This window comes from Simochromis diagramma, unplaced genomic scaffold (genome assembly GCF_900408965.1).
Source record: "Simochromis diagramma unplaced genomic scaffold, fSimDia1.1 OVJJ01000684.1, whole genome shotgun sequence".
In the NCBI taxonomy this organism is placed as follows: domain Eukaryota; kingdom Metazoa; phylum Chordata; class Actinopteri; order Cichliformes; family Cichlidae; genus Simochromis; species Simochromis diagramma.
In genome coordinates, this window is record NW_024387475.1 from 25,404 (window position 1) to 97,492 (window position 72,089).

A 72,089-nucleotide genomic window follows, 5' to 3' on the forward strand; every position below is an offset into this window, starting at 1 on the left:
CTTCTGCACTGTAACGGTTTATTTTGTCTAATCTTAATCCAATAACTTACTCCCAGCCAACACCTGATTACTCAGGAACAAAGACATACACTGAAAAAAGTCAAACATAAACATTTGTTAGGTTGTAATGTCCTTATATATTACGTTTCAACCTGAGTAGCAAAGACCGCGGTTGATCTGAAATGATAGTGCGGGAGTTGCTGGTTCTCGCGGCTCTAGTGACCCTTGAGCTCCCAGTCTAGCTATCGAGTGAGGGGTAACGACGTCTCAGAAATTCGGAGCATTTTTGCAAATCTTGCGCTATCTTGATAAACTGAGGCGATATTAAAGTGACAAGCTACAATTCTCGCCTGCAATATGTTAAACGTTTATTTTGTGACCCACAAAGAGTAATAAGAGTAATATTAAAAGCCTTAGTAGAGCACCGCATTGCTGGAAGTGGAATTGGCCTGGGCCCGCTATGAATTCTGGGATCATATTTGGTGGCCACGAAAGGGACACACCCGACCCATCCTTTAAATTCGGGGAAAAGGAGGACGCATGGTCGGCTGCATTCGAGGAGTCCATGAATTTGGACAGCACCATCGTGTCGCTGTGACGTACTCGTTCTACAAATGCGTCCCTCAGGAGGATGCGCCATGAATTTGGACCCTCCCTCTGTTATACTGCATAGACCCTTGAATTCCAACACAAGGGAAAACACACTTTTTGGACAATGTTCACCACCCAGCGAGGAGATTACAAAGCCCCCACCCGCCCACTTTGGTGCCCTGAATCACATCTCTGTTCTGCTACTTGCCAGCCTACGGCCCTGAGTTCAAAGTTCACTAAACCAGTTCGTCTAAGCGGTACGTGTGTGGCCAGAAGGACCTGCAATACCGCTTTTCCACCACCAGGACTGGGAGATCCTTAACATGCTCGCCACAATGACAACACCACAGACCTGCGGAATTATACAGAAACTGCATTGGCTCTTTACATCTCAAAAGGACCTCGATGCTGTCATAGCGACCACTGTCCGGGCCAATCAGAAACCATGGCTCCAGGTGCGGTCTCCAGGCTCTTAGGTGATAAAATGCAGCCTTGAAAGCTGGAGATGAGGTCGCTTAAACACAACAGCAAGGGGCACAACCTGTCATGTGCATCAGAGCGGTGGGAATTGCAGTGCTCCAGGAGGCTTTTGCAAAGCTTCAGTGACCGCAGAGACTCAGCGGCTGTGGCACTGGATACAGACCATCACAGACTACAGCCCACTCCGAGACGCTGTCGGGTCACCACTTACCTCTTAGAGTAAGTGAAATTTTCTCTTCGCTTTGAGACCAGAACGACTCCCCCAGCCACCGCGACCCACCCCACCCCCACCCACCTCCCAAACGACGGGTGGTGACAATATTCCCCTAGACAGTGTGTGGCGGTCCTTCGCAGGCTTCAACACAGGGCCAAAGCCCCAGGGTCCGAAACTTGCTTGTCGGGACCTGCTGCCATCAGGGAGGAGACTGAAGGAGCCATCCGGGCCAGAACCCGGCGACTGAGAGACAGCTTCATCCAGGCTGTAGGATTGCTTGACATTCACTCCCTGCTCTCACACCACATCAACTCCAGACCTGCGCCATTATCTTTTCCCTCTGGAACTCCTCAAACATACAAACCCTGAGCCACCACCATTGCCTTTTCACTGACTGCCCCATCCACCATTTGCCCCTTAGAACTGACGAGCTCTCTCATAGAGGGCGAACACATCTTAAAGGAACTTAAAGAAGTCCAGACGCTTTTCTTCAAGCTCCTTAGCCTACGTGTGACCTGGATGTCTGAGAACTTACAGTACTGTATTTTACATAGATCAACTTGTGTCAACAAATTCCCTGGCCAGTTGCCTCTCTGTCACACACACAATATCACTACAGTTACAAATTTAATAACTTAAAAATTTCCATCCAGAAAAACAGAAACTGAGCAAAACAACATCAACCCAATCAACACACAAACACACAAACCAGAGGAACAGGTAAGAACATTGTTGAGGTTTAAATTTATATCTTAAATACTTATATGCTGATTCTATTGCTTATAAGAAGGCCCAACTCTGAGTATTCCCTCTGTGCCGACCAGGACTGACAGGAAAGATTACTGCTTTTGAGGTGTAAAAGTGAAATAAGCAGAGTGTCTTGCGTCCAAACTTAAAGTGTGGTGACGTCCTAGGCTCGGCTCCCTGTTTGTGCTTCGAACTTGGGGGTTGTGTGTTGTTGTTCCGGTTTCCATATCCGGATAGTAAAATAAAGACTCACGTTTTTAAAGTAAAAAGACCACCTTTGAGCCGTGTCCTTTTTGGCGATAAGACTACCAAAGAGAACCCGCAATTTAATAAATTAAAACTAAACAATAAATGAGCAAGTAGTAATATAATAACAATGGCTTGGATTTATATAGTGCTTTTACAGGCACCAAAGCGCCTTTACAATGCCACTATTCTTCACTCTCGATTCAGCACACACACTGTTGGGAGGCAAACTACGGTTGTAGCCAACAGCCTGCCCCTGGGCGACTGCCAGAGTCGCGGCTTGCCAATCGCGCCATGGGCCCCTCTGGTCACCACACAGTAGGTGCAGGGGATACAAGTGTCTTGCCAATGGACACAACGACCAGGACAGAGAGAGCCCAGGGATCGAACCGGCAACCTTCCGGTTACAGATACGCTTCCCAACCCCCTGAGCCACAGTCACCCCAATTTCTGACCCAATTTCCCTACCAAACTACCTGAACCAGTATCTGTTTCCTCCAGAACAGTAGTGCATGATAAATATAGATGACAAATACAAAGTGCAATATAGAAACACTGGGTAAAAAGAAATGAACAATTAAAAAGGAGGACAAAAGATGTGAGCAGTAGTTAAACAGTAGAAATACATATATAATAAACAAATAAAATAGATAATAAATGAAAGGCCAGGTCAGAAAGGTGAGTTTGGCTTTAAAAAGCATGAAAACACACTGCTGTCTTCAGGAAGGCTGTTCCAGTAAACAGCAAATCATCTACATGGTGAGTTTTTTCTGACTCTTCGGGACAAGTTAAAAAAAAATAAATAAATAAAAACATCTGTCCAGACAACTTGACAGTCAAAAATATAAACTCAGGAACTTGAAAGGAACATTGTGCTGACTTTGAACGTCCTCATCAAGATAAACTTACAGATTTAAGAGTCAAAAAAGTGTCAAAAAGTCTGTATCCTTACCTGAGAGTTTCACGTTACAGTCAGGAACTCTTTAGTCCAACACACAGCAAATCCAATCCTGAATCCTGAAGCTTGTTCGAGCTTAGGTCCAGCTCTCTCAGATGATTGGATGGGGAGCTGAGAATTTCAGACAAAGCTTCAAAGCTTCTTTTTGAGAGTTTACAATCTCTCAGCCTGAGGAAGAATAACAATGGAGACATATTCTTTTTATTTCATCTAGCATTATTAAACATATTGTTCATAGATTCACTTACAGCACTTTCTTGGAGGCTTTGACCACTGGCAGCAGCTTCAAAAATGCCTTCTCTGAACGGGAGTATTCTTCCAGGTCGAACTCATCCAGATCTGATGACAGTAAGATGAAGACCAGAGCCGACCACTGAGCAGGAGACAGTTGATCTGTGGAGAGACGTCCTGAACTCAGGGACTGTCGGATCTCCTCCACTAGAGAACGATCATCCAGTTCATTCAGACAGTGGAACAGGTTGATGCTTTCCTCTGCAGACAGTTTACCACTGAGCTTCTTCTTGATGTATTGAACTGTTTCCTGATTGGTCTGTGAGCTACTTAATGTCTGTGTCAGCATGCATAGGAGATCCTGATTGGTCTGCAGTGAAAGACCCAGGAGGAGGCGAGGAACACGGTCAAGTGTCCATTGGACTCTTAAGGCTTGTTCACAGCACTCTGGTTAGAAGTCTTTACCGTAAGTGTTTTCTGAGATTTTAAAGAGAGGAGATGTTTCCTAAGTCAGGTTGACTCCAGAGTTGATGAAGTCAGATAGACATGTAAGCGCAAAGAACTCCTGATGCTCAGATGGATGAACACGTAAACAACGTTGTTGAACATGTGCCACTCTCAAGCTTTAAAGATCTTTGTGACACTCCTCGAGTATTGAGGCTGCTCTGATATCGATGCCACACTCTGTCAGTCTCGATTCAGAAGATCAGGTTTCCTTTTCTGCAGCTGATCAAGGCCGTTTTCCCGAGATCATGGTCTTCCTGCATGCTCTCTGTCTCAGCTCCTCATCCTACTTGATTGTCCTTCGTTTTTAGGTGAAATAGTACAAGGCGTATGTAGAGCTCTGTGAGAGTCTTAGGCAGATCTTCGCTCTCTTTGTTCTTCATGACAAACTGCAGAACTGTAGCAGTGATCCAGCAGAAGACTGGGATGTGGCACATGATGTGGAGGCTTCGTGATGTCTTGATGTGGGAGATGATGCTGCTGGCCTGCTCCTCATCTCTGAATCTCTTCCTGAAGTACTCCTCCTTCTGTGGGTCAGTGAACCCTCTGACCTCTGTCACCACGCCAACACAGTCAGGAGGGATCTGATTGGCTGCTGCAGGTCGTGTGGTTATCCAGAGGCGAGAAGAGGGAAGCAGTTTCCCCCTGATGAGGTTTATCAGCAGCACATCCACTGAGGTGGACTTTCTAGGGTCAGTCAGGATTGTAGTTTTGTGGAAGTCCAGAGGAGGTCGACACTCATCCAGACCATCAAAGATGAACACAACCTGGAAGTCTTCAAAGCTGCAGATTCCTGCTTCTTTGGTTTCAGTAAAGAAGTGATGAACAAGTTCCACCAAGCTGAACTTTTCCTCTTTCAGCAGATTCAGCTCTCTGAAAGTGAATGGAAACATGAACTGGATGTCCTGGTTGGCTTTGTCTTCAGCCCAGTCCAGAGTGAACTTCTGTGTTAGGACTGTTTTTCCCCAATGCCAGCCACTCCCATTGTCAGCACTGTTCTGATTGGTTTATCTCTTCCAGGTGGGAGTTTAAAGATGTCTTCTTGTCTGATGGTTGTTTCTGGTCTGTCTGGTTTCCTGGATGCTGTTTCAATCTGTCTGACCTCATGTTCATCATTGACCTCTGCAGTCCCTCCCCCTGTGATGTAGAGCTCTGTGTAGATCTGACTCAGGAGGGTCGGGTTTCCTGTTGTAGAAATCCCCTCGAGCACACACTGGAACTTCTGCTTCAGGTCTGACTTGAGTTTGAGCTGACACTCAGTGAGAATCTCTGCATGAATAAACAGCAAATGACACAAATGAGAAAACTGCATTCTGGTTACTGTGGTTATGTGTTCAGTTCACTGGACTCTTGGTGTCATGATCCGGGTGAGTCTGAGTAACTTTCCACAGCATCAGCTCTCCTCCCCTGGGTGGAGCCCTCCTCACTCCTCCCTGCTCCTCACCTGTTGCCAATTACTCCGGCAGTATCTATGAGCAGCACTCACAATGAACCTTCTCCAGATTGTCTGCTTACCACAGTCAGTTCTCTGCCTCACATTTTGTCTTGTGCTTCTCAGCCTGTTTCGCGTAACCCTCTTTTCCTGTTCCCTAGTCGGCACCTGGATACATCCTCCAACTCTCACCATAAGTCACGCCTCAGGATTCTGGCCTGCCGCTGCTGGTAAAACTCACTCTTGCAAACTGCCCTCCTCACCTGCCTGCCTCTCTGTGCACCCACATCTCACTCTGTACCCAGATTTAATTCATCTCCTCCTCCAGCTGATCTCCACCTGCAGCCACGTAACACCTCTTAGTTTTTAAATCTTGGACTCATTCACTACACTGTGGACCACTCTGATTATTATCTCCTTTGTTCCAGTGATCCTGGATAGTTTCTATTCGCCCGTTTCTGCCCCTGTTGTTCCTTTGACCTGCCTCAGCTTATGTTCTGGCCTCAGCTCTGCTCTTCTCATAATACCTCGCTTGCTGTTGAATTTAGCCGTGATTCAGCTTTCTCCGTCGAGAAATCTAGTAAAATACATTTCTGTTAAAAGTCACTCAGCCTCCGTTTTTTGGTTCTGTGCTGGACTCCATTCCTTTTCATGAGCCATTGAGCCCTGACACTTGGGTTATAACTGAGGGCAGGTTTTATAGAGACACATTCGATTTAATTATGTTTATTTATACAGCACCAAATCAATACTAGCAACATTTCACATATTACATAAACAACACTATGGAGCCAGTAATGAATAAATATGTAGAATAAATGAAAGAATTTCAAGTAAAAAAGTTTTTTTTTAATTCCTCCAAATAACAACAACAGTCACCCCAATGTGCTTTATATTGTAAGATAAAGAACCTACAATAATACAACAGAAAAAAACCCAACTATCTTTTTGGGTCCTGAAAACTGAAGGCTCTGCCTCCCATTCTACTTTTAAATACTCTGTGAACAACAAGTAGGCCTGCAGAGCGAGAGCGAAGCGCTCTAATAGGGTGATATGGTACTACAAGGTCATTAAGATAAGATGGGGCCTGATTATTTAAGACCTTGTATGTGAGGAGCAGGATTTTGAATTCTGGATTTAACAGGAAGCCAATGAAGGGAAGCCGATACAGGAGAAATCTGCTCTCTCTTTCTAGTCCCTGTCAGGACTCTTGCTGCAGCATTTTGGATTAGCTGAAGGCTTTTCAGCGACTTTTTAGGACTTCCTGATAATAATGAATTACAGTCGTCCAGCCTGGAAGTAATAAATGCATGAACTAGTTTTTCAGAGTCTCTCTGAGACAGGATATTTCTAACTTTAGAGATGTTGCACAAATGGAAGAACGCAGTCTTACATGTTTGTTTAATATGTGCGTTGAAGGACATGTCCTGGTCAAAAATGACTCCAAGGTTCCTCACAGTGTTACTGGAGGCCAAGGTAATGTCATCCAGAGTAAGAATCTGGTCAGATACCATATTTCTAAGATTTTCAGGGCCGAGTACAATAACCTCAGTTTGATCTGAATTAAGAAGCAGAAAGTTAGCGGCCATCCAGGTCTTTATGTCTTTAAGACATTCCTGCAGTTTAATTGGTGTGTGTTATCTGGCTTCATGGACAGATAGAGCTGGGTGTCAGCTGCATAGCAGTGTAAATGTATGCTATGTCTTCTAATGATACTGCCTAAGGCATGGCTATTCAACTACAAAGTTAGTTGGGCCAGATTTTCAAACCGAGGAATTTATCTGGGCCAGATATTTTTTTTGAAGCCAGTAAGCAGCAGATCATGATCAATTTCAAACCCACACAACTGTACTGAAAAACAAGTAATTTTTTTATTCCTTTTCCCCTGTAAATCTGGTGACCTCTCACAAATGCACACCAAAAGGTCCATTTAAAAAAAGGGAGCTATAACTAAACTATTTCGTGCACATTTGAAATAATAATAATAACAAAAAAACATTTTGATAATTCCCTTTCAAATTAAAATAAATATTTCGCTGACCACTCGCTTTTCCTGCCATGGATGGAGCCCCATCCGTCACAAGTATACAGACACGCTTCATATCCAGACCATTTTCCTCAAAAAGAGCTGAAATCTTCTCAAACATTATTTCGCCAGCTGTGTGTCCCTCTAACGGTAGTAAGCCGAGCAATTTCCCATCCAAAAAACGGACATATACGCATAACTGTGCATTATCAGTTCTGTCAGTGACCTCCTGCTATAGACATTACATCAGTTTTCTTCAGGTCATCTAACAGCATTTCAAACTTCTCTGACGCCAGAACTTCAACTCTACGAATATTTGAACTGTCCTACAGGGGTACGTTTTTAATAGCAGATGTCACACTCACTTTTCACCGCATCCACCACGGCCAGCATGCAGTATTTCATTGTTTCAGAATCTGTGAAAAGCCTTTTCTTCTTCGTCAAGAAGCAAACACGAAGGGAAGATGCTGCAGCTCTCTCTTGGGCTGTACAGGACCCTCACCATGGTAGTACAACTCCGGTTGTAAGATTATTAAACTCGGTAAAATGAATAAGTATTTGTCAGTCTGTTTAACCGACAGTTTTCATTGTCAATTTTGCGCTTTTGGAGTGAGAAAGGCATGCTGTTGTCGCATCATATATTACGATGATTGTTTAATATGTTTACATCACGGTGCATTGTGGGTTAAATATTGCTAGGCTACTATGAGTGTTGCATTCACAGTCTACACTACGCTGTAGGAATTTTAAATTTTTTTAAAAATTAATTAATGAATTAATTTTTTGCGTTTTCTCTGTGTTTCTGCCAGGACCACAGGCAGGACCACTCGCAGGTTGCTTCTGGGCCGCATTTGGCCCGCGGGCCGCCATTTGAATAGGCTTGGCCTAAAGGAAGCATGGTAACGGGAGCGTTGCCAGCAGAAGGCTGAAGTGGAATCTCCAAGAAAGCTGCAGAAGAAAAAACCTGAGCTGAAATGGTGGATTTCAGTCAAATAAGGAGAACTGTGGCTTTCCTCCAACTTTTGACCAATCACCTTAGTGTCCTGTTTATCAACCATAATAAAAAGCATTTACTGTCTGGGCATTTTTTTGTTTGGGTCTCCAAGCAGCAGAAAGAAATGGCAGCCATTTTTTAAACTTTACCTTCAACTGGTAAATAGATTTAAGAAAAAGCACTTTGATCATATTTGTGACGTGTCCCAAACTGTTGTTGTCGCCTCATTTATGTTGATAAAACAGCTCTAAAACCAATCTGACAATATAAATCTGTAAAATGGGCAGAAAACCTGCTGCTGGTCCCATTTTAATCAAACCAACCCAAAGAGCAGATATTCATGTGTACACAGGAGGTTATTTGTGCAGATGCATAAAACACAAACTGTAGGCTTTCTGCAGTCTCTCACTCCTGAAAGTGTTGGCAAGTGTTTTGGATTTATTATTTATATGGATGCTTATGGCACCTGTGTAATGTTAACTAATGTTTTTATTGTTTAAGTGTTTTTTGTTTAGTCATTCCCTGACTTACCTTTGGGTTCTGGGATGGTTTTATTTAAATTCTCCAACAGATCATTCCTATTTATCCTCCCCAAAAGATTTTTAGCAACTTCAAAAGTGTTGATAGAGTAGGTATCAAACATCAGATCCACTATGTTCGTCCTCTGTGCATTCTCCAGTTCACTCTCTGGGATTGCTGGTAAACCTTCTACAGACCCGTTCTTCAGATGCCACTTAAATTCTTCAAAGTCATCACGTCCCAAATCCTTCAAAGTCCCCAGAAGGATTTCTTTAGGCGTCGTCATCTTTCACCCTGTAAGGATCCGATAAACAAAGACTGTAACAACAGCTGGAGAGGTAATTGTCTGATTTATCGGAATTTAACTTTATTCTAACAGCAGTTCATCACTACCACCAATAAATTTCTAAGGCTCAGAATGCAACAAAATTGCATATAAAGAAGCACATATAAGTATCCAAGTAACACTTTGCTACAATATAAAACAAACTTTTATAAATAAAGAAAATATATAAACTAAATATATACACTACCCGTCAAACGTTTTAGAACAGCCCAATTTTTCCAGTGTTTTTGTCACAGTTTGCGAGCCGTGTGTAAATTATTAAAGGACCCTTTATGCAGGCAGCTCAGATGCAAGTGAGTTTATTCATCACATGGTGATACAAACAGAAATGGAGAAGGTGAGCATGGAAACTAAGCAAAAACCTAAAAACTAATAGTACACGAATATGAAGAATTACACGAAGGGAAGACGAAAACACGGAACACAAGGGGTGGGAGCAAAGCACCACAACACATCACTATATAGACAGTTACACAGAGGGAGACACAGAAGGCAACAACACAGGGACAGAACAAATGGACAGAGAAGACTAAACACAGAACAGAGTGCACAGAGAAACAAGGGGGGCAGGGAATCAAAACTCACAAACTAAACTGACATAATACAAACATCACAAAGACCTGAAACCACTAGATCAGGCGACCCAGGACCCTGACAGATACGCAGACGAACCAGCAACTAACAGAGGCAAACACAAGGCTTAAATACACAGAGGGATAACGAGGGGAATGAGACACAGAAGGAGGACACAGCTGGGAGTGATTGACAAGACGAGACAGAGGAAACGCAAACTAAACACACTGACATGAGACACGGACCTTCACAACAAAGCAGGAAATACATAGACTGAACTTAGAGGTACAATAAAACACAGAACCAAAACGTAAGCATAAACAAAGATACATCATGAAATCAAGATTAACAATACAAAACAGAAAACACTGAGTCACAGACCCAGGATTGTGACAGTTTTATTGAAAATATCCTTTTTATTTCTCATTGCACTCTGAAATGAAAGCATCGTACAAATAAGCAGTTGGAGTTAAAAATAAATCATGAAACACATTTATAGACCAAAGTTTATTCTAAACCTTTGACTGAACACACCCGTGGCTTCTGTCTACAATAGAAATCAAATATTCTCCCATATCTGTAGCAGATGTTCCCGTAAACGTGGACCTTGTAATAATAATAATAATAACTTTATTTATAACAAGTTTATGAGCTTTCTTAGTATTCACAAGTTTCAGCGATTTAGCCCAGAGTTTTAAAGTCATTCAGCCATCTGTTTATACATGGTTTAGCTTTAAAGTATCTGCATTTGTGAAGAAAATTTTTCCCATGAACAAAAACGTCCTAATCAACAGGTCAAAATCTGCATTCTCAGCAAGTATTCCTAACTTTTATTCTGTCTAAAACTAAAGACATTGCAAATGAATTTAATGATTTCTTTGTAAATGTTGGCTTTAATTTAGCAAAAGAAATTCCAGAGTCAAGAAATAATAACGACCTAAATAAACATATTACTCAGAATGTGTCCTCCATGTTTATTGGTGCTGCAACTCATAGAGAAATAATTAACATTGTGAAGACATTTAAAAATAAAAAGTCCACTGACTGTTTTGGTATTGACATGATATTAGTTAAAAGTATTATAGAATATATAGTGCAACCTTTCGCATACATTTGTAATCTGTCCTTTCAAACTGGTGTGTTTCCCTCACAAATGAAAATAGCAAAAGTTATTCCAATCCATAAAAACGGAGAGAGATGTCAGTTTACCAATTATAGGCCAATATCACTACTCCCACAGTTCTCAAAAATCTTAGAGAAGTTATTTGTTAATAGACTTGATAAATATATGGAGAAGCATAATCTCCTAAGTGATAACCAATATGGCTTTAGAGTGAAAAGGTCCACTTCGATGGCAGTGATGGAACTTGTAGAAGGGATATCTAATGCTATAGATAATAAGGAATATACTGTTGGTGTTTTTATAGACTTAAAAAAGGCGTTTGATACAATTGATCATTCTATATTAATGAATAAACTAGAGAGATATGGCATAAGAGGGATAGCATACAAGTGGATGAAAAGTTACCTGGATGAAAGATATCAATATGTCGAATTCAATAATGTAAAATCTAAGCAGTTGAAGGTAACTTGTGGTGTTCCTCAGGGCTCTGTGCTGGGCCCTAAATTATTTATATTATATATAAATGACATATGTAGCATTTCCAAACTGTTAAAATGTGTATTGTTTGCTGATGACACCACTCTGTACTGCTCAGGTAAAAACCTAGAACAGCTTCTGACTACAGCGGAAAAGGAGTTAAATATATTAAAAACTGGTTTGATGTAAATAAGTTATCATTAAATATAAAGAAAACAAAATTGATTATTTTTGGCACTAGACAAATGAAAAATGTATCTAAAATAAGGGTTAATGGAATTGAAATTGAAAGAGTGTACGAAAATAAATTTCTTGGAGTGATAATTGATGATAAGCTGAGTTGGAAGTCTCATATAAACCATGTGAAAACAAAAATGTCAAAAACCATTGCTATTCTCTATAAAACAAAGCATGTCCTGAACAAAAAATCATTATACACACTTTATTGTACTCTGTTGCTTCCATATATGACTTACTGTCTGGAGATATGGGGTAATGCATATAAAACGAACACTCTTCCTATTTTCAAGTTACAAAAAAGAGCTATAAGAATTATAAACCAATCAAACTATATAGAACCAACTAACATTTTGTTTATTAATCTGAATACCCTGAAATTTTATGATTTAGTTGAATATAAAATGGCACAGATAATGTATAAAGCACAAAATAACTTGCTTTGCCCCAGTACTCAGAAGCTGTTCAAAGTCAGAGAGAGTCAATATGACTTAAGGGGAACAGATTTCTTTAAAAAAAACAAGATAAGGACAAATATAAAGCAGAGATGTGTTTCTGTTAGAGGAGTTAACCTGTGGAATAGTTATGACAGTGATTTAAAAAGGTGTAGTTCATTTTCCTTGTTTAAAAATATGTTTAAAAATAGAGTATTAGAAAAATATATATATTGATGTAGTTACTTATCTAAGGTGGAAAGTTTTTTTTTCTTGTTTGTTTGTTTGTTTTGTTTTTGCTTTGTTTTATTATTTGCTTCGAGCCCTGTGTACAGCAGCTGCATGCAAAAAGATCTTTTGTTAAAAGGGTTGGCGTAATAAGCAAATGCTTCAGCCAATACCTTTTGATTAGCCTTGTCTCATGCTTTCTTGCTTTGTGGTAGATCTTTGTTCTGTCTTCACTGAGATATTTGAATGCTAATCAATAAAAATCAATCAAATCAAATCAAACCAATAACAGCCTGTGGTTTTCAGCTCTTTAGGAGTCAGAAATGAGAAAGACACAGACTGCTAACCTCTCCCTGCAGGAAATAAGCTCCGCCTCTTCCTTTCCTGTATATGAGTGATTTGATTCTGACATGAGACACAATGAGTTTCCTGTTTATTGTGACTTAAAGCGAGCAGCAAAGACACTAAACTGTGTGTTTCCAGCTGAAGCTGCTTTTTGTGTTGCTCCCACAATCCTGTCTGAAACAGTCAGTGAGGAAAACTCAATGTGACTTCAGAGTGACAGAGGTAAGCGACTCATGTTGTAAGTGACGTCAGACGCCGGAGATTTTGGCGGAAAATTAAAGCGAACGGTAGTTTAGAATTGAACAAATTCCTTTAAGCTTCAGTATTACCAAATACACTTATCAATAGTCTTCTAACTAACAATATTTGTCTAAATCATCTCCAACACCCTGGAGAACAACGGGGAGAGTTTAGAGGCTCTCCAAGATTACATTGATCAGTGCTTCCAGGATCTTGTGATGAAGAAGGCTCAGAGTGCAAAAACTTCATCAAAACCCACCTGAAGCTGCCAGAGGACACGGTGAAGAACATCGCCTTTGATAGAGTGCATCGCATCGGCCCCATGCGGGCTGCGACCGGGAGACCACGTCCTACTGTGGCCAAGTTCGGCCACTTCAAACAAAAGGAACAGGTGAAAAGTCTCCGTGTCCATCGGTGTGTCTCCACGTCTCTCTGCCTTCTTCGTGTCATCTCTGTGTTTCCCTGCTGCCCTCATGTTTTCTGCTTTGTCTGTTAGTTCTTCCCAGTTTAGGTTGATGTTCGCTTCTTCCCTCACCTTTGTTATTTTCACTGTAAATAAATCTCCACTCGCATCTCCACCGCCGTCTGCATCTTGGTCCTCATTCACTCCACCACACGACTGCTGCCCCAGCCGTGACAACTGTTGATGTTTCCTCTAAATTTACCTTTAAAAATTATTTACTTTGCCTTCTTTGGTATCATTTGGTATCAGATGGCCGACTTCTAAATGGCCACCATGGTCACCACCCATCTTGAGGAGTTTGCCCCCTCACATATACTAATGTGCCACAAACAGGACTTTAACATCACCAACCATTCCTATGTTATTACGGTGTATCCATATAACTGGCCCACCCTGTACAGTTATGTTTTCATTTTGACATACTGTATTAACACAATTCAGGAGCGATTCTAGGATCAGAGCTTTGGGGGGCTGAGCACCCAGAGAGCTGCCCAGCCAGCCAAGACTACACTTTACTCGTCACAATGAGACTTCTTCCCCGTCTCTGTCCCTGCATCCTCCCTGTCCTCATTGTCTGTTGTCTTCGTCTCCTTTATCAGTCATCATAATTTTACCATCTCTGTGCAAGTCTGCAAATTTCTTTATTAAATCAAAAGATTCTTAAATCCATCAAGTCTCTCTGTGCCTGGGTCCTCGTCACAAAACATGACATCACTGTTTTGTACTTTTTAACAATTTAATCCCACATTTGTGAAAGAAAAGCAAAACACTTTTTTAAAAGTCTGTAACAAAACCATCAAATCTGATCAAGGTTATTTAAATGCTGCCAAAGAAGAATGGATTGGAATAAAAAAAATACATATCCTAACCTTAATTACTGGAGGAGAATAATGAATGATGCTCATAGTGAGTAAGAAGTAAACTGAGTGCATATTTTGGACAGAGATTCACTTTTAGTGTGTTTGTATAATATAACACAGATGCATAAAAACACTCCTGAAACAGAATAAATTATTACAAATAAATTATTACAAAATATTAAAAAATATTATGGATACTTTTGTTGTTAAAATGTTACCTCTCAACCAAGTTCTGCCTTTTATATTTTTAGTAGTGTGTCACACAAACAGGAAATATTGTCAAAAAAAAGTAAGTAAGTGCTGAAGCACCCCCCAAAAATGAATCAAAGCACCCCAAAAATGGGCTAAAATCGCCCCTGTTAACAAATAATAGCCCAACAGTCACTTTTATGCTTACTGTAGCTGTTAGCTAAAAACACTAATTTAGCTTAGTTTGCCCTGAATTCAGCTTTGACAAACATGATCGACTGTTTCCAGTAGAATTCCTCGTTGTCATCTTGTTCCCTCTCAGAGCCCCGTATGCTTGCAGAGACCCCTACAGTAGGGAAATGTGCCAAAGAACGTCCAAAACATTGCATTTTAGGTTTATTTATGCCTTACACACAATCCCAACACTTTGGCTAACTTAACAACTTTGGCTAAAGTCTATAGTTAGTCTTACTCGTTTGTACAACATTACTGGATCGCCACTGTTTGAAATGATATGACATATGACTCTCACTGAAACAGCAAACTGTGTAGAAAACACAACACTTCTGATTCTCTATCTAGCTGTTTGGTCACAGCTGTAGATTACATTATAAGTGGTTGTTCACTCTTGTCAATAATTACATTTCTAAATTCTATTTGTGCAGTTACATGTAAACAAAGTCCAATATTGTATCTAAATGATTGTGTTATGGTGGGACAGCTTCCAATTTTGTTGTATTATTGTACTAGGTATGACTGTGCAAGAGTTATCTTATCTTCCTTGCTTGCACCACACTCTTTGCAGAAATGGTGCACAACAGCACTGCATCATGTTATTGTGTTGTATAATATACCAGAACTAATACAAAGCAATATCCATGTACTATATTAAATCTGAGAGCCTGAGTTGGAGTATTATGACTGAATGGTCTCCCTTACTGGGAAACAACTATCCAGTGTGAAAAGATGGACGTTTATTATAATATATGAATATTATTATATTAGTATGTCACCTAAAGTGTTATATACTTTAAAATGTTTCATAGAGCTTTATTATCCACTCCCACAGTTCCTGTGCTTCTTGCTGAGCGTGTCTTGTTGTCGTGTTGATGGTTCACTGAGATGATAGTCTGGTAGGAATCACTCGATGGCTGCTGAAGGTTTGTATAGGGCTGATCTGGCTCATCGTCATCCTTTAGAAAAGTGAAATATTTTAGGTATTAATCAAGTTCAACCCGGTCTACCCACACACTCTATTGATCTTTAAATCTCTTCATCTGTTGCCTGGATTATTTAATGTTTCTGCTCATTTCTGTAAGAGCTTCTTCACAAAATAAAGGACACTGAAGTTGGCACTAATAGTATTATAACACTAATCTGTAATTATCTATATAAGTAACATCCTAAAACATAAATGTACATGTTTTACCAAGTCTGCCAGAGCTCATATTATATTTTTACATGCTGTAGTGCCATTTTTGGGAGCATTTCAAGTTGATATACATCAATACAACCATTATAGCCCAAATTCTAATAATATGTCTGCATTAAGTGCACAGTAATTACATAAATTGCAAAAAAATGCAATAAACTACCAAAAAATTGAAAATTGTTTTTGTTTTTTAACATATATTTCTAGTTAGAGAAATTTAAGAGGCTTATCTCTCAAAACTATAAATACAAAAAGGTTGCACAAAATAGTTTCCCACCACAGGAAATTTATTTTGAGTGTCTTCATAGTTTTATTTCTGAAATACACCAATTTTTATATAATGCAGGAAAAACAAAAATAAATATTATAATGCAAAATTAATCATCAAAATAAACTATTTCCAGCAGTGCAATTGGAGTTCTAAGCATCCCAGAAACAACACAGAAAGTCATAAAGTCAAACATAACTTTTAAAAACACCAGTATAGGCTCATAAGGCCCTGATGGTAAAAAACTACATTTCTGCAAACTTTTAACTAGCTGCTGTAGATCGTAGCAATAAATTGCTCACCAAACCGTTGGGATTTTCAGGTACAGACACTCCAGATGTTCCTGACCTTAAGCAGCCACGTTGATAAGAAAGGATGTCAGCATTAGTGTAACACTATTCACATTCAAACAGAGAAAAATCAAGTAAGAACATCTACATTTATATTATCTTCTCTCTTAATAATGATAATTATTTTTGGAAGGATAAAAAGTGTTCATTCTAGACATGATGTTTAACATACACCGAATTCTCATTTATTGAAATGTGATGTTTCTGTCACGGCGAGTGAGATAAGCCGTGTGAAAATAATAAATGAGGGAGGATCCAAGCGCAGGCAGTCGTGAGGGTGTGAAGGTGGTTTATTGAGCATGAAATAAATATGGACAAACAGCAAACGGAGCCCGAACTAAACTAGACTGGAGAACAACTAAACTACAAAGCACAAACCTGAATGAGAACGAGCAGAGGAGAATGACGATGGACAGCAGGGAGAACACACGGGTGAGACATGGTGGATACACAGACGGACCAGCAACTACAATGACGGAAGACGTGACTTAAATACACAGAGAACCACAGGGGAATTACACACAGGTGGTGGACACAGCTGGGAATAATCAACAAGACGAGACAAAGGTAAAACTGAACACACTCACATGAGACGCAGACCTTCACAATAAAACAGGAACAAGAAACCATCACACTAAGGCGCAGACTCAACATAGAGAGACAGACAAAAAATGACACATGGAACTAGACAAATACTAAGCAGACACAACCGAAGAACAAATCCTAAACACCACAGAAACATGAAACTCAAATAATAAACATCATAATCATCATCATAAACACAACAAGAGAACAAGAAAACAATCCCTGATGCAAACTAAAACCAAAACATAATAAAACTCAAAATACTGGGTCCAACGGACCCAGAACCGTGACTGTTTCCTTTTACTTTCACTACATCTATATCATCTTTGAATTACTACAGTAAAAATAGTCTCACCCATTACTTTTCCTCCAGTAGATAAATCCCACGATAACTCCAGTTATAAAGATGATCACAACACCGGGCAGAAAAACAGAAAAAGATTTGTCTGAATATTACTATAAACTGAAATTGGTCCAACTGCTTATATACATTCACTGGCCACTTTATGAGGTATACTTGTTCAGGGTGTAACACAAATATTTCAGTGTTCATTTCATTTGTCAATCACATGTCAGCACATCAATGCATTTGAACAGTCATGGTCAAGACTGAAGTTCAAACAGAGCAACATGGCACATGTTACTGGTCCGAGTGCTTCACAAACTGCTGATCTGCTGGGATTTTCCCACACAATCATCTCTGTTCACAGACAATGGTCTGAAAAATAGAAAATATCCAGTGAGCTGTGATTCTCTGGGTAAAAATGCTGTTTACACATCAAACCTTGAGGCAGAGCGGACCACACTGGATATCACTGCTGTCCTCTAACAACAGCAAGCTGAGGCTACAGTTTGCAGGTCTGGACAACAGAAGACTAAAAAAACGATGCCTTGCCCGATGAGTTGATTTCTAACAGTTCAGACTGCTGGTGGTGTAATGCTCTGTGGGGGATTTTCTTTGCAAACTTTGGACCCTCTAGTAACCACTGAGCATCATTTAATTGAAAAATGACGAATCTGCAGCAACTGTGTGATGATGTAATTTCAATATGTCTTGAGAATCTTTGAGGAATGTTTTTAGCGCCTTGTTGTGCCACAAAAAATGAAGACATGTTTGAGGGCTGAAGGTGGTCCAACTCGGTTCAAAGATGTACCTGATAAATGAGTCAGTGAGAGTATTTAAACTGCTGTAAGTGAAAATAAGAAGAAAAGAAATGAACAAATTACAAGAATAAAAAACACATAAGCAGGTCAATACAATGCTAACACAGTGCTGAATAACTGTGTCAGATAAAGAAACCAAAATGCATTTACCTTCCACAGTGACACTGATATGGACAATATATGTCCCTTCAGTGTTTGTACACTCACAGGTGAAGTTCCCACTATCAGCTGGTGTTAAACTGGTCAGCTCGAGAAAGGCAGTCTGATTTTCTTTTGTTATTGAGAACCTGGGGTCACATTCCTGAGTAACGTTCTCTCCGTGTCGATACAGCAGATGACACTCTCCTCCTGTGTCCCTCTGTCTTTTGATCTTACAGATAATCAAAACAATAGTAGTCTGACTTTCCTTGTTGCAAATCCGAGTGACATCGTGTTCTCTCCTGACTGTCTTCACAACAGTCTCTGTAAACAGTGACAGCAAAATACGGTAAATACAAGATTCAGCCTGTGTCAGAGAGGACTTTAGTTTCTATATTTTGTGAATGTTAAACCATCTTTTTAATCCCATAATAATGTGTTTAGTTTAAACTAAAAGCAAGGAGGTTATAAATTTAAAAATATTAATAATGCATAATGAAAATAGTTTCCTTGTATTACCTTCAGCATCATGGGACACAGCTAGTGGTAACAGCAAAATCAAGCAAAGTTTTGATACGTCCATGCTTGTTAACATGTCTGTGAGCCACCGACAGTGAAGAGGAAGATGTGCGGAAAGAAACAAGCTGAAGCTTTCCTGGCTAAGCAGACGTCAGACTGTTGCCCTTCACGGGGCAAGTGTGAAATTATGTAAAAAGGAAGTGTACTGACAGGACTTTCATATTAAAAGGCTGTAAAGTTGAAACACTGTGCGAGCTCCCACACAAAAAGAAAACAAGCTAGTTTTTCTTTATCACAGAGGAATTATTACACTGCTAACTGTCATGTTCGCTGAAACTGAAGGATGGATAATATTGTAAAAGTAACAACAAAACTACCATTTATCATAACTGTCATGGTCCCCGCACCTCGCCAGCTGACAGCAGTCAGGCGCTTTGTTTTGTTTATTCTCCTCTCTCACCTCTGCTCTCCCTTTCTCTCTCGTCCTCTCCCACTCTCTCTTTCTCCTGCCGGGGCGGAGCTCATTATGGGCTCCTGCTCCTGGCCCACGCACCTGGAGATGATCAGCACACCTGCCGCTGATTATGAGAATTGGAGTCCTACTTAAGATGGCGAGTCTGCTCTACTCGTCGCTGGATTGTTGAGCTGTCAGCGTCAGTTGTCCTGCACTCTGCAAAGTTTGTTCGTGAGTACGTCTGAACCAGGAGACTAACTGTTTCTCTGTCTGTGTATAGATTTCCCCTGGACCTGTTTTCCCTGTGCACGGTGACTGAGCGTGAGCAAGAGTGATAGAGGAAAGAAGAGGAGCTGTGTGTGTTTGCGAGGGCTGTATGGAAATCTCCCCTCCCTGGACTCCTGCCCCTTTCACTCCCGGACCCTGGAACCCCGGCCCCTTTTCCCCAGACACCGTTGTGTGTGTATATATATTTCACCGTGGAGAACACTGTAAATAAATTCACTTTTGATTTGAAGAAACTTGCGGTCTGCGCCTGAGTCCGCTCCACTAATCTTGACAATAACATTATAAGTATTTTAAACTAAAATAGCGTGTTACGTCATCAAACCGCTTCATCCAATCACTCAGATACTTACAAAGTTTTGACTGCATTACCTTTAAAATGTGTACGAAGATTTGCATAAAATGAATAAAACTGACATGCTTGCATTTGTAGTGTAGTGCAACAGGTGTATGTGGCTGAGGGATTCCCATGATGCAATGCGTATTTCTTCTTCAGTCACCTTTCCTACTCACTGTGTGTTAATGCAGCTCTCTGCATTGAATCATACCTGTTATTAACCTCTGTCTCTCTTCCACAGCGTGTCTTTATCCTGTCTTCCTTCTCTCATCCCAACCAGTCGCAGCAGATGGCCCCGCCCCTCCCTGAGCCTGGTTCTGCTGGAGGTTTCTTCCTGTTAAAAGGGAGTTTTTCCTTCCCACTGTCTCCAGACTGCTCACTCATAGGGAGTCATATGATTGTTGGGCTTTTTCTCTGTATGTATTATTGTAGGGTCTGCCTTACAATATTGTTGTGATTTGTCGCTGAGAAAATAAAATTGAATTGAAAATTGAATTGTGAAGGCCACCACAGAAGCCACACAATTGGGAAGTCAGTAACGTCAGACACCAGCATCTTTATTTTAATTTTAATGCACATTTCCACAAACATAAATAACGACACATGTCCCATAAACTATTTCTGGTTAATGTTTTACTGGTGCTGGAGGTCTGTTGGACTGCTGAGGGTAACTGGAGAGAAAATGATGTGTTTTTTTCAATGCAGCACAGCTATCACTGCTACAGGAAGTTTTGTTTACGTCATTTCTCATTGGGTGGGGGGGGATCTAAACCATTCATCTTAAATATATTATTTAGGGTTTGTTTTTGTTTTTTTATTTCTGAGTTTGATATTTGGTCAGTTTTGTGTTTGATTACTTTTAATTTGAAGTAAGTATTAAATTAATAGTTGGTTTTCATTCATTGTTTTTAGATAATTTTTTCTATTTGTATCCCCTCGTGTGTTTAACTGGCCAGTTCTGTCCAATTTACTTTGGGAAATATTTAATCTGAGGTAAACATTTTGCTTTTCATTTGACCCCTGACCTGTCTGCTGTAATGCAGGAGGCAGGTTTATGACCTATACTGCAGCCAGACACCACAGGAAGCCTTCCTTCATGTTTTCTTTACAGTAATTGATTCAGCCAGTTTAAGTCTCCTTTGTTTTTGTGCATTAGATCACTGTGTGGGTTGTGTTGAGTGGTTATGTATTTGTAAGTTGCCATTATGACTTGACTAGTGGTGTTTATCTCTGTTAAGGGTCTAGTATCATCAGTTAATTAGTTTTTACACTTTGCAGGCACTTTGCTGTAAATACAACAACACTGCTGAAAACTCTAATTTAAATAATTACTACTGATGCACCTATCAAATAAACTAACATTTGCACAGGTGTTGAAATGCTGGACTCTTCCTCTCCTAAATCTGTGGCAGAGAAAAAATGTTGCAGGAGTGTTTTTTTTACATGATATGTAAGAAAAAGAAAGAAACCCTGTGATTTTAATGTGAATGCATTACTGACATCTTATCCAAACACTAGGGATGGGTACCGGTGTCCGGTGCCATGATGGCACCGGTTCTGACATAAACGGTAGTAACCAGACCGAAAAGCAGCGCACATTTCGGTGCTTTATTTCGGTGCTTTTTTTTCCTGAGCTGTGATACACTTCTAGCCAATCATTTTACGTTTCCGAGGATAGTAGGCGGGTCCAGGTACGTACGTTCTTTTAGAGCAGAGCTACAGATTAAAAATGTCCAAGGCAAAGCGGTCAAAAGTCTGGCTGTACTTCACAGCAAAATATGCAAACTCAGCAGCCTGCAACAAGTGCTTTAAGCTGATACTGTGATACTGTCAAAGGAGGTAACACCTCGAATCCGATGAAACACCTGGCGACGGATAGCGTTTTTTTTAAAAGCCCAGAAATGCGCCGTATTTGATAGCTTGCTGCGAGACCTCACACCGAGCACATCTACTGCGGGTGGGTTGCCTGTTATGCAACATCCCCCAAAAACACGAAGAGTAGAGTCCTGGCCCCTAGCCCTGCCAGTGTAGCAGAAATGATGACGGATGATGATGGCAGCAGCAGCCGTTTTTCTCTGCGTGAGTAGCTTAATGTTGTTCGTGTGTAATTTACGTTGAGTAGGCTAACCACGTTATTACATTAATGCATGTAAGGTGAACTAGCAAACATCATCATAGCTACATGCGGCTGTCTTCTTGTTTGATGGCAGATACTCCCTTCACCCTGGCCAAAAAGGCTAAAATGACCAAAGAAAAAGTGGAAAACAGTTAAACATGAGAGGTTTTGGACAAAGTTTGTGTTTTTTCCATTGTTTAAGCACTGCTTCCAGCCAAGAATGATACCATATATGCCCCATAGCTGTAGAAAAGTCTAACATTGTTATCTTTTTACAAAAAACAGCTGAACATGAGAGGTTTTTGGACCAATTTTGTGTTCTCCATTCTTTAAGCACCGGTTTGAGCACCGTTTGAGCACCGGCACCGTTTCAAAAGTACCGATTTGGCACCGGTATCGGATAAAACCTAAACGATACCCATCCCTACCAAACACACATTGTGCACACCACTTTATCCCTTATTACAACTGCAGCTTTTATTAGTGCATGTTCACGGGACTTCTGATTCTATAGGGTCTTGACAAAAGTCTCTGCGATCAATTGATTACAATCAAGTGATTCAATTGAAACATGGAAATCAGCATTTCACCATTTTATACTATACATACATGTTTTGCTTTCAAGACTGGACAGGAGTGGCATGTGGGCGGCATTGTAGAGTGTGTTGACAGGAGGAAAACTTACACGCTCAGTAAATCACCCCCGTCACTACCTAAACCTCAAAGTCTCTAAACAGGAAGTGCATCTGCATGAAAGCTTCTGTTTTATATGCAGACAGATGACCTTTTGATGTAAAACCTTTCTCTGTATCTAGAGAAACACTTTAACTATATATTCAACTATATAGTTTAACATTTGGTCCGTAACTATCATTTAAAAACAATAAAAAGGTTTAAAAGAATATACATAGGCGGCTATAAAGACTGCAGGTCAAACATCGTGCAGATACAGAAGGACCTCCTGGGGTCCAAAATGTCGCACTATTACAGAGCAATGCTTGCAATAGTCTTGCATGGTTAGGCAGTTAGACAGATGCAAATGTTAAAGTGCTAAAACAGACATGTAAATAAAATACAACATCATCTTAGCAGCTTATTGGTATTAATGTCTCTTAAAGCTCTCCATGACCTAGCTGCATCTTAACTCTCTGAGCTGCCACAGTCTTATAAACCCACCCGCTGTCTCAGGTCAGCTGATCAGCTGTTCCTGAATGTTCCCAGGACTGAGCGTAAACTTAGAGGACATCGTGCTTTTGCTGCAGCATCTCTGAAACTGTGACACGATCTGCCTTTAGAGATTAGACAGGCTTCTTCTCTGCCTGTTCTTAAGTCACTCCTGAAAACTCATCTCTTCACCCTGACCTTTGACACCTTGTAAGATGTTGGTTTTTAGTTTGAGTTTTTTAGTTTATTTTTGCTGTTTTATCTTGTTTTGAAATATAGGGCTGTTTAAATTTTTTATGTATTATGTGTTTTATTTTTTTACTGTTATGTTTTATTCTATTGTTCTTAACTCATTTACTGTACAGCACTTTGGTTTTGTCCTGGGTTTTTTAAAGTGCTTTCTCAATAAAGATGGATTGGATTGGACTGGAAGATAAACACTTTAGTTTGCAGTACTGTGGTGAGTTCACAGTAAAGCACTGTGTTGGACTGGCGCACAGTGATTGTGGCGTTCATGGTCAGTGTTAGGTTACCTCAAGTACAGTGGATTCATTTGCATTTAAGCTGATGATGCTTCGATTAAGTCATCAAATTTCACCTTTATATCAGCTCTATAAGCCAATTCTCAGGATACTGTTAGTGTAGGAAATGGAAAGACAACCAAGATATCTGTGAAACGTCTGCTTACATCTTGAATTCAGCTCCGGCGTATGTGGTAAGTTGTTAATGAGTGACTTTAATTTATTCTTTGTTCAGATGTGGCTATACACTCTACTGAGAATAAGCATACTGTCATGATATGAGTGGATCTTCAAAATAGACATCAAAATAGGTCATGGAGAAAATAAGTATAAAAAGTAAAGATCTTATTAGGAATAATACTGTTTGGATAATTATAACCATCATAATCAACCAAATCATCTCAACATGTATTTGCTCAAAAATGTATTTATTACCACAAACATGTATTTAATTATCAACAAAAGGAAAATCAACAGTTTCTAGAACTCCAACAGGGGCAGGACTTGGAGGTACTGGGATTTCAGGAGGCAGCAGAATGGTACACTGGTCAGTGTCATTATTATTGACCTGTGATGGTGGATGGCCTTGGAGGGAGCTGAGAGGTAACTCAGACCTCTTGTCTTCAGGACACGTAAAGCAAACATACTCCTTCTCAGCAGCTGGAGACTTAGAGACATCCCAACTCATCAGCCTCATGCGTTTGGGCATCAAATGTTCCTCTTCATCATTAACAGAAAAAGCAGTAGAATATCTGCGCTTTCTGCAGAGACCTAACTCTGCAGTGGGTGGAGGTCTCGGAGGCAGAGGAACATCGCTAGGACACATGAAAAACGTCACATCATCATCCAGGGATGAACGATCGTTTTTCAAATCTGGATTAATGATCTTGTCAGTGTCCTTTGCATGAAAGCTGGCATCAGCAGGTGGAGGAACTGAAGAAACTGGTACATCAGAACTCATCAGTCTCATGCATTTAGGCATCAAATGTTCCTCTTCATCATTAACAGAAAAAGCAGTAGAATACCTGCGCTTTCTGCAGAGACCTACCTCTGCAGTGGGTGGAGGCACTGGGATTTCAGGAGGCAGCAGAATGGTACACTGGTCAGTGTCATTATTATTGACCTGTGATGGTGGATGGCCTTGGAGGGAGCTGAGAGGTAACTCAGACCTCTTGTCTTCAGGACACGTAAAGCAAACATACTCCTTCTCAGCAGCTGGAGACTTAGAGACATCCCAACTCATCAGCCTCATGCGTTTGGGCATCAAATGTTCCTCTTCATCATTAACAGAAAAAACAGTAGAATATCTGCGCTTTCTGCAGAGACCTACCTCTGCAGTGGGTGGAGGTCTCGGAGGCAGAGGAACATCAGTAGGACACATGAAAAACGTCACTTCATCATCGAGGGATGAATGATCGTTTTTCAAATCTGGATGCATGATCTTGTCTGTGTCCTTCGACTGAAAGCTGGCATCAGCAGGTGGTGGACTTAGGAGCTCACATGCAGGTGCGCTGATAGGTCTGAACATGAAAGCGGGAACTTCATTGTCCAGAGCACAACGGTCTGCACTGGATGAGCGTGGGAGCTTCTCCTTTGCCTGTGGAGGAGGCAGACTTTGACTTTGTGTTGCAGAGGAACATTTAAGTCATCTGACGTTTTGCTCTGTTACATATTATTATTGTTGTTGTTGGATTTTTCTTTAAAAATTCACACGATTTAATGTTTAGAAACAGACACAGTGAAGGGTAACTTACCACAGCTCGAGCCATTTTAGGCGTCTGTCAAGGCAAAGACGCAGGATTTGGTTTCTCTGTGTAAGATTACAGGACAGTTGTCAGTTTCATTTTCAAGTCAGTTGGATAAATTCATATCAAACTTCTCAAACTGTATCATTAAAGCATTGTTTAGGTGGAAAAATATGAAAGATATGAAGATAAAAACAGTAACAGCTGGCAATCAAGGGAAAACAACCTTATGAAAAAGGTCTTAATCATTATTGTTTTAAAGTAAATCTTTCAGTCCTTACTTCAGTGATTGTTTGAAGTCTCTGTGCTTGTTGTCAGTCGCAGATTTGTGTTGCAGTTTGTGAATAAAGTTTGCAGGAGCTCCAAAGTTTGTCTGTTCAGAACCAAAGTAATGAGGAGACTGAGTGCAGGTTTGGAATCCTCAGTGACAGAAGAATGCAGCAATGTTTGAATTTGAATTTGTTATTGTTTTATTAACAACAACTACCAGGATCATACCATAGCAACACAGTGATGCCCAATCAAATGTCAGGTACAAGGGATAGCCCACATACACATCCAACAGCACAGTAAAGCAATGGGCACCAATGCCACCAGTCAGGCCTTAAAAATACCTGATTTATATAACAGCACACTGACAGTGTCTCATCCAAAAATGTAAAATGTATAAATACAGTTAATATCATTTTTATTTAAATTTTATTTAATTCTCTTCATATAGTGCCAAACAGATGTCTCAAGTCATCACTGTTACAACATAGATAAACATGAACATGAAATCCATTATTTAATTCTCTTCCATTCACTCCAGTTCAATTCAATAGCTATATAGATGGATAGACAGATACTGTATTATATACTATATTGATTCCAAATGGAGAATTAATGTGTTATATCACCAGGATAATGAATTCAAGTAGTACAATCTCCAATAAACAGACAACACAGTTCAAGTTCAAAGTGCAATATGTGCAGGATCCAGGCTTTATATTGTAAGATGCAAAATGTTTATATATACATAATATTGTTGAAAAAATAAAGAAAGTTAAAAATCAAAATAAGTTTATTGTCACTGTGGCTGATGTGATTGCAATATGAACCCGGAAGCAGACAAGGGAGAGATGGAACTGAATCTTAACAAAAAAACAAACCATTTATTAGGTTGAAAAACACGAACACAAAACAAGGCCCAGCAAACAGGGGCGGAAACTAAAACTAAAACCTATCCTGGGAATAACTCGGTATGACTATGACAACTATGACAAGAAAAACATGAACATGAATCCGAGGAGGTGCATGCGAGAAACTCTGATGAAAAAACATGAACATGAACATGAACCTAAACAGAATCAGGAGATAACCTGAAACCCGGAATAACGTGAACGGAGGAAAACGCAACAACACTGCCCAGAGGAAGACAGCGGACTTAAATACACAGAAGAGAAAGGAGGGAAGTGGAAACACAGCTGACACAAATGAACCTGACACCACAGGGGAAGCAAAATGAAACACACTGAACATGGAAACACAACCCTTTCATAATAAAAGACGAAACAAGGAGAGACGTGGACGTGTGATGGGCTGAGTTGCCAAATGGCTGGTAGGCTTTTAGCTAGGCTTTAGCTTCAGCCAAGTGGAAGCTAAATTGGCTAGTCATTCATATGTAAATTAGGTTGTTACCTGAGAATTCTGGAGGGGAGTGGGGGTGTGTGAATGATTGCTGATTTCTAACTGCCAACTGCCTCTTTGTTTGTCTGGGGGGGAGCTGCTAAAAGCGGTGAACTTCGTTTTGTGTTCGTCTTGATGCATTCTCAATCATCCAGGAAAATAAATCTCCAAAAGTCACCAACTTGGAGTGGTTAGTTTCCTGAGCCACAAGGAAACTTGTGTTTCAGTTTGCCATCTTAGGGAGAAATCAACGCATGGGTGTATTTCCTTTGTTGCTGAGATTTATTGATAAAAACAGTACAAAAAACCAACCATTTGTACACATATTTACAAATAATAATAAGAAGTGAGTGAGTACATTTCAACATTTTCAGCAATCACTCACAATCCTGGCACTGCCATGGTATCTGTAGTCTGCATTTACCACATGTGTATCTGTAGCAGTGAACACATCGCACAGTGGCATGATTGTTCTTGCATTTGTGTTTGACCTGACACATGGCTCTTTTTCCAGGGCTCGGTGTGGAGGGTTGTGTCCGAAGCAACTGTTCTTTTCTTGCCTTCTTCCCAGCTACATGAGAGTGAGCCAGCTCTCTTGCAAGCTCCACCAGGAAGTCCACCCGTCTTTCCTTCGTCCCGGTGCATGCTTGATACAGCACATCCTGCGGGGCTCCATAGGATAATTCTAAAAATGCTTTAGTTCCTCACATTTTAATACAACCCACTGAATTAAAGCTGAAACTACATCTGAGTTGTATCATTTCAAATTCATTGTTGTAATTTACAGAACCAAAGTTAGAGAAAGTTGTTTCTGTCCAAAGTCTTATAGACATAAATGTATGATTTTCAATGATTTCAAGGACAGCTGAAGATAAAAAGTATTCAACAAGGAGAGACCAGGAATTAGTGACGTGCAGAGTTTGAATAAGAAGCTGTAATTAGACTGAATGCAAGACGAGAGTAAAGCCATGGCAACAGCAGGAAGTGGAGCAGGACCTGCGTGTGTCCATGAAGCTCCATGTTTTTGTGCACAGATCACATGCAGTCTGAAATGTTGTGCAGTCCAGACTGTATATTTTGCTGAGTGAAATACAAAAGCTTCCTTCATGGATGGAAAAGAAACTGTTTCAGTGTCAAATGAAACACTTTCTGTTGATTTCAACTCCCAGAACTGAGTTCAGCTGAGCTCCACGGTGCAACAATTAGACTCCACTATGTTTCCTCTGCTTTGTAACAGCAACAGGCTGTTTAGGGCAAGATTTGCTAAAAGGCTCAAAACAGCGCTTACAGACATGGTTCGTTTTTTGGGCCAATTACAAAAGTTCTGCTGTTTTCTAAACACAGGAGATGTGAGTTCAAATGTATAAAACACAAAAATAAGACATGCTTATTTGTATTAAATATCTGGATAATGATCTGTAGATGTTAAAAACATTAATAACACAGTTTGAATGTCCAGAATTGGGTCTTCATCAGGGTCACAAAAATCTTTGAGATTCTGTCTCTGACACACAATCCTGTCGCTGCGCTCAATTTGTAAACACTAACAGCTCTTTGACTCCAGAACCCAGTTTGTGTTGGTGCGAGGCATCAGTGGATCTCTCTCTTAGAGTAGAGTTACTACAGTTTCTTAGGAAACTGAAGAAGGCCCGTCTCCCTCCTCCAGATTCTCGTGCAAATGTCAGACAATTCAAAATCCTGTTTGACTTTATAAAGGAGACACAAATGTGCAAAAATCTTGACAGAGTGCCACAGTGTCACAGACAGTTGCACTGCCTTTGATGAGAAACACTGAGTGATAGTAAAACTAAACAATCACTGCAACACACTGATACAGGAGAAGTTGTGATTGTTCTTTTCATTTGTCCTGTTGTGTAGTTTGGCTGTAGTGTGCCCCCCACCCACCCCCCTTTCAAGAAGCCAGCTGTATGATCGTCCACATTAAGAGAAGGAGTTAAAAGTGGGAGTCAGAACCTCCAACTTAAAGTGGAACATTAATGTCACACAAATGCAGACACAGACTCAGTGCCATTTTTATATTGTTAGATTCAGAGATTTTATTGAAGTTCTCAGTTATATTAGGGACATACAGAATGCTTTCTAATGGAATAAGAGGAGAGAGTGAAGCAACTGTGCCACCCTAAGGACCATGGAGTGGGATTAATGATGAGTTGTGCTCATTTGATACCAACTAATGTGTGTTGGGTGCATTGTGAGCGCCGCCCAGGAGCGAACCAAACCCCAAGACTGGCAATTGGGACATTGAATGTCACCTCTCTGGTGGGGAAGGAGCCTGAGTTAGTGCGTGAGGTTGAGAGGAACCGGCTAGATATAGTCAGGCTCACCTCAACACACGGCTTGGGCTCTGGAACCAGCCTCCTGGAGAGGGGCTGGACTCTGTCTCAGTCTGGAGTTGCCCCTGGTGAGAGGCGGTGGCCTGGGGTGGGTATCCTGGTGTCCCTTCGGCTTGCTGCCTGTATGTTGGGGTTTCTCCCAGTGGATGAGAGGGTTTGTTATCTGTGCCTCCGGGTTGGGGTTCAGAGTACCCAGCCTTCTTGGAGTCCCTGGGTGGGACACTGGAGGGTCCTACTGGGAGACTTAAATGCTCATGTGGGCAACAACAGTGAGACCTGGAGGGGCGTGATTGGGAGGAATGGACCCCAGGACCTGAACCCGAGTGGTGTTTTGTTATTGAACTTCAGTGCAAACCACAGCTTGGCCATAACGAACACCATGTTCGAACATAAGAGTGTCCATAAGTGCACGTGGCACCAGGACACTCTAGGCCACAGGTTGGTGATTTGTTGAGTCTTCTCAGTTTGTGCTAAATCATTGAGTTGATTCTCAGTACTGTTCATTACAGTTCCTGACCTGTTCTTTCCTGTACCTAGATTTCCTGGACGCGTCCCTGACCCTGTGTGGATTGCCTGTTGCTGGATTGGCATGAGAGTGTAACGGTGTGAGGGTGAGTGGCTGAAGAGGAGTGAGCGTGCGAGCCTGGAAGAGGTGAGTGTAACACAGACGATGCGACGAGGAGCACAGGCAGACAGGAGGGGACACAGCTGGAACTAATGGGCATAACGAGACACAAACCTACAAAGTAAAACAGGAAACTGACAGGCTGTTTCACAATACCAACTTGGGGACACGAACAGAACACAGAGGAAAGACACAGGTAGGGACGATAGAAACACTAAACACACAACTCAAACCCTAAGAACAAATACAAAACAGCAGAAACTGGAAAATAATACCAACAAACTCAAAACACTGGGTCAATGACTCAGGACCATGACAGATCTGCCTTGTTTCACACTTAACACTTTGTGCCCACAGAAATTGGGCGCACCCACAGAAACGCAAAGCAGGAGATGAAGCATCGCTGAATATATGTCCAAATCAACTTCATTCTAAGCCAAAGACTAGAAAATATGGTGAAGCATATCTTCCCTTTGGTTTCACCTGCAGAATTGGTTTCCCCTGTGTCGGGATCAGCGCTGGGCTGTTCAAATCCCAGACAAACAGTATCTCACAGCTGTTTATGTTTTTAAACCCATTTTGCACAGAGAGGCATTTTTTGAAAAATGTATTGACAGCAATGTTGAATATTATTACATGGAAAAAAAAAAAAAGAACTGCAGGTAAAATAATCACACTGTGACGCCTCTGCCTTTGTAAATGGAGGGACAGTAACTGCATGTGTGTATGTAAGCGTGTAAAACCTGCAGATAGTCAGATTAACAGTATTTTGTCTCTATCTGCCATTCTGCAACTCATCTCATGTAAACAATAATGTGCGCACAGCGTGACGTGAAACAAAGGCACATATCTTTGACGTTGCGTGACCAACTCTGTATTCCTCGTCCACACGTAAACGCAAAAAAGGAGTTTTAAAAAATCTCAGTTTTCGGTGATTCGAAACGCCGTTTACGTGTGGACGACACAGCTGCGTTTTCAAAAATACCCGTGCAGACGCAGCACGGTTAGAGTTAGTAGTTTATTTTCTTACTACCTGTAATTTATTGCAGATTACTTGTATTTGCTTAATTGTTTACTAAATGTTTGAGATGTGAAATAAACCGCAATGGAGCAAAATATGGGCGTGTGTGGTTGGAGGTTGTGTTTGTGCGTGCGCGCGCGAGGGGGGGGCGCGAACATTTATCTTGTAAAACAAGAGGGGCCCAGCAAAAAAAGTTTGGGAACCACTGCTTTAGGGTTTCCTGACCGCCATGCGCCAGGAGACGACACGCTCCAACCTGTCCAGGGTTGGGCCTTGGACACGGTCACCCATAGCAACGATGTCACCAAGATGATGAGAGAGGTCGTCTAAGCTCCGCCCCCTGAAGATGTGGGTGGAGTCTATATCTATGGCCTCTTTCTGGATGGAGCGGGATGGGACAGACATGGCGCCAAACTCGCTGAGGCTCCGCCCAAAGTTTGTCTTTTTAAAATCAGTGTTTTTTAACTTAGATTAAAATAATAAACTGAAGCTTTAAAAAAAAAAAACTTCAGTGTTCAAAAGTCCAACTTTTTACTGTTTCTGTATTTTTTTGTAAATTAACATAAAAACATTTTTTAAAAACATCTTAAAGATTAATTTAATGAAAAATTATGAAATAATAATTAATTTGTCAGCAATTTAGGAACTAAATGAAATCAAAGTATTTTTGTTTTTGCTCAGTAATAATAAGTTTGTCTCGGCCCCTCAGGTCCTCTTCACCCCCCTCCCTGTGGTCCACGTCTTCGCCGTCAGCTCAGCCAACATGGTCGACAGTAAGCGTCCCCCTGGCGGCGGGGGGGCGGTCAGCCTGTACTCGTGTCCCGTCTACAAGAAGCCTCGACGCACCGACCTGAACTTCATCTTCTCCCTGCAGCTGAGGAGCGTGCAGCCGCCCGAGCACTGGACGCTGCGAGGCGCCGCGCTGCTCTGCGACTGCAAGTGATCCAAACGTTGTTGTTCCACAGACACGGACAGACACTCACCGTGGCGCTCTGCTGTGTCTCACTCAGACCACCCCACAGGTTTCACTTTGAGCTTTTCTTTTTTATTCTGATGTTCTGATATTTTCCATTTTTCTTCAGCACCAAACATGTTTGTAGGTTTTTAGTCTGTTAAATTTATGAAAATCAAAATGTTTCCACCTCTTCTCTCTGCAAGTCTCTAATAATAATAATAATAATATTAATATTAATAATATTAATAATAATAATAACATTAATGATCGTGTATGTGACCTCACACAGTAAAGCTGATGTGAGGATCATCACAGTTTTGGTGGTTGTATGAACTTAGAATGCATAAAATAATAATTTGTTTTAATTAAAAACCTTTCCCTCTATCATTTCCTGAGTGTTTCAAAATAAAAGTCCTCTCTTTCATGTTTTGAATGTGAGGCTGTTCCTGTGATGCCTTCAAATCTGTTTCAGTCTGCAGATTTTTACAGTTCAGACCCAAAGTGACTCAAACATTTACTTAAAAGAGGTTTTTGTTCGTCTGGGTTTTCCTGCTCAGCAGCGCTAAACAGGCAAAAGCAGAAACACACAAACAGAAAGAAACAGGAAAATATGTGTTTCTGTGAACAGCAGCAGCAAAATGAAAGACCAGGATTTATTTTTAATGATTGACCAGTGTTGGGTAAGTTACTTTAAATTAGTAACTTAGTTACATTGCTAGTTACTTCTATCAAAAGTAACTCAGTTACTTCAAGTTACTCATTACTTTCAAAGTAACTAGTTACTAGGGAAAGTAACTTTGGTTTTACTCAGAATTCTCTTGTTAATGTGTTTCCTCCATAACTTTGCCAGTCTTCTAGCTTGCTTACTTGCCACAAGTGCACTGTGCCACCTACCAATAGAAAGGAAAAGATAAGGTGCATATTTCCACGAGAGAAATCCCACGCCTGGACTGTCGTTGACCGCCACCATGATTCTAGCCTACGTCACAGCATCATGTGCGCTTTTTACATCCAACACAAAAACTGCAGTCGTGGTGCTTTCGATTGTACTCAGAACTCGGAAATTCTGCCTTCTGAATAGGAAGATGTAGGTAACACCAGACTGCAGATGAGCTGCATACAGGGCTGGACTGGGACAAAAAAATCAGCCCGGGCATTGTGACTAGAGACCGGCCCACCATTATAGCAAAAATCATAAAGCCTTTGAATAAAAACAAACGCTGTTGTGACAGTGATGCTCACTGTCTTGATGGTGTATATGCATCAATCTATCAATCGTTTGTTGTAAGATTCAGATAATTATTTTTTTAAAAGCGAGACACTTTAAATGAGAATAAGAAAGAAAAGTATTTCCTTGTGCCCCCCTCTCCCTGTTAATGCCCTACCTGGCCCCCCTGGCAAAACTTTGCTAGACCCACCCATGCACAGTTACCAGCTGTCAGCTACTTAGAAAAGGATCCTGGAGTTATTTGTCTCTCAGAAACAGTTCATAACTTCCCTTCAACTCATTCATGTCACCTGTTTCTCCATCACCTGTTCAGCTCTGATGATCCAGTAAGGACATCTCCTGGTTTCATCTTCATGTTTCCCTCTCACCACATAAACAAACCGACATCATGACCAGCAGCTTTTTTGCAGCTGTGGCTCCAGCAAACATCAGCTGATACTAGAAATTAATATGAAATAAATTCTAACAACAGCTGATCAAGCTTAAACGTGCTGCTGTTGTTTAACGTGAACTCCGCTGGTTTCCTCTTTCTGATGCAAAGTGGGCGATAAACAAAGAAGAGAGACGATCAGCTGATCATTGATCAGTTTTCATGATTGAAGTAGAAACGGGAGAGGGAGGGGGAGAGAATGAAAGAAGAAGAGGCAGCTGTGCAGCAAAGACACAGAATAACTCCAGCTTTGTGCCTTTTTCATTGAAGCTGAATTACGGGACTAACTGTTCCTTTTCACCTCAATAAGAAATGCGTAATATTTTCTCTGAATACCAGATGAGATGGTTGGCAACTCTAATAACTTATGAACAAAATAAAGTTCAACATCATTAACTTCATAGCACCCACCCAGCTGTATAGAAACTCCGTCATGCTAGCTAGCACGCAGTACGGAAAAAGTCAGAATAACAAAAATAAACTCCACCTAAACTTGGTTCATATCTGACCCAGAGAGACTGCAGGTCATAACTTCTTACCTGAAGTTCAGTTCACACTTGGACCGGCGGCCACCTCGGGTCTCTTTTCCTTCTGAGTCCCCTTTTCCCTCCTCCACCTGCTGGCCTCCACCACTTGCTAATGTTACTGAATCTGTGGAAGCTCCGCGATAGCCACCACACGAAGTAACGAATAACGAGCCTATCTAAATCCCAGTAACGAGTAACGCGTTCCTGATTTTAGCATAATAACTAGTTACCGTGCTCGTTACCACAATAATAACGTAGTTACTGTAACACGTTACTTAATAACGCGTTAGTCCCAACACTGTGATTGACAAAAACATTAAATGATCATGTTTATTTTCACATAAATGTTCCATCGGTCCTTCTTTTACAATAAGTTTAGAAATGAAAAATACTAATAACACACCAGGAAAAAGCCAACAGCACGAGTCCTGAAAGGCTTAAAGAGAAAACAAACGCACAAAGAATGAAACAAAAAGGCACAAAACCTCAAAACAAGAGTGAAATAAATCTGACCGACACACAAAGATGCTAAAAGCCCCAAACATGAACCTGTGAGGTCATTAATACCTGTGTGTGTGCATGTTTACATGTCTTTGTGGGGACCAAAATGCCCGTCCCCACAAGTTTGAAGACATTTGTGAGACTCAGAATGTGGTTTTAGTGTCAGGGACAGTCAGGTCAGGGTTAGGCATTCAGTCTCAATGGTTAGAGTAAAAGGCTGAGGAGAGCATGATGTCAAATAGATGTCCCCACAAGGATATGAAAACACAACCGTGTGTGTGTGTTACTGTGAATTTGTGAGACAAGTGAAGATTTCAGAATCAGTGAGAAATGTTTCACTTCCTGTTGGTGAAGAAGAGCAGACTCCTCTTCAGCCACAGAAATGAAGAAGCTTTTATTTTGTCAGCCTGACAAACACGAGCTCAGCCACGAGCAGAGGCGACCCTGCAGAGGTGAAGGTCACAGTCAGAATCAGCGCCAGAGAACCGCACAAGGACGGCCTCATTGGTCACGGCTGAGTTCATTATGTGATGGTAACAAGCTGATTATTACAGAACAGGAAACACACGTTTGCTCATCAAACACCAGCTGCTGCTGCTTTTATCAGTCTGACAACAAAACCTCACAAGAAAGAAGTTTTTGTGAGTTTGCAGCGTTCCTCTAAACTGAAAACTAAAACAGACTGAAAATGGGAACATGCACCCACACTGGAGAGTCAGGCAGCTTAAATGTGTTTGTCTTCATCTGTACTTACGTTTCATTGGCTGGAAATGTGCTAACTGGAATCATTCATGAGTCCAGATGAACAAAAACAAGTGTTTACTGCTCCACGCTGCACGAATCTGAATCAAAATCACTCAGACGCGCCCACGTAGGCATTCCACTAAAACCATGTGACCACCTTCACCTTTAAACCTGTCGTGAATATAATTTTAGACTCTTCACTTTATTTTGAAAGAACACGTTTGCAGGAAGTGCGGCTGCTGCAGAAACTCTTCACTTTTCACTGGCTTTAATCTTGAAGGTTTCTCCAGATGTGGAACTTTCATGCTAAACATTCAACATCTGACGACCGTCTCCGTGTAAAACACTGACAAACTCAAACTTTATACGGTAACTGACAGATTTATTCCTCCATTTTCAGGCATTTCACAATGAACTTGGATTAGTTTGATGATTTTATTCACGTTGGTGAATAAAACCAGCCAAGAGGCTGATTCCTGCAGAGGAGGAGGCAGAGTGGAGGAATCTGCAGGTTCTGTCTCTAACACACAACCAGAGCTTCAATCATAACGAGCACATAATAAAACTATGATCCCCCCTGATCGACTCTTTTAGCCTGTTTCCTCTGGATCGAACAGGATCTAACAAACCCCAGCTTCTGCTGGGACACTGGTCATCATGGGAGGAAAAAGATGGCTGCCGTGTTGCCGTTTCCTGTCTTACACCAGCGTTATACTTCCTGTATCTGTGGGTCTGAGTTTTTAATCAGAGGATGAACTTAAAGCTTTCAGTCTGCTCTACAACCCACCACCTATCCACACGTCTGCTAAGTGGACTGGAAATCAGTAAAACTTCTACCAGACTTTAGTAAATATTGCATTAAGATGAGCAGACAGATTTTAATCTCAGCATCGTGCACACAGATTTTTCAGGACACTGGAAGAGTTCCTGCCGTGGATTTAGATGTTAGTGTTGTGTGGATGATCCCATTCTGTGATCGTTGTGTTACTAACACTGATGCTTTTACACTTTAGGACCCTCGAGACCTCTGCTGCTCAGCCGTCCTGATCGCTGCCTCCACTTTAACCAGAGGCTGTAACCTCTGATCATTTCACCTGCACCGGCAGTAAAGCTCTTCTCCAGAACCAAACGTGCCATAAACCCATCACAGCTTCATCATCAGCTCAGTCTCAGCAACATGCAGACGACCGAGCAGCAGAAACTCTGCAGGGAACGTCTGAAGTCTGTTCTTCAGTTTTCCCAGCTCACTGTTTATTGAACACGAGACAGAAAAATAACTTCACCTTTAATGTGAAACTTTTATCGCCTGTGACATATTTGCAGGAAGTTTTCATGCTGTGATTTAGTGTCACAGCCATAAATATCACGCAAGGTAAAAACTACAAGTCCCAGCATCCTCTGTTGTCAGGGATCCTGGGTCTGAGCGACCCAGGATCCCTGAGCAGTTATGAATTATATTATTATTATTGTATGTATATTTGGTGTTGCTGTCTTTCTCCCTGTTTGCGTGTGTGTATATGTGTTTCGGCGGGCGCCTTCAGGCCTGGTGGGTGTGGCCCTGCTGACGGTCTGGCCACACCCGAAGCCACACACCTGCTGCTGATCAGGCCACGTCGGGGGAGCTACTTAGGAGAGTCTTGGAGCTCCCACCGACGCGGGATCATTCCGTGAGACTCCATGTTAGTCATCCTGTTGAACTGAGTTAGTGTGTGTATGCCCGCGGTTATATGTGTCCTGACGGCTGCGTCTATTGTGTCCCCAGGAGAAGTGTGGAGCGCCAGACGGCAGCCAGCACGAGGGGTGCTGAGACCTGGGAGCGGAGAGCACTGAGACACGGACTGGTCACGGAGAGACACGACACGGGAGTCAGGGAAAGCACGGGGATTTATTGTTACACTGTAAATAAACGCACTGTTTGTACATAGAGCACCGCGCCTGGGTCCTGCTTCCCCACACCTCCCACGGTTTGCCATGCCGAGCCGTGACATCTGTGTTTAGGGAGGAGCAGTGAAAGTGAAAGTGTTGATCCTCCATTCAGAGTAGTGTTGGGATTTCCGGCTCTTTTTAGAGAACCGGCTCTTTCGGCTCCAAACCGGCTCTTCAGGTTGTTTTGTTGCTTTAATTAATTTATTATTAACAATAATATAAAATTATGCACAAAAGGAATTACTGACGTAAAAAAAAGTGGTTATGGTAGATATATGCGGTGGCCCCTAGAGACAAAACACGTACAAACTCCAAAACACATTTCTAGCATGAACTGAACTTCCAAAACAGGGCTACTAGATCACTTAAATTACACAATTGAAAGCATGTGTGTATTGTTTGTGTATTTATACACAGGCACTCATATATATTCAAATAATTAAAAAAAAAAGTTCATTTACCTGTTACTACCACACACCAAATCCGGTCGTTGGTACTTGCTGGCTTGTTTAGCCACTAGGTAACAAAAGCTCAACACTGCGCCCAGCATCCTGGAGCACTTCTGTTGTCTTTTGTATGTGTTTTGAGTTTTTATGTGCTTCTGAGTTTTTATGTGCTTCTGAGTTTTTATGTGCTTTGGAGTTTGTACATGTTTCGGAGTTTTTACGTGTTTTGGAGTTTGTACGTGCTTCAGAGTTTGTACGTGATTTGAAGTTTGTATGTGCTTTGTCTCTAGGGGCCACCGTAAATATACTTTTATTTATTCACTCCACATAAAATGTAATAAATAATATAATATATCACATTATAATAATAATGAAATAATGAAATAATAATAATAATTATATAATACAAAAATCAACTATTCACATTTCAACTTTTAACTATTTAAATTTTCAGCTTTTTCCTTTTAAACAAATTTAAAGTGAAACAACACAAAACACTGCAAACCACAACACAATTAAATATAAATTAAAATATGAAAACTAAAAGAACATGCACATTCTCTGTCATATGGGCCTGCATGAATAAACTTTCTGAATCCTTTATCATCTCCAATTGAAAATAGTTGTGGATGATTACTATACCTTTCTAATGTGACGTTGTTGGCCCTGGCTCTTTCTCTCTCTCTGCCTCTGTTCCTGTGCTACTGAGTGTAACTACCGCCCCTCCCCCCTCTGCCCAGCGTAAAGCACAAGGCTCGCAAAAAAGTGCGAGAGAGAGAGAGAGAGAGAGAGGCTGAGAGAAAGAAAAAAAAATGTGACGGCTCGTGATAAGGAGGCGGCTGCGTCGTTCACGTCTAAGATCCGGCTCTAAGAGCCATTTCGTTCGTGAACGACCCATCACTAGTTCAGAGCAGCAGGAGGAGGAAGGTGGAGCTGAGGCAGGTGAGTGTTAACATGAATATGTTTCTTCTTATGACATAAAATAATTCCACGCTGTTCGTGTCTGTGGATGAAACGTGAGGCCGGTCGACTCCTCTGAGTGCTGGTTTCCTGTAAGTAGAGAGGAAGTGAGTTTAGCTGAGAGAGCAGGAGGAGAGTGAGAGCTGTGCTGAGGCAGGTGAGTGTTAACACCGCTCTGACATTACTGTCTCTGTGGCGGGAACAACAGGCTCCGTCAGTGGAGGCAAAAATAATCAGACTTTGGTTTTTCAAAGGAAACTACTTTATGTTGGGAGAAGCCGCGCGCTCATTGGATAACGACTTGTCAATCTCAAGTTATTAGCCAATGAGCGCGCAGGTACACAGTAAGACCCGCCCTTATCACGACATTTTTAAAAACTAAAATGGCGACAGAAACTTTTTTTTTTAATTAAACTTTATTTACAAACAACAGTATAACATACAAGGCACCATCATTAATCCGATTATGTTACATCCTCGGTTGAGCATTATAGCAAAACAAACAAACAAACAAACAAACAAAACGAACAAAACAACAACAACAACAATAAGCACAAAGCTAAAAGAGTTAGCACAAAAAGAAAGAACAGTCATTGAAGGATTTGAACCAAAGGCAAAAAATAACGTGCAAAAAAAGGGCAGTCGTGATTATAAAATAGGGAGTTTTTTTTTTTTAACATAGGTTAAACTCTTTAAATAAAACAACAAGTTTAAGGACTTTCTTGTTATTCACAAGTTTCAGCGATTTAGCCCAGAGTTTAAAGTCATTCAGCCATCTGTTTATACATGGTTTAGCTTTAAAGTATCTGCATTTGTGAATAAAAAAATTTCCCATTAACAAAATCGTCCTAATCAACAGGTCAAAATCTGCATTCTCAGCAAGTATTCCAAATTGTATTACTGTCACCGTCAAATGTGGTAACTGAATTCTCCTGGACTGTAGCCAGCTCCACATGTCAGTCCAGAAGGAGTGCACTGATTCACAGTAGAAAAACAAGTGATCCAGACTTTCAATATCATTTTCACAAAATGTGCAGGCGTTCACATCTAAGTTAAATTTCCGTCTTAAGAATTCATTGGTTGGATAAACCTCATTAATGATTTTAAAGTGAACCTCTTTTACTTTATGGGAAAGAGGAAGTGAAATACAGTGGGGCAATAAAGTATTTAGTCAGCCACCGATTGTGCAAGTTCCCCCACCTAAAATGATGACAGAGGTCAGTAATTTGCACCAGAGGTACACTTCAACTGTGAGAGACAGAATGTGAAAAAAAAATCCATGAATTCACATGGTAGGATTTGTAAAGAATTTATTCGTAAATCAGGGTGGCAAATAAGTATTTGGTCAATAACAAAAATACAACTCAATACTTTGTAACATAACCTTTGTTGGCAATAACAGAGGTCAAACGTTTACTATAGGTCTTTACCAGGTTTGCACACACAGTAGCTGGTATTTTGGCCCATTCCTCCATGCAGATCTTCTCGAGAGCAGTGATGTTTTGGGGCTGTCGCCGAGCAACACGGACTTTCAACTCCCGCCACAGATTTTCTATGGGGTTGAGGTCTGGAGACTGGCTAGGCCACTCCAGGACTTTCAAATGCTTCTTACGGAGCCACTCCTTTGTTGCCCGGGCGGTGTGTTTTGGATCATTGTCATGTTGGAAGACCCAGCCGCGTTTCATCTTCAAAGTTCTCACTGATGGAAGGAGGTTTTGGCTCAAAATCTCACGATACATGGCCCCATTCATTCTGTCCTTAACACGGATCAGTCGTCCTGTCCCCTTGGCAGAAAAACAGCCCCATAGCATGATGTTTCCACCCCCATGCTTCACAGTAGGTATGGTGTTCTTGGGATGCAACTCAGTATTCTTCGTCCTCCAAACACGACGAGTTGAGTTTATACCAAAAAGTTCTACTTTGGTTTCATCTGACCACATGACATTCTCCCAATCCTCTGCTGTATCATCCATGTGCTCTCTGGCAAACTTCAGACGGGCCTGGACATGCACTGGCTTCAGCAGCGGAACACGTCTGGCACTGCGGGATTTGATTCCCTGCCGTTGTAGTGTGTTACTGATGGTGACCTTTGTTACTTTGGTCCCAGCTCTCTGCAGGTCATTCACCAGGTCCCCCCGTGTGGTTCTGGGATCTTTGCTCACCGTTCTCATGATCATTTTGACCCCACGGGATGAGATCTTGCGTGGAGCCCCGGATCGAGGGAGATTATCAGTGGTCTTGTATGTCTTCCATTTTCTGATGATTGCTCCCACAGTTGATTTTTTCACACCAAGCTGCTTGCCTATTGTAGATTCACTCTTCCCAGTCTGGTGCAGGTCTACAATACTTTTCCTGGTGTCCTTCGAGAGCTCTTTGGTCTTGACCATGGCGGAGTTTGGAGTCTGACTGTTTGAGGCTGTGGACAGGTGTCTTTTATACAGATGATGAGTTCAAACAGGTGCCATTCATACAGGTAACGAGTGGGGGACAGAAAAGCGTCTTACAGAAGACGTTACAGGTCTGTGAGAGCCAGAGATTTTCCATGTTTGAGGTGACCAAATACTTATTTTCCACCCTGATTTACGGATAAATTCTTTACAAATCCTTCCATGTGAATTCATGGATTTTTTTTTCACATTCTGTCTCTCACAGTTGACGTGTACCTCTGGTGCAAATTACTGACCTCTGTCATCATTTTAAGTTGGGGAACTTGCACAATCGGTGGCTGACTAAATACTTTTTTGCCCCACTGTATACTTTTTTCTTATCGCCTTAACCTCCATGGTCTCAAATTCTTTAAGAATATAATTTCTTTTAACTGGATTAGGGCAAATTTCGTTTATCAAAATATTCCTGATCACCTTGTTTGTAAACCTGCTGTCACCAAATTCAGCTCCAGCTATGCAGAGCTGCCTCAGTCCAGGAGAAATTTTAGAGTGCACAATATCTTCTTTTATCATTGATCTCAAAGGGACTGGGATGGCTTTCACTAGGGATTTATATCTCTTAGCAGTACATCTTACATCAAATTTCTCACAAAACGTATCATGTTTTAATAAGACCCCATTATCATCCATAAAATGAGCTACAGCCCAAATCCCTTTAGATCTTCCAGTAGAGAAGGACCTGCTGATGGAAAGCTGAGAGTTTAACAGGTAACGAACTGCAATCAAAGTCACAACGTAACAAAAAGTCTATTCCACCCATTTTGCCAAAAATCACACTGGGAATAATGTTCCAAAAGGAATTTTTGTTCCTAATGAAAGATCTTAACCATTTCAGTTTTAGTACACCATTCATAACATCAAAGTCAATGGCATTAGCCCCACCCTCTTCATAATTCTTAATCATATCATTTTTCTTTATAGAATGACATTTGTTCCTCCATATGAACCTAAAATTAAGATTATTTATAGATTTGATTAGTTTTGGAGGTATGGGCAGAGAAAAGGCTGGATAGATTAGTCTGGACAGACTGTCCATTTTGGTTAGCAAGATTCTCCCAAACAGAGTTATGTCCCTTTGCAGCCACCTGTTTAAAATTGACTTACACTTTTCTATATTGGTACAGATATTCTTATTTTCAGTTGATGTCTTATCCTTGCAAATTACAATGCCCAGATACTTCACCTCTTTTTTGATCTGTATATTATCTATTGCTTGCAGGGTACACTCATGCAGAGCTAGAATTTCACATTTATTAATATTCAGCTGTAGGCCAGAAGCTTTGGAGAAGTGGTTGATCGCCTGTAAGGCTAAAGGAATCTGGTCCTCATTTTTTAGAAACAGGGTGGTATCATCTGCGAGCTGACTGATTATTATCTGTTCACCCATCACAGTTAACCCCTCAATGTGACTGTTTATAATCAAAATAGACAACAGCTCAGCAACCATGATGAACAGAAGTGGTGAGCTGCTACATCCCTGCCTTATCCCTCTATTAACCTCAAACCTTGAACATGTACCATGTTCTAGCAAAACAGAGCTGTTAATGTCATTATATAGCATCTCTATAACATTGATAAATTCCTCTCCAAAACCAAAAGACTGCAGAGTTTTTAATATGAACGTATGTTCAACTGAGTCAAATGCTTTGTAAAAATCCAAGAACAGGATGTATCCTCTCCCTGGATTATTTCACTGTACTCAAGGAGGTCCAAAACCAGCCTAATATTGTTATGAATTAGTCTTCCTTTCAAAAAACCTGATTGTGTTTCACTGATAATGTTTGAGATGCCTTTCTTTAGCCTCTCAGCTACAGCTCCAGACAGGATCTTATAGTCAGTGTTTAGTAAGGTGATGGGTCTTAAATTGTCTAAAATTCTTTTATCCTTACCTGATTTAGGAATCAGGGTTATCAACCCTTGTTTCATGCTTGGCATCAGTTCTTTTTTCTCTATCGATTCCTTTAATGCATCAAACAATAAAGTTCTTAGGTCCTTCCAGAAGAATTGATAAAAATTAGTAGTGAGTCCATCTGTCCCTGGGGACTTGTTTAATGCCATTTTCATGACCACCAAATCCAGTTCCTCAATTTGGCGGCCGCTACTAAGTTTTAAAATTACTCATACTAATCTTTCTGGGTCACAAAATAAACTTTTAACATATTTTCAGGCGAGAAAGTAGCTGTGTAAACATCAAATATCTGCTCGGATTATCAAGATACCGCATATTTGCAAAAGTGCTTCGACGTTTTTTTGAGACGTCTGCTACCCACCAGCACTATAGCCAGCCGGGAGCTCGAGGGTCACTGAAGCCACAGAGAACGGCACAACTCCCGGCACATCATTTTCAGATCACCGCGGACTTTCGCTACTCAGGTTAAACGTGATATATAAGTCACTTAGACAACCTAAAAATGTTATTGTTTGGCTTTTTTCAGTGTTTTGTTTGTTCGTGAGTAAATCGGTTTGGCTGAGATTAAAGTTATTAGATTAGATTAGATAAAATAAAACTTTATTAATCCCCCGGGTGGGTTCCTCCTTGGTTTTTACACAGCTGAATAAACATCAAACAGAAAACTGATTAAACAGAAGTATGAGAGGGTCGAGAATTTACTCCAGTGTCCTGTTATATTGCAGATAGCAAGGAGCAGACAGCCGAGTTTATTAAACTCCACCGAGACAGCGGTGACGCTAATCAGAAGGCTAGACCGTCCAATTTCCCCAGCCGTTTACTTCCAGCATATCCAACCTTCTGAGGACCCAGCTTACGTACGCCGCAAAGGCCGGGTCCTCAGGAGGATGCAGCCGATGAATTTGGACACTGTCACTACCCGATCGGGGGGGTGCCACGATGGCGGACTGAGTAGACGCTCTCTACCGAGTTCTGCACAGAAAGTTCGTGAACAACGGTAAAACCTCAACTTTATGCTGCTAACACTAACAATTCACTAAATAAGAGAAGATACAGCAATCGTAGGGCAAGAAGCAGCAGAATGCCGAATCAGAAAGGAGCGAAAAGGGGACTGGAAAGTTCCAAGTCTAAGATAGCGCCTGAGAATGCTAACGAGGAGAGTGATACGCCCAGCAACGTGCTAATGGATAGCTTCCATAACTACGCAGCTACTACTGTCGGAGCGCTGCTGACGTCGACTGAGAAAATTGTCAGGCGGTGGAAGTAATACTTCGAGGACCTCCTTAATCCCACTGACACGTCTTCCGAGGAGGAAGCAGAGTCTGGGGATGAGGGGAATGACCCGCCAATTTCCGGGGGCGAGGTCACTGAGGCAGTTAAACAACTCCTTGGTGGCAGAGCCCCTGGTGTTGATGAGGTCCGCCCCGAGTTCCTGAAGGCTCTGGACGTTGTAGGGCTGTCCTGGTTGACACGCCTCTGCAATGTTGCGTGGAGATCAGGGGCAGTACCTGTGGACTTGCAGACCGGGGTGGTGGTCCCCATCTTTAAGAAGGGGGACCGGAGGGTGTGTTCCAACTTCAGGGGGATCACACTCCTCAGCCTCCCTGGGAAAGTCTATGCCAGGGTGCTGGAAAGGAGAGTTCGTCCGCTAGTCGAACCTCGGATACAGGAGGAACAATGCGGTTTTTGTCCTGGTCGCGGAACACTGGACCAGCTCTTTATCCTCTCGAGGATACTTGAGGGTGCATGGGAGTTTGCCCAACCAGTCTACATGTGTTTTGTGGACTTGGAGAAGGCATTCGACCGTGTCCCTCGGGGTGTCCTGTGGGAGGTGTTGCGGGAGTATGGGGTGTCTGGCCCATTGCTACGGGCCATTCGATCCCTATACAACCGTTGTAAGAGCTTGGTTCGCATTGCCAGCAATAAGTCGGACTCGTTCCCGGTGGGTGATGGGCTCCGCCAGGGCTGCCCTTTGTCTCCGGTTCTGTTCATAATTTTTATGGACAGGATTTCTAGGCGCAGGCAAGTAGCGGAGGGCTTTCGCTTTGGTGGCCTCAGAATCTCATCTCTGCTTTTTGTGGATGATGTGGTTCTGTTGGCTTCATCGGGTGAGGGCCTCCAGCTCGCACTGGAACGGTTCGCAGCCGAGTGTGAAGCAGCGGGAATGAGGATCAGCACCTCCAAATCTGAGGCCATGGTTCTCAGCCGGAAAAGGGTGGAGTGCCCACTCCGGGTCGGGGATGAGTTCCTGCCCCAAGTGGAGGAGTTCAAGTATCTCGGGGTCTTGTTCGCGAGTGATGGGAGAAGGGAGCCGGAGATCGACAGACGGATTGGGGCTGCGGCTGCAGTAATGCAGGACGCTGCACCGGTCCGTCGTGGTGAAGAGGGAGCTGAGTGTAAAAGCGAAGCTCTCAATTTACCGGTCAATCTACGTCCCTACCCTCACCTATGGCCACGAGCTGTGGGTAGTGACCGAAAGAACGAGATCGCGGATACAAGCGGCAGAAATGAGCTTCCTCCGAAGGGTGGCTGGCCTCTCCCTTAGAGATAGGGTGAGAAGTTCGGCCATCCGGGAGGGGCTCAGAGTAGAGCCGCTGCTGCTTCACATCGAAAGGAGCCAGCTGAGGTGGTTCGGGCATCTGACAAGGATGCCCCCTGGGCGCCTCCTGGGTGAGGTGTTCCAGGCATGTCCCACCGGGAGGAGGCCCCGGGGCAGACCCAGGACACGCTGGAGAGATTATATCTCTCGGCTGGCCTGGGAACGCCTTGGTGTTCCCCCGGATAAGCTGGAGGAGGTGGCTGGGGAGAGGGAGGTCTGGGCCTCTTTGCTTAGGCTGCTGCCCCCGCGACCCGGCCTCGGATAAAGCGGATGAAGATGGATGGATGGATGGAGAGATAAAACTAACAGCTTTAGAATCAGCGTAAAAAGGACGTAAACACAAAGCTCGGAGCCGCCGAAACATCAGAATCAGCGAGCTGTCGGCTTTCAGCCCGACAGTCCGTGCCATTGGGTGAGAAAGGCGACATCTTACTGATTCTGATGTGTCGGCGGCTCTGAGCTTTGTGTTTACGTCTTTGTGCAGAATCCGTGTTCCTGCTCTCATTTACTGTTTCAGCTGTTTGGTGGTTGTTAAAGTTTTGTGAGGTTTAACCTGAGATTCTGGCGTTGGTGCAAAATGCAGCTGCTCGCATTTTAACAAGAACTGGGAAATTTGAGCACATTACCCCTGTTCTGAGATGTCTTCACTGGCTACCTTGTCAGGTTCGAGCAGATTTTAAGGTCCTGCTGCTCACCTACAAGGCTTTAAACGGATTGGCACCTTCATACCTCTCCGACCTTTTACACCTTTATGTTCCATCTCGTGCTCTCCGATCTCAGGACTCTGGTCTTCTAAAGGTTCTTAGAGCCAGAAAAAAGACAATTGGAGAGCTTTTTCTTTTCATGCCCCGTTTCTGTGGAACAACCTCCCACAAGATATTCGGCAGGCTGCTCTGTGGAGGTTTTTAAAACCAAGTTGAAGACACATTTGTTCACCCGATCCTACATGTCTTAATTCTATGGCTTTTAGTTTTTACATTTTTATTGTTTTTAACTTGTATTGTGTCTTTTACCTGTACTGCTATGTATCGCTTTTATTTTATTTATCTCTTTAGTTGTACAGCACTTTGTTTGAAAGCACTTTATAAATAAAGTTGTTATTATTATTATTATTATTATTATTATTATTACAAGGTCCACGTTTACGGGAACATCTGCCACAGATATGGGAGAATATTTGATTTCTATTATAGACAGAAGCCACGGGTGTGTTCAGTCAAAGGTTTAGAATAAACTTTGGTCTATAAATGTGTTTCATGATTTATTTTTAACTCCAACTGCTTATTTGTACTATGCTTTCATTTCAGAGTGCAATGAGAAATAAAAAGGATATTTTCAATAAAACTGTCACGATCCTGGGTCTGTGACTCAGTGTTTTCTGTTTTGTATTGTTAATCTTTGATTTCATGATGTATCTTTGTTTATTCTTACGTTTTGGTTCTGTGTTTTGTTGTACCTCTAAGTTCAGTCTATGTATTTCCTGCTTTGTTGTGAAGGTCCGTGTCATGTCAGTGTGTTTAGTTTGCGTTTCCTCTGTCTCGTCTTGTCAATCACTCCCAGATGTGTCTTCCTTCTGTGTCTCATTCCCTCGTTATCCCTCTGTGTATTTAAGCCTTGTGTTTGCCTCTGTTAGTTGCTGGTTCGTCTGCGTATCTGTCAGGGTCCTGGGTCCTGGGTCTCCTGATCTAGTGGTTTCAGTTCTTTGTGATTTTTGTGTTATGTCAGTGTAGTTTGTGAGTTATTCTATGCTTCCTAGGTTTTGATTCCCTGCCCCCCTTGTTTCTCTGTGCACTCTGTTCTGTGTTTATTCTTCTCTGTCCATTTCTTCCGCCCTGTGTTGTTGCCTTCTGTGTCTCCCTCTGTGTAACTGTCTATATAGTGATGTGTTGTGGTGCTTTGCTCCCACCCCTTGTGTTCCGTGTTTTCGTCTTCCCTTCGTGTACTTCTTCATATTCGTGTACTATTAGTTTTTAGGTTTTTGCTTAGTTTCCATGCTCACCTTCTCCATTTCTGTTTGTATCACCATGTGATGAATAAACTCACTTGCATCTGAGCTGCCTGCATAAAGGGTCCTTTGATAATTTACACACGGCTCGCAAACCGTGACAAAAACACTGGAAAAATTGGGCAGTTCTAAAACATTTGACGGGTAGTGTATAGATTTAGTTTATATATTTTCTTTATTTATAATAGTTTGTTTTATATTGTAGCAAAGTGTTACTTGGATACTTCTCTATGTGCTTCTTTATATGCAATTTTGTTGCATTCTGAGCCTTAGAAATTTATTGGTGGTAGTGATGAACTGCTGTTAGAATCAAGTTAAATTCCGATAAATCAGACAATTACCTCTCCAGCTGTTGTTACAGTCTTTGTTTATCGGATCCTTACAGGGTAAAAGATGACGACACCTAAAGAAATCCTTCTGGGGACTTTGGAGAATTTGGGACGTGATGACTTTGAAGAAAAGTGGCATCTGAAGAAGGGTCTGTAGAAGGTTTACCAGCAATCCCAGTGAGTGAAACTGGAGAATGCAAGAGAGGACAACATAGTGGATCTGATGTTTGATACCTACGCTATCAACACTTTTGAAGTCACTAAAAATCTTTTGGGGAGGTTAAACAGGAATGATCTGTTGGAGAATTTAAATAAAACCATCCCAGAACCCAAAGGTAAGTCAGGGAATGACTAAACAAAAAACACATAAACAATAAAAACATTAGTTAACATTACACAGGTGCCATAAGCATCCATATAAATAATAAATCCAAAACACTTGCCAACACTTTCAGGAGTGAGAGACTGCAGAAAGCCTACAGTTTATATGTGTTTTATGTATCTGCACAAATAACCTCCTGTGTACACACATGAATATCTGCTCTCTGGGTTGGTTTGATTAAAATGGGAGCAGCAGCAGGTTTTCAGCCCATTTTACAGATTTATATTGTCAGATTGGTTTTAGAGCTGTTTTATCAACATAAATGAGGCGACAACAACAGTTTGGGACACGTCACAAATATGATCAAAGTGATAGGGTTTCCGAAAGAGACTCAGGCGCAGGCCAGGGTATTCCTTTAAGCGAAGAACAGTGCGTTTATTTACAGTGAACACATTCACCAAGTGGCTACATACAACGTGCAGGGGAAACGGGTCCGTGTCGCCAGGGTCCGTGGGAAACAGGGTTGGGAGAAGGGTGCTCCACACTTTCTGTACAAATGTTCCTCCTCAATCACTCCTCTCAGAATCCAAAAAAACGATACTGATAGCTCAACGATCCAGCGAAGACTAGTGCAGACTCGCCATGTAAGTAGTGCAGTTATCAGCTGGGATCAGCGGCCGGTGCGATGATGAGCAGGTGTGTGGGCCAGCAGCGGGAGCCCGCAATGAGCGTCGCCGCGGCGAGAGAGAGAGTGAGAGAGAGCAAACAAACCACAAACATATTGCACAATAGAGGATCGACCAGCAGGGGCACAGGGACCATGACACAAAGTGCTTTTTGTTAAATCTATTTACTAGTTGAAGGTAAAGTTAAAAAAAAAATGGCTGCCATTCCTTTCTGCTGTTTGGAGACCCAAAGAAAAAAATGCCCACACAGTAAATGCTTTTTATTATGGTTGATAAACAGGACACTAAGGTGATTGGTCAAAAGTTTGAGGAAAGCCACAGTTCTCCTTATATGACTGAAATCCACCATTTCAGCTCACGTTTTTTCTTCTGCAGCTTTCTGGGAGATTCCACTTCAGCCTTCTGCTGGCAACGCTCCCATTACCATGCTTCCCTTAGGCAGCATCATTAGAAGACATAGCATACATTTACACTGCTATGCAGATGACACCCAGCTCTATCTGTCCATGAAGCCAGATAACACGCACCAATTAGTTAAACTGCAGGAATGTCTTAAAGACATAAAGACCTGGATGGCCGCTAACTTTCTGCTTCTTAATTCACATCAAACTGAGGTTATTGTACTCGGCCCTGAAAATCTTAGAAATATAGTATCTAAGCAGATTCTTACTCTGGATGGCATTACCTTGGCCTCCAGTAACACTGTGAGGAACCTTGGAGTCATTTTTGACCAGGACATGTTTCAATGCACATATTAAACAAACATGTAAGACTGCTTTCTTCCATTTGTGCAACATCTCTAAAGTTAGAAATATCCTGTCTCAGAGTGACGCTGAAAAACTAGTTCATGCATTTATTACTTCCAGGCTGGACTACTGTAATTCATTATTATCAGGAAGTCCAAAAAACTCGCTGAAAAGCCTTCAGTTAATCCAAAATGCTGCAGCAAGAGTCCTGACAGGGACTAGAAAGAGAGAGCATATTTCTCCTGTATCGGCTTCCCTTCATTGGCTTCCTGTTAAATCCAGAATTCAAAATCCTGCTCCTCACATACAAGGTCTTAAATAATCAGGCCCCATCTTATCTTAATGACCTTGTAGTACCATATCCCCCTATTAGAGCACTTCGCTCTCGCTCTGCAGGCCTACTTGTTATTCACAGAGTATTTAAAAGTAGAATGGGAGGCAGAGCCTTCAGTTTTCAGGACCCAAAAAGATAGTTGGGGTTTTTTTCTGTTGTATTATTGTAGGTTCTTTATCTTACAATATAAAGCACATTGGGGTGACTGTTGTTGTTATTTGGAGGAATTAAAAAGAAAACTTTTATACTTGAAATTCTTTCATTTATTCTACATATTTATTCATTACTGGCTCCATAGTGTTGTTTATGTAATATGTGAAATGTTGCTAGTATTGATTTGGTGCTGTATAAATAAACACAATTAAATCAAATGTGTCTCTATAAAACCTGCCCTCAGTTATAACCCAAGTGTCAGGGCTCAATGGCTCATGAAAAGGAATGGAGTCAAGCACAGAACCAAAGAACGGAGGCTGAGTGACTTTTAAAATAAATGTATTTTACTAGATTTCTCGATGGAGAAAGCTGAATCACGGCTAAATTCAACAGCAAGCGAGGTATTATGAGAAGTGCAGAGCTGAGGCCAGAACATAAGCTGAGGCAGGTCAAAGGAACAACAGGGGCAGAATCGGGCGAATAGAAACTATCCACGATCACTGGAACAAAGGAGATAATAATCAGAGTGGTCCACAGTGTAGTGAATGAGTCCAAGATTTAAAAACTAACAGGTGTTACGTGGCTGCAGGTGGAGATCAGCTGGAGGAGGAGATGAATTAAATCTGGGTACAGAGTGAGATGTGGGTGCATAGGGAGGCAGGCAGGTGAGGATGGCAGTTTGCAAGAGTGAGTTTTCCCAGCAGTGGCAGGCCAGAATCCTGAGGCGTGACTTATGGCAAGAGTTGGAAGATATATCCAGGTGCCGACTAGGGAACAGGAAAAGAGGGTTACGCGAAACATGCTGAGGAGCACAAGACAAAATGTGAGGCAGAGAACTGACTGTGGTAAGCAGACAATCTGGAGAAGGTTCATTGTGAGTGCTGCTCATAAATACTGCCGGAGTAATTGGCAACAGGTGAGGAGCAGGGAGGAGTGAGGAGGGCTCCACCCAGGGGAGGAGAGCTGATGCTGTGGAAAGTTACTCAGACTCACCCGGATCATGACACCAAGAGTCCAGTGAACTGAACACATAACCACAGTAACCAGAATGCAGTTTTCTCATTTGTGTCATTTGCTGTTTATTCATGCAGAGATTCTCACTGAGTGTCAGCTCAAACTCAAGTCAGACCTGAAGCAGAAGTTCCAGTGTGTGCTCGAGGGGATTTCTACAACAGAAAACCCGACCCTCCTGAGTCAGATCTACACAGAGCTCTACATCACAGAGGGAGGGACTGCAGAGGTCAATGATGAACATGAGGTCAGACAGATTGAAACAGCATCCAGGAAACCAGACAGACCAGAAACAACCATCAGACAAGAAGACATCTTTAAACTCCCACCTGGAAGAGATAAACCAATCAGAACAGTGCTGACAATGGGAGTGGCTGGCATTGGGAAAACAGTCCTAACACAGAAGTTCACCCTGGACTGGGCTGAAGACAAAGCCAACCAGGACATCCAGTTCATGTTTCCATTCACTTTCAGAGAGCTGAATCTGCTGAAAGAGGAAAAGTTCAGCTTGGTGGAACTTGTTCATCACTTCTTTACTGAAACCAAAGAAGCAGGAATCTGCATCTTTGAAGACTTCCAGGTTGTGTTCATCTTTGATGGTCTGGATGAGTGTCGACCTCCTCTGGACTTCCACAAAACTACAATCCTGACTGACCCTAGAAAGTCCACCTCAGTGGATGTGCTGCTGATAAACCTCATCAGGGGGGAACTGCTTCCCTCTGCTCGCCTCTGGATAACCACACGACCCACGGCAGCCAATAAGATCCTTCGTGACATTGTTGACATGGTGACAGAAGTCAGAGGGTTCACTGACCCACAGAAGGAGGAGTACTTCAGGAAGAGATTCGGAGATTCGGAGCAGGCCAGCAGCATCATCTCCCACATCAAGACATCACGAAGCCTCCACATCATGTGCCACATCCCAGTCTTCTGCTGGATCACTGCTACAGTTCTGGAGTTTGTCATGAAGAACAAAGAGAGCGAAGATCTGCCTAAGACTCTCACAGAGCTCTACCTACGCCTTGTACTATTTCACCTAAAAACGAAGGACATCAAGTATGATGGAGGAGCTGAGACAGAGTCAGTGCAGGAAGATCATTGAGTCTCTGGGAAAACTGGCCTTTGATCAGCTGCAGAAAGGAAACCTGATCTTCTATGAATCAGACCTGACAGAGTGTGGCATCGATATCAGAGCAGCCTCAGTGTACTCAGGAGTGTTCACACAGATCTTTAAAGCTGATGAGTGTCACATGTTCAACACGTTGTTTACTGTTTCGTCCATCTGAGCATTCAGGAGTTCTTTGCTGCTCTTCATGTCTATCTGACCTTCATCAACTCTGGAGTCAACCTGCTTAAGAAACAATCTCCTCTCTTTAAAATCTTCCAGAAAACACTTACTGTAAAAGAGTTCTACCAGAGTGCTGTGGACAAAGCCTTAGAGAGTCCAAATGGACACCTGGACTTGTTCCTCCGCTTCCTCCTGGGTCTTTCACTGCAGACCAATCAGGATCTCCTATGCATGCTGACACAGACAGGAAGTAGCTCACAGACCAATCAGGAAACAGTTCACTACATCAAGAAGAAGCTCAGTGGGAAACTGCCTGCAGAGAAAAGCATCAACCTGTTCCACTGTCTGAATGAACTGGATGATCGTTCTCTAGTGGAGGAGATCCAACAGTCCCTGAGTTCAGGACGTCTCTCCACATATCAACTGTCTCCTGCTCAGTGGTCGGCTCTGGTCTTCATCTTACTGTCATCAGATCTGGATGAGTTCGACCTGGAGAAATACTCCCGTTCAGAGAAGGCATTTTTGAAGCTGCTGCCAGTGGTCAAAGCATCCAAGAAAGTGCTGTAAGTGAATCTATGAACAAATATGTTTAATAATGATAGATGAATAAAATAATATGTCTCCATTGTTATTCTTCCTCAGGCTGAGTCGTTGTGCACTCTCAAAAAGAAGCTTTGAAGCTTTGTCTGAAATTCTCAGCTCCCCATCCAATCATCTGAGAGAGCTGGACCTGAGCTCGAACTACCTGCAGGATTCAGAATTGGATTTGCTGTGTGTTGGACTAAAGAGTCCTGACTGTAAACTTGAAACTCTCAGGTAAGGATACAGACTTTTTGACACTTTTTGACTCTTAAATCTGTAAGTTTATCTTGATGCGGACGTTCAAAGTTAGCACAATTTTCCTTTTAAGTTCCTGAGTTTATATTTTTGACTGTCAGGTTGTCTGGACAGATGTTTTATTTTATTTTATTTTTTTACTTGTCCCTAAAGTCAGAACTAAACCCACATGTAGATGACTTTCTGTTACTGGAGCAGCCTTCCTGAAGACAGCAGTGTGTTTTCATGCTTTTAAAGCCAAACTCACCTTTCTGACCTGGCTTTCATTTATTATCTATTTTTGTTTGTTTATTATATATTTATTTCTACTGTTTAACTACTGCTCACATCTTTTATCCTCCTTTTTAATTGTTCATTTCTTTTTACCCAGTGTTTCTATATTGGACTTTGTATTTGTCATCTATATTTATCATGCACTACTTTGCTCATTTATTGTTTGGTTTTAATGTTATTAAATTCCGGTTCTTTTGGTATTCTTTACGGCCAAAAAGACACGGCTCAAAAGTGGTCTTTTTACTTTTTAAGTTATTAAATTTGTAACTGTAGTGATTTGTGTGTGTGTGACAGAGAGGCACTGCTAGGGATTTTTGACACAAGTTGTTCTTGTAAAATCAGTCTGTGAAGGTTCTCAGACATCCAGGTCCATCGTAGTCTAAGAAGCTTGGAAGAAAAGCGTCTGGACTCTTTAAGTTTCCTTGAAGATGTTCACACTCTTATGAGAGAAGCGTCTTCATTGTCTAAGAGTCAATGGTGGAGTGGGGCAGTCAGTGAAAGGGCAATGGTGGTGGCTCAGGGTTTGTATATGTTTGGGGGGTTCAGAGGGAAAAGATGAATGCAGGTCTGGAGTTGTGTGTGAGAGCAGGGAGTGAATCTGATCAAACATGAGTGTCATGAAGCCTGTTTGCAGTTATTTGCACTGTTTTCCACTCTGGATGTTTGTTTCTGTTCAGCTGTGAGTATAAAAGGCTTCATTCTACATAAAATCTATTTAACACTTTTAGTTGAAGGTAAAGTTTAAAAACAATGGCTGCCTATTCCTTTCTGCTGTTTGGAGACCCAAACAAAAAAATGCCCAGACAGTAAATGTTTTTATTATGGTTGAAAACAGGACACTAAGGTGATGGTCCAAAGTTTGAGGAAGCCACAGTTCTCCTTGTTTGACTGAAATCCACCATTTCAGCTCACGTTTTTTCTTCTGCGCTTTCGGGGGGGTTCCACTTCACGCCTTCTGCTGGCAACGCTCCCATTACCATGCTTCCCTTGGCCGCATCATTAGAAAACATAGCATACATTTACACTGCTATGCAGTGACACCCAGCTCTATCTGTCCATGAAGCCAGAAACACACACCAATTAGTTAACTGCAGGAATGTCTTAAAGACCATAAGACCTGGGACCGCTAACTTTCTGCTTCTTAATTCACATCAAACTGAGGTTATTGTACTCGCCCTGAAAAGCTTAGAAATATGGTATCTAACAGCTTCTTACTCTGGATGGCTTTACCTTGGCCTCCAGTAACACTGTGAACCTTGGATCATTTTTGACCAGGACTTTCTTCAACTGCCACATATTAAACAAATATTTAAGACTGCTTTCTTCCATTTTTGCAAACATCTCTAAAGTTGAAATATCCTGTCTCAGAGTGACGCTGAAAAAACTGTTCATGCATTTATTACTTCCAGGCTGGACTACTGTATCATTATTATCAGGAAGTCCAAAAAACTCGCTGAAAGCCTTCAGTTAATCCAAAATGCTGCAGCAAGAAGTCCTGAAGGGACTAGAAAGAGAGAGCAGATTTCTCCTGTATCGGCTTCCTGTTAATCCAGAATGAATTCAAATACCTGCTCCTCACATACAAGGTCTTAAATATCAGGCCCATCTTATCTTAATGACTTGTGTACCATATCACCCTATTAGAGCACTTCGCTCTCGCTCTGCAAGCTCACTTGTTGTTCACAGAGTATTTAAAGTAAATGGGAGGCAGAGCCTCCCGTTTTCAGGCCCCAAAGATATTTGGGTTTTTCTTGTTCGTTTATTGTAGGTTCTTTACCTACAATATAAGCACATGGGGGTGCTGTTGTTGTTATTTGGAGGATTAAAAAAAAACTTTTTTTACTGAATCTCTTCATTTATTCTACTATTTTATTCATTACTGGCTCCATAGTGTTGTTTATGTAATATGTGAAATTTGCTAGTATTGATTTGGTGCTGTATAAATAAACACAATTAAATCAAATGTTCTCTATAAAACCTGCCCTCACAGTTATAACCCAAGTGTCAGGGCTCATGCTCCATAAAGGAATGGAGTCAGCACAGAACCAAAAAACGGAGGCTGAGTGACTTTTAAAAAATGTATTTTACTAGATTTCTCGACGGGAGAAAGCTGAATCACGGCTAAATTAACACAGCAAGCCGAGGTATTATGAGAAGTGCAGAGCTGAGGCCAGAACATAAGCTGAGGCAGGTCAAAGGAGGAACAAACGGGGCAGAATCGGGCGAATAGAAACTATCCACGATCACTGGAACAAAGGAGATAATAATCAGAGTGGTCCACAGTGTAGTGAATGAGTCCAAGATTTAAAAACTAACAGGTGTTACGTGGCTGCCGGTGGAGATCAGCTGGGAGGCAGATGAATTATCTGGGTACAGGGAGATTTGGTTGTGCATAGGGAGGCAGCAGTGAGGATGGCAGTTTGCAAGAGTGAGTTTTCCCAGCAGTGGCGGCCAGAATCCTGAGGCGTGACTTATGGCGAGAGTTGGAAGATTATTCCAGGTGCCGACTAGGGAACAGGAAAAGAGGGTTACGGAAACAGCTGAGGAGCACAAGAAAAAAATGTGAGGCAGAAACTGACTGTGGTAAGCAACAATCTGGAGAAGGTTCATTGTGAGTGCTGCTCATAATACTGCCGGGTAATGGGCAACAGGTGAGGAGCAGGGAGGAGTGAGGAGGGCTCCACCCAGGGGAGGAGAGCTGATGCTGTGGAAAGTTACTCCGACTCACCGATCATGACACCCAAGAGTCCAGTGAACTGAAAACTATACCACATAACCAGAATGCAAGTTTTCTCATTTGTGTCATTTGGTTTATTCATGCAGAGATTCTCACTGAGTGTCAGCCATCAACTCAAGTCAAACCTGACGCACAAGTTCCAGGTTGTGTTCGAGGGGATTCTACAACAGGAAAACCCGACCCTCCTGAGTCAGATTCTACACAGAGCTCTACATCACAGGGGGAGGGACTGCAGGGTCAATGACGAACATGAGGTCAGACAGATTGAAACAGCCCAGGAAACCCGACAGACCAGAAACAACCATCAGACAAGAAGACATCTTTAAACTCCCACCTGGAAGAGATAAAACCAATCAGAACAGTGCTGACAATGGGAGTGGCTGGCATGGGAAAACAGTCCTAACACCAGAAGTTCACCCTGGACTGGGCTGAAGACAAAGCCAACCAGGACATCCAGTTCATGTTCCTTCACTTTCAGAAGCTGAATCTGCTTGTGAAAGAGGAAAAGTTCAGCTTGGTGGAACTTGTTCATCACTTCTTTACTGAAACCAAAGCAGCCGCGGAATTCTTCATCTTTGGGGACAAAAAGACTTCCAGTTTGCGGTTCATCTTTGATCCCATGCTCACCTTCGCCATTTCTGTTTGTATCACCATGTGATGAATAAACTCACTTGCATCTGAGCTGCCTGCATAAAGGGTCCTTTGATCAATTTTACCACACGGCTTCGCCAAACCGGACAAAAACACTGGAAAAATTGGCAGTTCCTAAAACATTTGACGTGTAGGTATAGATTTAGTTTTATATATTTTCTTTATTTATAATGGTTTGTTTCTATATTGTAGCAAAGTGTACTTGGATACTTCTCTATGTGCTTCTTTATATGCAATTTTGTTGCATTCTGAGCCTTAGGAAATTTATTGGTGGTAGTGATGAACTGCTGTTAGAATCAAGTTAAAATTCGATAAATCAGACAATTACCTCTCCAGCTGTTGTTACAGTCTTTGTTTATCGGATCCTTACAGGGTAAAAGATGACGACACCTAAAGAAATCCTTCTGGGGACTTTGGGACTTTGTCATGGTTCGGATTTTGAGGAAGAGACTACGGCTGCATGTTCTTAGTGAATGTCAGAATAGTGATTTTTATTATACATATGTACATATGGGGAAGATGAGCAGTACAAGGCTCTAAGCGCTGATCTCCCCCGAACAGTTTCTTCACAAGGGTTTTATTACAATGATGATGTCAAGTCACATGATCGGTATCAGTCAGGGGGAACTCAGAAAGTTCCCCGATATGGCCTCCAGATGTGTGTGTGTGTGGTGTGTATCTCTATTCGTGTCTATTGTGTGTGTATGTCAAACAGGGACCATGTAGGGGCCTTGTCTTGAGACGCCCTCACAGTTAGCTATTACTGGACATGATAACAGTTTGGGCCTGTTCAGAGAGTTTACCTAATATGGACATGAACTGCTACTTTAGAGAAAAACAAGTGTGTAATACATTGTGCATTTTGTAATAGTGCAGCTCTCAGAGAGACTGTCCTAAGACGACCTTTCTGTTCTTATTAAGTGTGTGTTGTTACAGGCCGGCGTACGTGCAGAACTGAACGCAGAACTAAGGCAGGGTCCAACAGGACCCACAAGCTTCTGAGTGGTTACAGAACTGTGAAACAGCTTTAAGCAAATAACAAGAATAGTACAGAACAACAGTAGACTAATTAAAGTACTGATAATCTGTGTAGATTAATATTCTAGTCAAAATAACCTAGATGTGATTCAAAGATTATTCTGTCAACTGGTTCAACAATGGTAAATGATTAATGGTTGATACTTCTGATTATAACTGTGATCATAAGAATACAAAATAAAATATCTCCTGGTCACAGTGGTAGTGATGAACTGCTGTTAGAATCAAGTTAAATTCCGATAAATCAGACAATTACCTCTCCAGCTGTTGTTACAGTCTTTGTTTATCGGATCCTTACAGGGTAAAAGATGACGACACCTAAAGAAATCCTTCTGGGGACTTTGGAGAATTTGGGACGTGATGACTTTGAAAAAATCACGTGGCATCTGAAGAATGGGTCTGTAGAAGGTTTACCAGCAATCCCAGTGAGCAAACTGGAGAATGCAAAGAGGATGGACATAGTGGATCTGATGTTTGATACCTACGCTATCAACACTTTTGAAGTCACTAAAAATATTTTGGGGAGGTTAAACAGGAATGATCTGTTGGAGAATTTAAATAAAACCATCCCAGAACCCAAAGGTAAGTCAGGGAATGACTAAACAAAAAACACTTAAACAATAAAAACATTAGTTAAGATAAGATAAGATAACCTTTATTAGTCCCACACGTGGGAAATTTGTTAACATTACACAGGTGCCATAAGCATCCATATAAATAATAAATCCAAAACACTTGCCAACACTTTCAGGAGTGAGAGACTGCAGAAAGCCTACAGTTTATATGTGTTTTATGTATCTGCACAAATAACCTCCTGTGTACACATGAATATCTGCTCTCTGGGTTGGTTTGATTAAAATGGGAGCAGCAGCAGGTTTTCAGCCCATTTTACAGATTTATATTGTCAGATTGGTTTTAGAGCTGTTTTATCAACATAAATGACACGTCACAAATATGATCAAAGTGATAGGGTTTCCGAAAGAGACTCAGGCGCAGGCAAGGGTATTCCTTTAAGCGAAGAACAGTGCGTTTATTTACAGTGAACACATTCACCAAGTGGCTACATACAACGTGCAGGGGAAACGGGTCCGGGTCGCCAGGGTCCGTGGGAAACAGGGTTGGGAGAAGGGTGCTCCACACTTTCTGTACAAATGTTCCTCCTCAATCACTCCTCTCAGAATCGGGTTCCAAAAAAACGATACTGATAGCTCAACGATCCAGCGAAGACTAGTGCAGACTCGCCATCTAAGTAGTGCAGTAATCAGCTGGGATCAGCGGCCGGTGCGGTGATGAGCAGGTGTGTGGGCCAGCAGCGGGAGCCCGCAATGAGCGTCGCCGCGGCGAGAGAGAGAGTGAGAGAGAGCAAACAAACCACAAACATATTGCACAATAGAGGATCGACCAGCGGGGCACAGGGACCATGACACAAAGTGCTTTTTCTTAAATCTATTTACTAGTTGAAGGTAAAGTTTAAAAAAAATGGCTGCCATTTCTTTCTGCTGTTTGGAGACCCAAACAAAAAAAATGCCCAGACAGTAAATGCTTTTTATTATGGTTGATAAACAGGACACTAAGGTGATTGGTCAAAAGTTTGAGGAAAGCCACAGTTCTCCTTGTTTGACTGAAATCCACCATTTCAGCTCACGTTTTTTCTTCTGCAGCTTTCTGGGAGGTTCCACTTCAGCCTTCTGCTGGCAACGCTCCCATTACCATGCTTCCCTTAGGCAGCATCATTAGAAAACATAGCATACATTTACACTGCTATGCAGATGACACCCAGCTCTATCTGTCCATGAAGCCAGATAACACACACCAATTAGTTAAACTGCAGGAATGTCTTAAAGACATAAAGACCTGGATGACCGCTAACTTTCTGCTTCTTAATTCACATCAAACTGAGGTTATTGTACTCGGCCCTGAAAAGCTTAGAAATATGGTATCTAACCAGATTCTTACTCTGGATGGCTTTACCTTGGCCTCCAGTAACACTGTGAGGAACCTTGGAGTCATTTTTGACCAGGACATGTCCTTCAACGCACATATTAAACAAATATGTAAGACTGCTTTCTTCCATTTGTGCAACATCTCTAAAGTTAGAAATATCCTGTCTCAGAGTGACGCTGAAAAACTAGTTCATGCATTTATTACTTCCAGGCTGGACTACTGTAATTCATTATTATCAGGAAGTCCAAAAAACTCGCTGAAAAGCCTTCAGTTAATCCAAAATGCTGCAGCAAGAGTCCTGACAGGGACTAGAAAGAGAGAGCAGATTTCTCCTGTATCGGCTTCCTGTTAAATCCAGAATTGAATTCAAAATCCTGCTCCTCACATACAAGGTCTTAAATAATCAGGCCCCATCTTATCTTAATGACCTTGTAGTACCATATCACCCTATTAGAGCACTTCGCTCTCGCTCTGCAAGCCTACTTGTTGTTCACAGAGTATTTAAAAGTAGAATGGGAGGCAGAGCCTTCAGTTTTCAGGCTCCAAAAAGATATTTGGAGTTTTTCTGTTGTATTATTGTAGGTTCTTTACCTTACAATATAAAGCACATTGGGGTGACTGTTGTTGTTATTTGGAGGAATTAAAAAAAAAACTTTTTTACTTGAAATTCTTTCATTTATTCTACATATTTATTCATTACTGGCTCCATAGTGTTGTTTATGTAATATGTGAAATGTTGCTAGTATTGATTTGGTGCTGTATAAATAAACACAATTAAATCAAATGTGTCTCTATAAAACCTGCCCTCAGTTATAACCCAAGTGTCAGGGCTCAATGGCTCATGAAAAGGAATGGAGTCAAGCACAGAACCAAAAAACGGAGGCTGAGTGACTTTTAACAGAAATGTATTTTACTAGATTTCTCGACGGAGAAAGCTGAATCACGGCTAAATTAAACAGCAAGCGAGGTATTATGAGAAGTGCAGAGCTGAGGCCAGAACATAAGCTGAGGCAGGTCAAAGGAACAACAGGGGCAGAATCGGGCGAATAGAAACTATCCAGGATCACTGGAACAAAGGAGATAATAATCAGAGTGGTCCACAGTGTAGTGAATGAGTCCAAGATTTAAAAACTAAGAGGTGTTACGTGGCTGCAGGTGGAGATCAGCTGGAGGAGGAGATGAATTAAATCTGGGTACAGAGTGAGATGTGGGTGCATAGGGAGGCAGGCAGCTGAGGATGGCAGTTTGCAAGAGTGAGTTTTCCCAGCAGTGGCAGGGCAGAATCCTGAGGCGTGACTTATGGCGAGAGTTGGAAGATATATCCAGGTGCCGACTAGGGAACAGGAAAAGAGGGTTACGCGAAACAAGCTGAGGAGCACAAGAAAAAATGTGAGGCAGAGAACTGACTGTGGTAAGCACACAATCTGGAGAAGGTTCATTGTGAGTGCTGCTCATGAATACTGCCGGAGTAATTGGCAACAGGTGAGGAGCAGGGAGGAGTGAGGAGGGCTCCACCCAGGGGAGGAGAGCTGATGCTGTGGAAAGTTACTCAGACTCACCAGGATCATGACACCAAGAGTCCAGTGAACTGAACACATAACCACAGTAACCAGAATGCAGTTTTCTCATTTGTGTCATTTGCTGTTTATTCATGCAGAGATTCTCACTGAGTGTCAGCTCAAACTCAAGTCAGACCTGAAGCAGAAGTTCCAGTGTGTGCTTGAGGGGATTTCTACAACAGGAGACCCGACCCTCCTGAGTCAGATCTACACAGAGCTCTACATCACAGAGGGAGGGACTGCAGAGGTCAATGACGAACATGAGGTCAGACAGATTGAAACAGCATCCAGGAAACCAGACAGACCAGAAACAACCATCAGACAAGAAGACATCTTTAAACTCCCACCTGGAAGAGATAAACCAATCAGAACAGTGCTGACAATGGGAGTGGCTGGCAATTGGAAAACAGTCCTAACACAGAAGTTCACTCTGGACTGGGCTGAAGACAAAGCCAACCAGGACATCCAGTTCATGTTTCCATTCACTTTCAGAAAGCTGAATCTGCTGAAAGAGGAAAAGTTCAGCTTGGTGGAACTTGTTCATCACTTCTTTACTGAAACCAAAGAAGCAGGAATCTGCATCTTTGAAGACTTCCAGGTTGTGTTCATCTTTGATGGTCTGGATGAGTGTCGACCTCCTCTGGACTTCCACAAAACTACAATCCTGACTGACCCTAGAAAGTCCACCTCAGTGGATGTGCTGCTGATAAACCTCATCAGGGGGGAACTGCTTCCCTCTGCTCGCCTCTGGATAACCACACGACCCACGGCAGCCAATAAGATCCTTCGTGACATTGTTGACATGGTGACAGAAGTCAGAGGGTTCACTGACCCACAGAAGGAGGAGTACTTCAGGAAGAGATTCGGAGATTCGGAGCAGGCCAGCAGCATCATCTCCCACATCAAGACATCACGAAGCCTCCACATCATGTGCCACATCCCAGTCTTCTGCTGGATCACTGCTACAGTTCTGGAGTTTGTCATGAAGAACAAAGAGAGCGAAGATCTGCCTAAGACTCTCACAGAGCTCTACCTACGCCTTGTGCTATTTCACCTAAAAACGAAGGACATCAAGTATGATGGAGGAGCTGAGACAGATTCATGCAGGAAGATCATTGAGTCTCTGGGAAAACTGGCCTTTGATCAGCTGCAGAAAGGAAACCTGATCTTCTATGAATCAGACCTGACAGAGTGTGGCATCAATATCAGAGCAGCCTCAGTGTACTCAGGAGTGTTCACACAGATCTTTAAAGCTGATGAGTGCCACATGTTCAACAACGTTGTTTACTGTTTCGTCCATCTGAGCATTCAGGAGTTCTTTGCTGCTCTTCATGTCTATCTGACCTTCATCAACTCTGGAGTCAACCTGCTTAAGAAACAATCTCCTCTCTTTAAAATCTTCCAGAAAACACTTACTGTAAAAGACTTCTACCAGAGTGCTGTGGACAAAGCCTTAGAGAGTCCAAATGGACACCTGGACTTGTTCCTCCGCTTCCTCCTGGGTCTTTCACTGCAGACCAATCAGGATCTCCTATGCATGCTGACACAGACAGGAAGTAGCTCACAGACCAATCAGGAAACAGTTCACTACATCAAGAAGAAGCTCAGTGGGAAACTGTCTGCAGAGAAAAGCATCAACCTGTTCCACTGTCTGAATGAACTGGATGATCGTTCTCTAGTGGAGGAGATCCAACAGTCCCTGAGATCAGGACATCTCTCCACAGATCAACTGTCTCCTGCTCAGTGGTCGGCTCTGGTCTTCATCTTACTGTCATCAGATCTGGATGAGTTCGACCTGAAGAAATACTCCCGTTCAGAGAAGGCATTTTTGAAGCTGCTGCCAGTGGTCAAAGCCTCCAAGAAAGTGCTGTAAGTGAATCTATGAACAAATATGTTTAATAATGCTAGATGAATAAAATAATATGTCTCCATTGTTATTCTTCCTCAGGCTGAGAGATTGTAAACTCTCAAAAAGAAGCTTTGAAGCTTTGTCTGAAATTCTCAGCTCCCCATCCAATCATCTGAGAGACCTGGACCTGAGCTCGAACAAACTGCAGGATTCAGAATTGGATTTGCTGTGTGTTGGACTAAAGAGTCCTGACTGTAAACTTGAAACTCTCGGGTAAGGATACAGACTTTTTGACACTTTTTGACTCTTAAATCTGTAAGTTTATCTTGATGCGGAAGTTCAAAGTCAGCACAATTTTCCTTTTAAGTTCCTGAGTTTATATTTTTGACTGTCAGGTTGTCTGGATAGATGTTTTTATTTTATTTTTTTACTTGTCCCTAAAGTCAGAACTAAACCCACATGTAGATGACTTTCTGTTACTGGAGCAGCCTTCCTGAAGACAGCGGTGTGTTTTCATGCTTTTAAAGCCAAACTCACCTTTCAGACCTGGCTTTCATTTATTATCTATTTTTGTTTGTTTATTATATATTTATTTCTACTGTTTAACTACTGCTCACATCTTTTATCCTCCTTTTTAATTGTTCATTTCTTTTTACCCAGTGTTTCTATATTGCACTTTGTATTTGTCATCTATATTTATCATGCACTACTTTGCTCATTTATTGTTTGGTTTTAATGTTATTAAATTCCGGTTCTTTTGGTATTCTTTACGGCCAAAAAGACACGGCTCAAAAGTGGTCTTTTTACTTTTTAAGTTATTAAATTTGTAAATGTAGTGATTTGTGTGTGTGACAGAGAGGCACTGCCAGGGATTTTTGACACAAGTTGTTCTTGAAAAATCAGTCTGTGAAGGTTCTCAGACATCCAGGTCATCGTAGTCTAAGAAGCTTGGAAAGAAAAGCGTCTGGACTTCTTTAAGTTTCCTTGAAGATGTTTCACCTCTTATGAGAGAAGCGTCTTCAGTTCTAAGAGTCAAATGGTGGAGTGGGGCAGTCAGTGAAAGGGCAATGGTGGTGGCTCAGGGTTTGTATGTTTGGGGGGTTCAGAGGGAAAAGATGAATGCAGGTCTGGAGTTGCTGTGTGAAAGCAGGGAGTGAATATGATCAAACATGAGTGTCATGAAGCCTGTTTGCAGTTATTTGCACTGTTTTCCACTCTGGATGTTGTTTCTGTTCAGCTGTGAGTATAAAAGGCTTCATTCTACAAGCTGTTTGTGTTAGTTGTTCAATAGAAACATTATTTGGTGCTCAAAGGAGCTTGCAAAGAAAAGCGTCTGGACTTCTTTAAGTTGCTTGAAGACGTTTCACCTCTCATCCGAGAAGCTTCTTCAGTTCTAAGGTCAAATGGTGGAGAGTCCCAGATATAAACCTAGTGGGAGTTTCCCCCCACAGAGGGACAAAAGGACCCCCTGATGATCCTCTAATCGCCTGAGCCAAGGTGGGAAACTGGGTGTGGGTCCCAGTCAGCCAGAGTTTCGGGTGTGTTCATTGTGAAACCTGGCCCCACCTTATCATGTGAATTCCTGAGGTCAGATGGCCCAGGATGTGAGTGGGCGTTAAGGCGTCTGGGAAGGGATCTCAAAACTGGATTATAGATGGCAGACAGTTGGTGTCGTAAACCCCCGCCTTTGTTCAAAGAAGACCCTACACCACTGGGCAGAACATGTTCCCTCTAAGCCTGAAGGGAAAAAGAAGGAACACACACATGTAAAGGAAGCACTCAAAACGTGCGGCTATCCTAAATGGGCGTTCTTAAAGTCAGCAAAGAGGCACAGAAAAGAAGATCAGACACCAGCGATGGAGGACAGACGCAACAACATTGTCATCCCCTATGTAGCCGGCGTATCAGAGAAACTCAGGAGAGTTTTCTCCAAGCATGACATCCCAGTGTATTTCAGACCCAGCAACACGCTCAGACAAAAACTGGTTCACCCGAAAGACAAAACACCAAAACACAAACTTAACAATGTGGTGTATGCTGTACAGTGCAGCGAGGAATGCCCAGACCTCTACATTGGAGAGACCAAACAGCCACTTCACAAGCGCATGGCACAACACAGAAGAGCCACCTCCACAGGACAAGACTCAGCAGTCCATCTGCATCTTAAGGATAAAGGACACTCTTTCGAGGATGCCAATGTTCACATTTTGGACAGAGAGGACAGATGGTTTGAAAGAGGAGTGAAAGAAGCCATCTATGTCCACTGTGAGCGACCATCTTTGAACAGAGGCGGGGGTTTACGACACCAACTCTCTGCCATCTATAATCCAGTTTTGAGATCCCTTCCCAGACGCCTTAACGCCCACTCACATCCTGGGCCATCTGACCTCAGGAATTCGCATGATAAGGTGGGGCCAGGTTCCACAATGAACACACCCGAAACTCTGGCTGATTGGGACCCACGCCCAGTTTCCCACCTTGGCTCAGGCGATTAGAGGATCATCAGGGGGTCCTTTTGTCCCTCTGTGGGGGGTCACTCCCACTAGGTTTATATCTGGGACTCTCCACCATTTGACCTTAGAACTGAAAAAGCTTCTCGGATGAGAGGTGAAACGTCTTCAAGCAACTTAAAGAAGTCCAGACGCTTTTCTTTGCAAGCTCCTTTGACTACGATGACCTGGATGACTGAGAACCTTCACAGACATTATTTGGTGCTGATGTTGCACTTCTTTTAGTCACAACCAAAGAGTTTTTGAAGTCTGCATCAGACTGATTTAAATGACTTTTGAATATTACTTTAAATACTTAGATTTAAAGTTCTGAAAAAAGTTTAAATACAAAGATCAGTATTGTCTAATGTTTTGGCTGCAGTGTGTTTTTGCAGACAGGTATAACAGAACAGCTTTAGTGTTTAGATTTTTTAAACTTGAGTATGAACTTATACAAAATGCAGCAAGATATTAAAAAAAGGTTTGATTATAAAATCGACTATATTGGATTCATATTGATATCGGACATAAAAAGTGGCATCGTTCCATCTCTGCTTTGATTAGAGACCCAGCTCTAATCAAAGAGGTGGTCCGCTTGCCTCCGCCCCAGAGAGAAGGGTTACATCTCCTGGGTTTAGGTGTTTTCCAATTTGTCATCATTTTGAAAATTTACATTTCTTCAGTGTTGAGCAGCAGAAATGAGACTTTCCTGTCAGAGGTCATTTTTGAAAAAATGAGGAGAATCAACCATGAAAACCATGAAGCAACATGTGAACATGAGCTGATGCTGCTGAAGTGAAGCAAAGTTACAGAGGTTTGATTACAGACACAGCTGAGAGTTTGTAATCTGTCATCATTTTAAAAAGTTTCCATGGAACAGCAGAAATGAGGCTTTACTGTCAGAGGCCGACAGCACTGAACACAACAGCAGACTGGTGGCTAATAAACAGTGAATGATGCAGAAACAGATGTTTGAAGCTGTTCTTGGAGTACACTGAGAGAGAGAGAGCTGTGCAGGCAGGAACAGCCAAAGTCAGAGAGAATTCATGAGCATATTTATCAAACGTGAAGCAGAGTTTGGATCTTCTTTTGCTGCTGCTTCACTCAGTTTTGGTTGGAGACAGATGAAACCTGCAGCTTCAGGATCTGTGAGCTGTCCGCTTTCAGCCCCGACGGCGTGTCCGTGTACGTGCCGTGGAGTGAACGATCCACGCTCTGTGTTTCCATCTTTGTGTGTTTAGCTGCTCTCATTTACTGTTTTAGCTGTTTGCTGCTTGTTGAAATAGTTTGTGAGCTTTAACCTGAGATTCTGGCAAAATACATTTATATTAAACATTGATTCAGGATTGAATGAATCAACATCGTTTTATTCAAATTAAAACCATTTAAATGGGAACATGAATTTTTACAGCCGCCTCTAATGCTGGGTAATGTCAGCTGGTCCATGTGCAGCTGGCTGTGAGGCTCAGGGAGCGTCTACAAAGTGCAACACTGAAAGAACATCATCCATAAATATTGAGTAATAACTGGACTCTCATACAGCGAGACTCAAATGCCTTTAAACATCAGCTTATCCTGCTGATCCAAGTCCAACACTGAGTTTGTAAAAACATGTTTGTCAATCATTTTGTTTGGTTTCTGAGGAAAATGATTCAATAAGTTGCTGCTAATACACAACATTTCATCATATTTCCTCATAACCCTTGATAGGTTTGTAGCCTGAACCTATTCGCTGGAACGTTGAAGACAATATAATTACACAGCAAGCAAGACACGAAGTAGGCAAAGTTCTTCATGTTTCTCGTGCACGGGAAAGACCGGACAAATGCCGTTCCTTCGCTTGACCCCAGTTGCTCTCGTCCATTCCCCCGTAACACTGCTCTTTTATTGAGGTTACATGAATATGCATAGGTTCATTAACATATGACGTCTACATACAAACAAAGAGTACTGTGTGTGTGTGTGTGTGTGTAGGGGTGTGTGTGTGTGTGTGTGGGGTCAGAGTGTGACCCCATAAACGACTTCCTTTAACCTGCTGGTCTGGAAAATCAAACAGTTTATCTAAACAAAAGGCACTTAACCTAAAACAGACACAGCCACGTTTATCCTGCCATAAAACAATAAAACAAGGTACGACCTCTCTCGTGCTCCCAGAGTGCTCTCTAATACACACAAAGTTTGCAGACTATCACTACACAATTGATTATACACCTCTAAGCATAAATGACAATCAACAATACAAAACCTAACATTCCCCCCTTTTGACAATTATGCTAGAAAAGTTCCCAGTTATGAATACCTCATGTCTGACAGTTTCAATGCAAACATTTTTATACTCAGCATATGTCAAATCACCCTAGATTACTGAAAAAGTACACAGTTTAACAAATGTGTTAGCAGTTATCCCATTCCTCATTGATCTCATCCAATGGTAAGCTGCATCCTATGAGCAAACAAATGAATTGTTAATTTAATAGTTAAAATAAAAAAGTAACATTTTCAACGACATCTTGGTGATGCTTCCTCCGGGTGTGCACATCACATGTCTCTCTGCAGAGTGGTTTGAGTTCTGCAGGGCGTCATGAATGTCTCTTCCAGTTGTTTCCATCATTGTCCATAGGACCAGAGTCCAAATGTATGTAGAATAGACATTCAAACATACCAGTTGGTTTTGTTGTTTGTCAACATGGGTCTCAGCTATCTCCAAAGCTGCAGACCTCTCAGCACTCTAGTTTTATGGCCTCTACCAACCCCCATCACCTCACTTCAGGCCTTCATCTTGTGAGGGGGATATTTATGAATCCTCCATTGTCCATGCTCTGCAGAAACACACCTCTCTGTGAAAAGGGTGCTGGGTTCAGTTATCTTACTGCTGCTATGATCCCAGCAGCCTTCAGAGTGTCATCGTATGCACAGTATAGTGGCACAGCATTAGGTGATGGTCATAGGAAACTGCTGTCATCACCACCATAGCTTCTGGTTCCTGTGCTTTCACAGAATCATGATGTCATCCTTAGACTCCCTCTGTGCTGTCGATGGAGCTTGGCACGCTCCCCTCATCCTTCAGGTGTCCGTCTGTTGTCCACAATCTCCTCTGTTGGCCTCTGGAAATCCCCCTTGGCACAGCTCTCATTCCAACGCAGTTTCATGGTCCTTGCTGTGGCTCCAAAGTCTGATCTCATGATGGGCCCCAAACAGCTCGACCTTTGACCTCAACCACCGCCTGGGCTGTCAGCTATGCCTGGAATGGTTCTTGCTTCTCACTGGGCCTCTTAAGATTTCTCAGGAGATCCCTTTCAGCAGACTGCTACACCTATATTTCCTTGCTAGGAGGAAAAACATCTATTTGGAGAGCATCTCAACAATCATCAAACCACATTCTTTAGTTCAGTGAACTTCACTTATACAGTAGGCCATCAAAGCCTCATCTGAACATGGATGCACCACTTGCATAGGTTTAATACCTGTAAATAAACGGTTAATCACACAAATCACTGCAACAATAATAGAAAGCATTATTTAATGTTACTCCTGGACCCCGCCCCCGACGCATGGACACTCCCATGAGTCAACTCATCAAACCTGGATCCCTGTCCTAAAGAAAAAGGTTAGCTAGATCATGTCCCAGGCAACAACAGGGCATCTCCGCTGGAGTAGCTCCGTAACCCTGCAATGAAAGATGTTAGCGTGTTTTGCATATGAAGTTGGCTTAACACCTGGCTCTGCCAGTAGCTTGCATACACACCATCATGGCCTGGAAAACAAAATCTGGAAGTAAAATCAAACTTCACACTTGTAAACAATTGTATCATATAAGTAATAAAGCATTCAACACCAGCAAGACAAGTGTCATGTGCAGGTTTTCTCAAATCAGTAAACTACAATTATTACCATAATTTGCCCCAGACATGGATCGTCCCATGTACTCAGTCAACATTAATGTAATCGGTGACTGCTCTTAAGCAAAGTCACTCCACTTATATATTACTATGGGCTCAAAAGTGGCCAGCAAATGAGCCCATATTAAACTATCCCATAAACACTGCTTCTCTTATTTGTTTTTCTCATGTCACTTGTCCGCTTCTGCCAAATCCTCTGTCACGGCCTGCGGGATCGGCAAGGCACTTATCAGCATCTCTCTCCCCCTCCCCTGTTTTGCCGGGGTGGAACTCATGGCGGGTTCACGCCCTCGGTCCACGCCCTCCCGGATCATGCACACCTGGGCCTTATCAGACCAGCTGGTATATCAGAAGGAGGAGATCAGCTGTTCAACGCTGGATTGCTGTGAAGACTCTAGTCAGTACACGTCGAGCCCTAGTTTCCCACTCTTCCGTCTCAGAAAGTTAACATTTGTCTCTCTGTTCTAGATTCCCCTGACCCGTCCCCGTGTTTCCCCGTGTGGAGTGTGTAAGAGGTGACTGGTCACTAGTGGAGAGAGGTTGGCGTGAGCGCGTGTGTGATTCCCTTGTTTTCCCTGGAGCCCTGGAACCCTGCCTCTCACATCTTGTATATAGCACTGTCCTCGCACTGTCTGTAAATACACATGGTGAAGATTTTGTGAATAAACCGTCTCTGTTAAAACACAACTCCGGAGTCCTGCGAGTGGATCCTCAGAGCAACCCGTGACAGTAACAATCCAGCCATACTATGGATCCAGCGGACTCAGCTCTGCAACCCACCCCTCCTCCAGAAGCCGTGTTGGAGCGACACGAGCAGATGCTACAACACATTAACCAACAGTTGCTCGCACTCACTCAGGCTCTCACTCAGCACATTCCGCTGCCAGGTCCCGCTATGCCCCCCTCGTCTGCTCCCGCACAGCCGCCAGCCCCGGAACTCTCCACGCCACCAGCCCCCGCTTCCGCGGAACCCCCGGAACGAGCTCTACCGTCACCGGAGCCATTCGCTGGTGAGTTCCACAAGTGTGCTGGTTTCCTAACACAGATTACGTTGCAGTTTAGGCAGCTGCGGCGAACGTATGAGAGTGATGGAGCTAAGATAGCCTTTTTCGTTCAGTTACTCCGCGGTCAAGCCTTGAACTGGGCTCAAGCTGTGTTACGAACTAGCCCGGAGATTACCTATGCTGATTTTCTCTCAAAGTTCAAAAGTGTGTTCGAAAGGGGCACCGGAGCTGAGGCAGCGGGCCACCGTTTGCTGAACTTAAAACAAGGAAGACGGTGTATGGCGGACTTCTCTGTGGAGTTTTGGACACTGGCTGAGGAGACTGGATGGGGGCAGCCTGCGCTGATAAGTACCTTATTGAACAATGTTTGTGATGAACTTAAGGGCGAACTGTTAATGAGGGAGCTGCCCAAGACTCTGTCGGAAGTGATCACCTTATGTGTTAAAGTTGATGAACATTTGAGGGCGCGTCGCCGCGCCAGCAACTACGGTTCCCAGAGGCCTCTGGGGCGAGCGGAGTCAGCTTCCGGCGGAAGCGGAGGTAGCGATCAGGAAGTGGACCGCGGCGACGAGCAGGAGCAACCCATGCAGATCGGACGCTCCCAAGTCTCCCCGGAGGAGAGGGCATGCAGATGGCAGTCCGGTGAGTGCTTTTACTGCGGCCGCAAGGGCCATCTCGCCAAGGTCTGTCCTGCTCGGCCAAAAGACCCCGCCCGCCGGATACGGGTGGGCGAGGTCTCCTTCTCACATTCTCCTCCACGCTTCATGCTAGCCGCTAAAGTGACTGTCCACTCTGCCTCTCACTCTCTTCAGGCGCTGATTGACTCTGGGGTGGAGCAGAGCTTCATGGATGCTTCCCTGGCTCTCAAACTTAAGATTTACACACGGGCATTACCCCACTTGTTGCGGGTCACCGCTTTAAACGGTCAACGTCTTCCCGACGTAACTCATGTTACAGAACCCGTGTCCCTAACGCTGTCTGGGAATCACACTGAACTGTTGCAGTTTTACGTCTTTGAAGCCCCTCTCACGCCCCTGGTGCTAGGATTTCCATGGTTACG

At 42.3% G+C, this 72,089-nt stretch overlaps 3 protein-coding genes and 1 long non-coding RNA gene across 5 annotated transcripts in view; 1 reads left to right on the forward strand and 3 right to left on the reverse strand.

Moving 5' to 3' along the window:
• Positions 1-3,250: 3,250 nt before the first annotated feature.
• Positions 3,251-9,228, reverse strand: LOC120723589. The gene is made up of 4 exons (XM_040015119.1): positions 8,955-9,228; positions 5,139-5,240; positions 3,485-3,914; positions 3,251-3,404 (listed from the first exon to the last, which is right to left on the reverse strand). The coding sequence occupies exons 1-4, from the start codon at positions 9,226-9,228 to the stop codon at positions 3,251-3,253; spliced, it is 960 nt and encodes a 319-aa protein (XP_039871053.1).
• Positions 9,229-14,577: 5,349 nt separating this feature from the next.
• Positions 14,578-19,186, reverse strand: LOC120723592. The gene is made up of 4 exons (XR_005693788.1): positions 18,914-19,186; positions 17,448-18,718; positions 16,460-16,505; positions 14,578-15,650 (listed from the first exon to the last, which is right to left on the reverse strand). It is a non-coding gene; the product is annotated as an uncharacterized LOC120723592 (long non-coding RNA).
• Positions 19,187-23,988: 4,802 nt separating this feature from the next.
• On the reverse strand, positions 23,989-25,902 carry LOC120723591. Of its 2 annotated transcripts, XM_040015122.1 has the most exons (3): positions 25,817-25,902; positions 25,545-25,600; positions 23,991-25,387 (listed from the first exon to the last, which is right to left on the reverse strand). In XM_040015122.1, the coding sequence occupies exons 2-3, from the start codon at positions 25,557-25,559 to the stop codon at positions 24,239-24,241; spliced, it is 1,164 nt and encodes a 387-aa protein (XP_039871056.1). In that variant the 5' UTR covers positions 25,560-25,600; positions 25,817-25,902; the 3' UTR covers positions 23,991-24,238. The 2 variants fall into 2 exon arrangements, with proteins under 2 accessions (XP_039871057.1, XP_039871056.1); XM_040015123.1 differs by lacking the exon at positions 25,817-25,902 and having other exon boundaries at positions 23,989-25,387; positions 25,545-25,738.
• Positions 25,903-52,425: 26,523 nt separating this feature from the next.
• The window catches only part of LOC120723590 (ribonuclease inhibitor-like), a 37,725-nt gene continuing 18,061 nt past the window's right edge, over positions 52,426-72,089 (forward strand). Inside the window, exons 1-4 of the mRNA XM_040015120.1 lie at positions 52,426-52,485; positions 53,041-53,312; positions 53,392-53,565; positions 63,737-63,910. Coding sequence (XP_039871054.1) covers positions 52,426-52,485; positions 53,041-53,312; positions 53,392-53,565; positions 63,737-63,910 — 680 coding nt within the window. The remainder of the gene's footprint in view (positions 52,486-53,040; positions 53,313-53,391; positions 53,566-63,736; positions 63,911-72,089) is intronic.

Coding starts and splice junctions, on each gene's coding strand:
- LOC120723589 (XM_040015119.1), bottom strand. CDS start 9,228: ATGACGACGCCTAAAGAAATCCTTCTGGGGACTTTGAAGGATTTGGGA. Junction 3,915..5,138: donor AGGAAACCCGACCCTCCTGA/GTCAGATCTACA, acceptor ACTTCTAACCAG/AGTGCTGTGAACAAGCCTTA. Junction 3,405..3,484: donor AAAGCCTCCAAGAAAGTGCT/GTAAGTGAATCT, acceptor ATTCTTCCTCAG/GCTGAGAGATTGTAAACTCT.